This window comes from Pseudophryne corroboree, chromosome 3 (assembly GCF_028390025.1).
Source record: "Pseudophryne corroboree isolate aPseCor3 chromosome 3, aPseCor3.hap2, whole genome shotgun sequence".
NCBI lineage: Eukaryota > Metazoa > Chordata > Amphibia > Anura > Myobatrachidae > Pseudophryne > Pseudophryne corroboree.
This window is the reverse complement of record NC_086446.1, coordinates 639023622-639095710: the sequence shown is the minus strand read 5'-3', so window position 1 is coordinate 639095710 and position 72089 is coordinate 639023622.

Below are 72089 nucleotides of genomic sequence, written 5' to 3'. Positions count from 1 at the left end.
CCCTTTCTCACATGCACAATGTAATCCCGTGAATCCCGGGATTGGAGGCTCCAATCCCGGGATTCAAATCCTGGCATTTTTGGTCCCAAATCCCGGGATTCCGCCGATCCCGATCCCTGGATTGGCCTCCCTACACTGGACATATAGCAGCAGAGGACACAACTACTAAGACTGGACTGATGCAGTACAAGAGACTAACACTGAACAGATGCAGGACACTGAGGACAGAGACACATCTTCTCTCTACACTCTCCAATGCCAGAATGAAAATGGCAGTGACGAACAGCGATTTATATAGAATCCAAACCCCATAAGAATCTGACAGCGGGATGATGACTTTTTTTTTACTCGTTTTGGTTTCCGAGTCAGGCGGGAAAACCTGAGCCTGACTCGAATCCGGGCTCGGATGGTGACATTCGGGTGGGTTCGGTTCTCTGAGAACCAAACCCGCTCATCTCTAATATATTTATATATACTAGAAATGTGACCAGTGCATAGACAATGACAGGATCACAACAATAATCTACTGATGTGATTGCTGGAAACACACTGAATGCTGCCTGTACCATCCTGACATTTGGTGAAAAAACTACGGGCCAGTGATTCAGCAAAACCTCTGTGGACATTCAATAATGTGTTTTATATAGAGATGAGCGCCTGAAATTTTTCGGGTTTTGTGTTTTGGTTTTGGGTTCGGTTCCGCGGCCGTGTTTTGGGTTCGAACGCGTTTTGGCAAAACCTCACCGAATTATTTTTGTCGGATTCGGGTGTGTTTTGGATTCGGGTGTTTTTTTCAAAAAACCCTAAAAAACAGCTTAAATCATAGAATTTGGGGGTAATTTTGATCCCAAAGTATTATTAACCTCAAAAAACATAATTTACACTCATTTTCAGCCTATTCTGAACACATCACACCTCACAATATTATTTTTAGTCCTAAAATTTGCACCGAGGTCGCTGTGTGAGTAAGATAAGCGACCCTAGTGGCCGACACAAACACCGGGCCCATCTAGGAGTGGCACTGCAGTGTCACGCAGGATGTCCCTTCCAAAAAACCCTCCCCAAACAGCACATGACGCAAAGAAAAAAAGAGGCGCAATGAGGTAGCTGTGTGAGTAAGATTAGCGACCCTAGTGGCCGACACAAACACCGGGCCCATCTAGGAGTGGCACTGCAGTGTCACGCAGGATGGCCCTTCCAAAAAACCCTCCCCAAACAGCACATGACGCAAAGAAAAAAAGAGGCGCAATGAGGTAGCTGTGTGAGTAAGATTAGCGACCCTAGTGGCCAACACAAACACCGGGCCCATCTAGGAGTGGCACTGCAGTGTCACGCAGGATGGCCCTTCCAAAAAACCCTCCCCAAACAGCACATGACGCAAAGAAAAAAAGAGGCGCAATGAGGTAGCTGTGTGAGTAAGATTAGCGACCCTAGTGGCCGACACAAACACCGGGCCCATCTAGGAGTGGCACTGCAGTGTCACGCAGGATGGCCCTTCCAAAAAACCCTCCCCAAACAGCACATGACGCAAAGAAAAAAAGAGGCGCAATGAGGTAGCTGACTGTGTGAGTAAGATTAGCGACCCTAGTGGCCGACACAAACACCGGGCACATCTAGGAGTGGCACTGCAGTGTCACGCAGGATGTCCCTTCCAAAAAACCCTCCCCAAACAGCACATGACGCAAAGAAAAAAAGAGGCGCAATGAGGTAGCTGTGTGAGTAAGATTAGCGACCCTAGTGGCCGACACAAACACCGGGCCCATCTAGGAGTGGCACTGCAGTGTCACGCAGGATGTCCCTTCCAAAAAACCCTCCCCAATCAGCACATGATGCAAAGAAAAAGAAAAGAAAAAAGAGGTGCAAGATGGAATTATCCTTGGGCCCTCCCACCCACCCTTATGTTGTATAAACAAAACTGGACATGCACACTTTAACCAACCCATCATTTCAGTGACAGGGTCTGCCACACGACTGTGACTGATATGACGGGTTGGTTTGGACCCCCCCCAAAAAAGAAGCAATTAATCTCTCCTTGCACAAACTGGCTCTACAGAGGCAAGATGTCCACCTCATCTTCACCCTCCGATATATCACCGTGTACATCCCCCTCCTCACAGATTATCAATTCGTCCCCACTGGAATCCACCATCTCAGCTCCCTGTGTACTTTGTGGAGGCAATTGCTGCTGGTCAATGTCTCCGCGGAGGAATTGATTATAATTCATTTTAATGAACATCATCTTCTCCACATTTTCTGGATGTAACCTCGTACGCCGATTGCTGACAAGGTGAGCGGCGGCACTAAACACTCTTTCGGAGTACACACTTGTGGGAGGGCAACTTAGGTAGAATAAAGCCAGTTTGTGCAAGGGCCTCCAAATTGCCTCTTTTTCCTGCCAGTATAAGTACGGACTGTGTGACGTGCCTACTTGGATGCGGTCACTCATATAATCCTCCACCATTCTATCAATGTTGAGAGAATCATATGCAGTGACAGTAGACGACATGTCCGTAATCGTTGTCAGGTCCTTCAGTCCGGACCAGATGTCAGCATCAGCAGTCGCTCCAGACTGCCCTGCATCACCGCCAGCGGGTGGGCTCGGAATTCTGAGCCTTTTCCTCGCACCCCCAGTTGCGGGAGAATGTGAAGGAGGAGATGTTGACAGGTCGCGTTCCGCTTGACTTGACAATTTTGTCACCAGCAGGTCTTTCAACCCCAGCAGACCTGTGTCTGCCGGAAAGAGAGATCCAAGGTAGGCTTTAAATCTAGGATCGAGCACGGTGGCCAAAATGTAGTGCTCTGATTTCAACAGATTGACCACCCGTGAATCCTTGTTAAGCGAATTAAGGGCTGCATCCACAAGTCCCACATGCCTAGCGGAATCGCTCCGTGTTAGCTCCTTCTTCAATGCCTCCAGCTTCTTCTGCAAAAGCCTGATGAGGGGAATGACCTGACTCAGGCTGGCAGTGTCTGAACTGACTTCACGTGTGGCAAGTTCAAAGGGCATCAGAACCTTGCACAACGTTGAAATCATTCTCCACTGCACTTGAGACAGGTGCATTCCATCTCCTATATCGTGCTCAATTGTATAGGCTTGAATGGCCTTTTGCTGCTCCTCCAACCTCTGAAGCATATAGAGGGTTGAATTCCACCTCGTTACCACTTCTTGCTTCAGATGATGGCAGGGCAGGTTCAGTAGTTTTTGGTGGTGCTCCAGTCTTCTGTACGTGGTGCCTGTACGCCGAAAGTGTCCCGCAATTTTTCTGGCCACCGACAGCATCTCTTGCACGCCCCTGTCGTTTTTTAAAAAATTCTGCACCACCAAATTCAAGGTATGTGCAAAACATGGGACGTGCTGGAATTTGCCCATATTTAATGCACACACAATATTGCTGGCGTTGTCCGATGCCACAAATCCACAGGAGAGTCCAATTGGGGTAAGCCATTCCGCGATGATCTTCCTCAGTTGCCGTAAGAGGTTTTCAGCTGTGTGCGTATTCTGGAAAGCGGTGATACAAAGCGTAGCCTGCCTAGGAAAGAGTTGGCGTTTGCGAGATGCTGCTACTGGTGCCGCCGCTGCTGTTCTTGCGGCGGGAGTCCATACATCTACCCAGTGGGCTGTCACAGTCATATAGTCCTGACCCTGCCCTGCTCCACTTGTCCACATGTCCGTGGTTAAGTGGACATTGGGTACAACTGCATTTTTTAGGACACTGGTGAGTCTTTTTCTGACGTCCGTGTACATTCTCGGTATCACCTGCCTAGAGAAGTGGAACCTAGATGGTATTTGGTAACGGGGGCACACTGCCTCAATAAATTGTCTAGTTCCCTGTGAACTAACGGCGGATACCGGACGCACGTCTAACACCAACATAGTTGTCAAGGACTCAGTTATCCGCTTTGCAGTAGGATGACTGCTGTGATATTTCATCTTCCTCGCAAAGGACTGTTGAACAGTCAATTGCTTACTGGAAGTAGTACAAGTGGGCTTACGACTTCCCCTCTGGGATGACCATCGACTCCCAGCGGCAACAACAGCAGCGCCAGCAGCAGTAGGCGTTACACGCAAGGATGCATCGGAGGAATCCCAGGCAGGAAAGGACTCGTCAGACTTGCCAGTGACATGGCCTGCAGGACTATTGGCATTCCTGGGGAAGGAGGAAATTGACACTGAGGGAGTTGGTGGGGTGGTTTGCGTGAGCTTGGTTACAAGAGGAAGGGATTTACTGGTCAGTGGACTGCTTCCGCTGTCACCCAAAGTTTTTGAACTTGTCACTGACTTATTATGAATGCGCTGCAGGTGACGTATAAGGGAGGATGTTCCGAGGTGGTTAACGTCCTTACCCCTACTTATTACAGCTTGACAAAGGGAACACACGGCTTGACACCTGTTGTCCGCATTTCTGGTGAAATACCTCCACACCGAAGAGCTGATTTTTTTGGTATTTTCACCTGGCATGTCAACGGCCATATTCCTCCCACGGACAACAGGTGTCTCCCCGGGTGCCTGACTTAAACAAACCACCTCACCATCAGAATCCTCCTGGTCAATTTCCTCCCCAGCGCCAGCAACACCCATATCCTCCTCATCCTGGTGTACTTCAACACTGACATCTTCAATCTGACTATCAGGAACTGGACTGCGGGTGCTCCTTCCAGCACTTGCAGGGGGCATGCAAATAGTGGAAGGCGCATGCTCTTCACGTCCAGTGTTGGGAAGGTCAGGCATCGCAAACGACACAATTGGACTCTCCTTGTGGATTTGGGATTTCAAAGAACGCACAGTTCTTTGCGGTGCTTTTGCCAGCTTGAGTCTTTTCAGTTTTCTAGCGAGAGGCTGAGTGCTTCCATCCTCATGTGAAGCTGAACCACTAGCCATGAACATAGGCCAGGGCCTCAGCCGTTCCTTGCCACTCCGTGTGGTAAATGGCATATTGGCAAGTTTACGCTTCTCCTCCGACAATTTTATTTTAGGTTTTGGAGTCCTTTTTTTTCTGATATTTGGTGTTTTGGATTTGACATGCTCTGTACTATGACATTGGGCATCGGCCTTGGCAGACGACGTTGCTGGCATTTCATCGTCTCGGCCATGACTAGTGGCAGCAGCTTCAGCACGAGGTGGAAGTGGATCTTGATCTTTCCCTAATTTTGGAACCTCAACTTTTTTGTTCTCCATATTTTATAGGCAGAACTAAAAGGCACCTCAGGTAAACAATGGAGATGGATGGATTGGATAGTTTACTAGTATACAATTATGGACGGACTGCCACGGTTAGGTGGTATAAAAAAACCACGGTTAGGTGGTATATATTATAATAATAATACAATTATGGATGGACGGACTGCCTGCCGACTGCCGACACAGAGGTAGCCACAGCCGTGAACTACCGCACTGTACACTGGTTGATAAAGAGATAGTAGTATACTCGTAACAACTAGTATGACACTATGACGACGGTATAAAGAATGGAAAAAAAACCACGGTTAGGTGGTATATATTATAATAATAATACAATTATGGATGGACGGACTGCCTGCCGACTGCCGACACAGAGGTAGCCACAGCCGTGAACTACCGCACTGTACACTGGTTGATAAAGAGATAGTAGTATACTCGTAACAACTAGTATGACACTATGACGACGGTATAAAGAATGAAAAAAAAACCACGGTTAGGTGGTATATATTATAATAATAATACAATTATGGATGGACGGACTGCCTGCCGACTGCCGACACAGAGGTAGCCACAGCCGTGAACTACCGCACTGTACACTGGTTGATAAAGAGATAGTAGTATACTCGTAACAACTAGTATGACACTATGACGACGGTATAAAGAATGGAAAAAAAACCACGGTTAGGTGGTATATATTATAATAATAATACAATTATGGATGGACGGACTGCCTGCCGACTGCCGACACAGAGGTAGCCACAGCCGTGAACTACCGCACTGTACACTGGTTGATAAAGAGATAGTAGTATACTCGTAACAACTAGTATGACACTATGACGACGGTATAAAGAATGCAAAAAAAACCACGGTTAGGTGGTATATATTATAATAATAATACAATTATGGATGGACGGACTGCCTGCCGACTGCCGACACAGAGGTAGCCACAGCCGTGAACTACCGCACTGTACACTGGTTGATAAAGAGATAGTAGTATACTCGTAACAACTAGTATGACACTATGACGACGGTATAAAGAATGAAAAAAAAACCACGGTTAGGTGGTATATATTATAATAATAATACAATTATGGATGGACGGACTGCCTGCCGACTGCCGACACAGAGGTAGCCACAGCCGTGAACTACCGCACTGTACACTGGTTGATAAAGAGATAGTAGTATACTCGTAACAATTAGGATGACACTATGACGGTATAAAGAATGAAAAAAAAACCACGGTTAGGTGGTAGGTATATAATAATAAATAATACAATTCTGGTCGGACGGACTGCCTGCCGTGTGCCGACACAGAGGTAGCCACAGCCGTGAACTACCGCACTGTACACTGGTTGATAAAGAGATAGTAGTATACTCGTAACAATTAGGATGACACTATGACGGTATAAAGAATGAAAAAAAAACCACGGTTAGGTGGTAGGTATATAATAATAAATAATACAATTCTGGTCGGACGGACTGCCTGCCGTGTGCCGACACAGAGGTAGCCACAGCCGTGAACTACCGCACTGTACACTGGTTGATAAAGAGATAGTAGTATACTCGTAACAATTAGGATGACACTATGACGGTATAAAGAATGAAAAAAAAACCACGGTTAGGTGGTAGGTATATAATAATAAATAATACAATTCTGGTCGGACGGACTGCCTGCCGTGTGCCGAGTCGTAGCCACAGCCGTGAACTACCGCACTGTACACTGGTTGATAAAGAGATAGTAGTATACTCGTAACAATTAGGATGACACTATGACGGTATAAAGAATGAAAAAAAAACCACGGTTAGGTGGTAGGTATATAATAATAAATAATACAATTCTGGTCGGACGGACTGCCTGCCGTGTGCCGACACAGAGGTAGCCACAGCCGTGAACTACCGCACTGTACACTGGTTGATAAAGAGATAGTAGTATACTCGTAACAATTAGGATGACACTATGACGGTATAAAGAATGAAAAAAAAACCACGGTTAGGTGGTAGGTATATAATAATAAATAATACAATTCTGGTCGGACGGACTGCCTGCCGTGTGCCGACACAGAGGTAGCCACAGCCGTGAACTACCGCACTGTACACTGGTTGATAAAGAGATAGTAGTATACTCGTAACAATTAGGATGACACTATGACGGTATAAAGAATGAAAAAAAAAACACGGTTAGGTGGTAGGTATATAATAATAAATAATACAATTCTGGTCGGACGGACTGCCTGCCGTGTGCCGACACAGAGGTAGCCACAGCCGTGAACTACCGCACTGTACACTGGTTGATAAAGAGATAGTAGTATACTCGTAACAATTAGGATGACACTATGACGGTATAAAGAATGAAAAAAAAACCACGGTTAGGTGGTAGGTATATAATAATAAATAATACAATTCTGGTCGGACGGACTGCCTGCCGTGTGCCGACACAGAGGTAGCCACAGCCGTGAACTACCGCACTGTACACTGGTTGATAAAGAGATAGTAGTATACTCGTAACAATTAGGATGACACTATGACGGTATAAAGAATGAAAAAAAAACCACGGTTAGGTGGTAGGTATATAATAATAAATAATACAATTCTGGTCGGACGGACTGCCTGCCGTGTGCCGACACAGAGGTAGCCACAGCCGTGAACTACCGCACTGTACACTGGTTGATAAAGAGATAGTAGTATACTCGTAACAATTAGGATGACACTATGACGGTATAAAGAATGAAAAAAAAACCACGGTTAGGTGGTAGGTATATAATAATAAATAATACAATTCTGGTCGGACGGACTGCCTGCCGTGTGCCGACACAGAGGTAGCCACAGCCGTGAACTACCGCACTGTACACTGGTTGATAAAGAGATAGTAGTATACTCGTAACAATTAGGATGACACTATGACGGTATAAAGAATGAAAAAAAAACCACGGTTAGGTGGTAGGTATATAATAATAAATAATACAATTCTGGTCGGACGGACTGCCTGCCGTGTGCCGACACAGAGGTAGCCACAGCCGTGAACTACCGCACTGTACTGTGTCTGCTGCTAATATAGACTGGTTGATATTTAAAGAGATATTAGTAGTATACAACAATACTATACTGGTGGTCAGGCACTGGTCACCACTCCTGCAGCAAAAGTGTGCACTGTTAATTAATATAATTGTACTCCTGGCTCCTGCTAACAACCTGCAGTGCTCCCCAGTCTCCCCCACAATTAATTATAAGCTTTTAATTTATACATTGATGACTGTGCAGCACACTGGGCTGAGCTGAGTGCACACAGACTGAGTCACACTGTGTGACTGACTGTGCTGTGTATCGTTTTTTTTTTCAGGCAGAGAACGGATATAGCAGAGAGAACTGAACGGATATATTATATTAAATAAAAGTTAACTAGCAACTGCACTGGTCACTGACTGTGGTAAACTAACTCTGTCTGCGACTCTGCACAATCTCTCTCTATCTAATCTATCTATCTCTATTCTAATGGAGAGGACGCCAGACACGTCCTCTCCCTATCAATCTCAATGCACGAGTGAAAATGGCGGCGACGCGCGGCTCCTTATATAGAATCCGAGTCTCGCGATAGAATCCGAGCCTCGCGAGAATCCGACAGCGTCATGATGACGTTCGGGCGCGCTCGGGTTAACCGAGCAAGGCGGGAAGATCCGAGTCGCTCGGACCCGTGGAAAAAAAAGTGAAGTTCGTGCGGGTTCGGATTCAAAGAAACCGAACCCGCTCATCTCTAGTTTTATATATATAAAAAGTTAATTTAATAACTCGTCGTGTACACAGGGTCCCTGTAAACACGATGAGTTATTAAATTCACTTATTCATTCTGGATGAGACTGGTGAGTGCATTCTTTGAAAATACTTATATTATTGGGACTTCACCTGGCTTGGACAGTCTCTGGATTATGCACCCCAGAAGTTGTGAACAATGGAAATTGTGAGTGCAGCTCTATGTACTAAAGGATATATATATATATATATATATATATATATTATATATATATATATATATATATATATAAATATATATGAAAAAACAAGAAAAAGGGGGGGTACCCTCAGGCGCTATGTGGAATAGAACAGAGCTGCAACTTAGATGAAACTCCTGTTAGGTGAGGCTCAAAGAAACACAACATACAATACAGGTCTAAGTGTGCTTAACGATGGTACTGTATATCACATCAATTATATATGTATACAACAAATTAAAAGTTAAATTTTAGTGTTTAATACATACAAATGTCACAATAACATATATCAGTGAGCATATCAACATCTTTTTACAGAATTCATGGACATGTACAGACTATTTTTGTCGGATAAAAAGTCCAGATGAAGCTTAAAACTCGTGACAATTCTTCCTGAGTAGCATAAGGCACAGATGGAATACAGTACTTGAACACAACCCAATGCGTTTCGTCCCTAACTGGGACTTCCTCAGGGGTAATTTCAAGTGCCAGATGTTTTTAGATATAATCCAAGAATGTACAAAAAGCTCACTGAAAGTATCAATAAAAGCAGGTATAGAACCAATATGACTTGGGAAAAGGTTCAATAATGTAAAACCCCCAGTCACATGGGATCCAAAAAGCAAGATATGGTCAACTTGGTGACCAAAATAGGGTGCCATTTACAGTCTATCCCTGACTCTATAGGCCAATTCACATAAACCGACCGCTTAGTAGTGGGTCGACAGCCAACTAGTGGAGTGGAGTGATCCTCTCAGAGTTCAAGGTAATACTCACACACATATATATATATATATATTCTAGTAAACATAATAGATTCCCTTTTACTGGGTGGTAGGACCTAATGCCGCTACCATAAACCCGTGCATACTGTGTGCACAATACTTGCAGTCAGTAAATCACAGTGTCTCATATCAGGCCTGCTACTTGTTTCCCCAGGCAGTGAGACTCTAAGCCAAGTACTGACATAGCTTTATCAGCCTCCTACAGGTGCAAGCACTAATTATCCTGCTCTCAGGCTAAAATCCTAAAGTCCCCAAATGGGCACTCCTTTCTCTCTCACATCCACACCCAAGGACCCCTTATCCGGCTTTTACCAAAAGCTCAAAAGCTCTCAGCAGAGCAACCACAAACATTTTCCTGGGGTCTTAAAATACATAATCCACTAACCTGGGACAAACATATCTCCTGTTTATTACTTCACTATTGCTTCTATCACAACATATACAATATTTCTAGAGCATAGTTTAATGTATCATTATTATCTTTTATGATACGGAACAACCAAGTTGAATAAAGAATAAAGAAATTATACAGTATAAAAATGTTCAAACAGCCATTACAGGACAAAAATTAGACTTTGATATAATGATACCTAATATAAGACACAATTATTAACAGTAGCACTTAGCATGCCGTGCCTGTGATGGGCAAACAGAAAAGGATCAAAGTTGCTGACTGTGAAGTGGTAGCAACTGTTTTTTTAATAATGGGGGCAGTGTGTGTGGTGCACATGGGTCCCCCGGGTCCAGGGGGGCCCACACCACACACCCTGCACCCATTATTTTTACTACTTACCTTCTGGAGTTCCGCGGCACAGCAGCAGCATTGCAGAAATCACTAGGAAAATGGTGCTACACCATTTTCTTAGAGATCTGCGCATGAGTTGTCTACTCTGGGACAGTGCTAGGGTCCCCTAGGTACCCTAGTGACCAAAGCTAAGCTCTGCCGGCTAGAGAGGACCAGGTGGAGCCTGCACATGGGCCTACTCCTCTCTAGAAATGCCTCTGGTGGTAGCATTCTAGAAACAAGGGTATTGGAAAGTGTAAACCAAGGGGGAAGCATGCCCTATTTGTATGAGTTTAATGTCTAAAAGGGGTGGGGCTAATATTAAAAGGTAAACTGGGAAGAGGTAAGGCATCAGGACAGCGGATGTGAGTTAATAATGTGAGGAGGACTGGTAAACTTTAATGTAAAGGTGTGTTTTAGGTCATGTTGAATCTCTACAGGCTGGTAGACTAACATGGTAGTGAGTTACAGAAGAGGGGAGCAGACGGTAGAAGTCTTGGATGCTGAAGTGGTAGGAGGTAATCAGCGAGTAGGCAACGTGAGAATCAGAGGAAGAGTAGAGATTGTGAGGGGGAAAAGACATTTAATATCAGCACTAACAATAATATACTACAAATGTGTGTGTATGTAGGAAATAAAACAGGGGATTTTGTGAAAGTTTGATCAAAACAATTAACCTTGGAGCCCATTGTCAAGGGACCCCAATATCAGTGGTGTAACTATAAAAGTTTCAGTCACCGACCCCCTCCATGGTACCTGCTCATTGTCAGGGGTTCTGCTTGTTATCAGGGGATCCCCCCTTCTGGCCACCGCTGCCATGGGTCTGTGGTACTGTCTCGCCTGTTCCCATTAAAAATGCTCCTCCCAAAATTACCACCACATCCTTTAGCATCCTTAATAACTCTCCACTGAGGCGGCGTCCATTTTGAGAGGGACATTTTCAATGGGGGCATGACCATGTGCGATGGGACAACAGATAAGTATCTGCAGATCCAGGCAGTGGTGTAGCAAAACCCTCTGCAGACCCCCAGTGCCCACAAGCCACTTCTTGCCTCCAAGCCACTGTGGCATCTGCAGTGGCTATTACTGTGCCACTGTCCAATATTCTGCAAGTCTCTAACCTAGAATATATGTTCAGCACACCATTACATTGCAGTTAAATGTACTCACCTCCCAGCTACAGAGCAGAACTTCTACTGTATACAGGGCTGGCTTGTGAGCCACACCCAACTAGGCATTTTCAAGCCTTAATGGCAAGCTGCCATGATAGCACTAGGTAAATTAGTTTGAATAAAACAAAAAAGAAATATGGTATCATACGGTTCCAGCAGCGTGACAATATTATTATTAATACCATTTGTAGCTTGGAGGTGAGTACATTTAACTGCAGTGTAATGGTGTGCTAAGCATATATCTTAAATCTTTTGATCAAAATATGACAAAATCCCCTCGGTTTTATTTGCTGCATACACACAGATTTGCAGTATATTATTGTCAGCACCAATAGCAAATGTATTTCTGTTTTGTATACGGTACATACAGTAGCATTAATATTGCCAGACACTTGGTACCATGTACAATTGTGAGAGGGAGTCTGGAAATGAGTCTGAAGATGGAAAATGTATGAAGGTGTGGAGTGATTGAGTGCTTTGAAAATAAGAGTTAAGACACTGGTTGAAATGATGGCACTCATGCAGTGCCCCAGGCACCTCTAAACACAGTCACCTGCGATCACGAATCACCTAATGACTGTGCTGGCCCTATAGATGTGGTTTCATCAGAATTACCATTATATGCTACTCCATTAATATAAACCTTTTTGAAGTAATTCTACTTTATATATGGCATGCTGATATAAATATAGCTCATGGGATGTGATGGATCAGTCATCGTCAATAGATTTCAGTATATAGATAAGTCGCAGATAATATTATTAATACATTATACATAATACATAATTACCATTTCAGACACACACATAGGACTGGAGTGTGCATGCAACATCTAACTAATATTATTAGAATGTAAGCTCTCACGAATAGGGCCCTCTTCCCTCATGTGCTTATTCTTTTCTTACTTTAATAATCCTCAACTGCCCAAATCCCGCATTTTTTTGGCCACCTTGAAACTTATCTCTGTCGTCTACTTGGTGTAGTTATGCTTAGTTACAGTGTACTTGTCCTATATGGCCTTCAACTGTAAGTCACTGTTTTCCTGTTTTGATAATGTGCATATGTACTCTGTAAGTGGGTGCTGCGGAACCCTTGTTGCGCCATATAAATAAAGGATAATAGTAATTACACAGATTTTTTTTCTTGTAATCACTTCATAATATTTTAAAACAGGTGCATGACTCTGTATCTTATCTGGGGGTCTATTCATGTCGAAAACGAAAGCAGAATTGCTACTTCTCACTATACATCGCATCGCTCCGATGCGATGTATAGCTGTAATAAGTAGCAATTCCTGTATACTCACCCTTCCGACGATGCGCTGCGGTGTCTGGGGCTCCTGCGGTGAGGTCCTCTCCAGCGGTCCCTCCCTGCGATGCGCGGAGTCCAGTGGTGGGTCCCTTTGCGCATGCGCAGATTGTTGACCTCCCGACAGGCCTCAGTGGCTGTTGGGAAGTCGGGGGGCGGAGCCAGCGCAACGTGCTGAGCAGAGAGCAGGGAAGCATTGAGCTTCCCTGCCGTCTCCGCACAACAGTTCAGGTTACGCCGTCCTGAGATGGCGAACCTGAACTCCATGGAGAAGCGGAAAGCAGAGCTTTCCGCACCTTCATGAATCGCACTCACCATACAAAGGTTCAGGCACAAAGCGGGGGTACCGCTGGAGAAGTTAGAGACTTCTCCATGGTAACCCGCTCTGTGAATTGCAGTAGGCAGAGAAAAGCCCTGTTTAATGCAAAACAGGGCTTTTCAATGCTACATGAATAGACCCCCTGATGAAATATACTGTGACTATAATGTAGACGCAGTGCTACTGTTTTATTATCTATCATTTGCAACTATCTGATATTAATAGGTAAATGTAATATCTGCCCACTGTGCCCAGAAAGCAGACCCTGCCTCACCACCTACCAGTCCCAGAGACTCACAGAAGGCAGATACAGGCTGCAGGCACTCTCCATGGTTCACTGCGCTTGCCCACTCCACTGCTTTAGAAAATGACATCCCGATCGACCTCTCTCAGCGTCCTCAAATTCTGCGCATGTCAGATTATCTGTCATCGCACAGCGGCAAAAGGACACTGAAGAGTCAGCAGGACCAGGTGAGCCAAGAGGAGACACTGCTGTCAGCAGGGGTTGAAGCAGGCAGTCTCTCACACTCAGTCAGTGCTGCTGCTGCTCAGCAGGTGTGGTCAAAGTATGGGAGTGGATCCGGTGCCCCTGGCTGTGGGCGGCTTCTCAAGTGTGCGGGTGCAGATGTACAAGGGGCGAACACCCTTTTTGCCCCCTTTAAATCCGCCACTGGCAGCAATGAGGACAGATTTCAACAGAAGAGGAAGAAATAGGAAAACTAGAGAGAAGGTAACAGTAGTCCTGGCAGGAGATAGGCAAGGTCATGAATAAGAGATTTGGTACTGCATCTTTCAGATTCAGGAAGGGTCTGATGCTATGGAAATGAAAGTTACAGTACTCACTTTCATGCTCAGAGGTCTGTCACAAATCTTTATAATCATACTATATTTATCAATCATCTACTTATGTAATGCACAACAAATTATACAGTAGAGTTAGAGCATCTTTGCTTGAGATATGAGGCAAAATTGTGTATTATCTTGTTTCAAAATTTAATTTGTCATTGGACTAAATGTTTTTAGTAAATTCAATCATAGTGGTTCAGTCTGTACAACATTTGCACATCATGAGATTTAAGACAAATTACTGTTTTTAGTACTGTACTTATAATTTTTTTTCCAGACATGAAACAAATTAAACACACTGAACATTTGGGCAATGTTGAAAAATTACCCACCAATCTGCAGCCATGGCAACAAACTTTGGTTTCATTGTCACCTCCCAATGCTAATTGATTGCTATGGCTTCAGTGCAGATTTGCACCTCTGAGCAATGTTAGCATGTAACCCTGGATTCCTTTATAATTTGACAATAAAGGAGCTGAAAAAACAGTAATGTTCCAAAATGCTTCAAAACAGTATTGTTAGTAGCCATCACACTCCCACTGAAGGAATAAGTGAACCTGTAAGTGAGCATCCAGTGGCTTATTTCATCGAATAATCTAGTTGTAAATTTGGAAATTTCATTAAATATAAAACACTAGTCTTAACATCTCAGACTAAACAAAATGAATTTGTAGTGGAAGTATTGGACAGTAATATTAGTAAGGATATTATTATTATTATTATTATTATTATTATTATTATTATTATTATTATTATTATCTTTTATTTACAAGGTGCTACAAAGTCTCCTCAATGCTGTACAATGGGGAAAGTTAAAAACGTAAAAATATTGTAAAATAACAGTATAAATACAATTCACAAAGGATAATCATACCATAAATACATAGCAAAAGTACAAATCATTACTGTAACAATACAGACTAGGTAGCTCAGAGTAGTGAATCAGGCATTTCAGCACTTATTGATTCTGTACCCAATGTATGGCAAGGCATAGACACAGTACACATTGTTGCTGCGTCTTTGGATGCAGCAATTGCTGGGTATGGGTCATTAGGTCGACCACACTTAGGTCGACAGTCATTAGGTCAACCATTATTGGTCGACATGCATTAGGTCAACATGGTCACTAGGTCGACATGGAAAAAGGTCGACATGATTTTTATATTTTTTTTAGGTGTCATTTTCTTCCTAAAGTGATGTGGAACCCCAATTAGTGTACCGTGTCCCCTCGCATTGGGCAAGGTGCCTCGCTGCACTCAGCACAGGTTACTATTCCCAGTCGTAGTCCACGTGGATCGCAAAGTATAAAAAAGTAAAAAATTGCTAAAATCTTTGAAAACTCATGTTGACCTTTTTTCCATGTCGACCTAGTGACTATGACAACCTAATGCATGTCGACCAATAGTGGTCGACCTAATGACTGTCGACCTAAGTGTTGTCGACCTAATGACCATATCTCGCAGTAATGTATAAAATTGCTAATATAGCAGGAGGCATCTGTAAGAAAAAGACTCCTCCAGCCAGCATCTGCGATCCAAGTGATGCATCCAAAGACACAGCACTGGATCATCATTGCAACCTCCTCTGCTTACTCCATATGACCGGCTTAGCCAGTGCCAGCAAGTCTGTGTAGGAACACACAGACCCTGGCCTCCTCACTCCCAGAAAAACAGGGACTACACACTCCTGTTTTCAGGAATGCTGGCCAGGTCCCCCAAATGTCGGCAGCCTGTGAATCAGGCTGTAGCTCAATGGGCACTGTGTACATTCACTCAGGACCCTTTCTGCACATGCTTGGAACAGTTTATGTGCATGCACAGTCCCCCCACCACTGGAGATGTGCACAAACCATCAGGTTATTCTACATCTCTGAATGAGGCCCAGTGTCAGCACTGGTGACAAGAGAAAAGAACGCCCTGTCCATGAGGGCTTGCATACTAAGGGAAAAGGGGAGCTGAAAGTGGTTGGATCTTGGTGTACAAAAATTAAGATGGCAGGGGCCTAATTCAGCATGAGTTGTAGTTTCCTGAGAAATCATAAAATTACAACTATTTTCTCTAGCATGCAGAGTGCAGCCAAGCACAGGGCAAGGCCACCCCGCATGTACCCCTTTCCGCCTGCTGAAATGCAAGCACATAGCTAAACAGCTATGCGCTCGCACAAGGGCGCTTTAAGAGAGGAGGAGGCGGTGTGCAGCCTCCTCCATACGGGCCCCCTCAACTCTTAAGGAGTGCTGTAGATTTTGAGCACTAGAGGGTGCGGTGGCCATTTCCCCAGAGATTTCTCTCCTGCGCATGCACAGACCTCTGAAAAAATGGCCGCTGCGTAATTTTAATTGGGTTTTAACAGCACCGGTGATGTCGTCGCGGGACTCCGGAGGGGTGAGTATTAAAAAATTGGGTGCAGTGTGTGCAGTGTGGGCCCCCTCTGGACTCAGGGGCCCGTGTGCACCGCACACACTGCACCCATTATAGAAATGCCAGTGCGCTCGCATCTTAATTGTAGCCCCCTGCCTTCATAGCCTAGCTGCAAAGGCAGCCACTGCAAACAGTCCGGACACGCCTCCGTTGTTTGGTCCATGCCCTCCCAATGCTATGACACTGCCCATAAAATGCTGCAACCCCGCCCCTTTGCCCCACCGGGACTTAGATTGCGATTGCATGCAATCACAATCTAAGTCAATGCGCATGTATGCAGAAATGTGTGTGCATGTGCATAAGTGCAGAAATTGCTGAATAGCAATTTCCGCACTTCTGCAACTGATCCTGAATCAGCCCCGGGATACGATAATGCTAAATGCTTAGCAAATACAAAGTATTCTGTATGCTGTGCATGGAGGAGGTAGTGATGGTTCTGACATTTAAAATGTCAGCTACAGGTGTCAAGAGATAGATAGATAGATAGATAGATAGATAGATAGATAGATAGATAGATAGATAGATAGATAGATAGATAGACAGATAGATAGACACAATGGGGGAGATTCAAATGTTTGAAAAGTCGGTTGGGTGTCTGTTTTTTCCTGTCTATTAGATAGGAAAAAACAGATGCCCAACTGACTTTTCAAACATTTGAATCTCCCCCAATGTGTCCACTTACATCATTGCTATTTTGCACAACATGCTGTTTTTCACGAGTTGCAAGTGGATAGATTTTAAAATTTCTGTTTGCCATAATAGAATATGTATAGAGTAACATATTAAAGAAGCAAATTAAGAAAAATCACAAGGCATGACTAAATCTCTGAGTCTATGGCATGCAAAACCATGACATACAAGGCGGGATATGGCAAAGATGTATGTGGACACATCTGTGTATGTATAGATATATAAAATGCAACAGAATTTGCTGCACTATATAAGAAACTGTTAATATATATATATATATATATATATATATTTATACACATATAAATATATATATCTCTCCTTCTTCCCACACTCCCCACAGTCTACTTCTCCCCAATGACTCAATGCTGCTTTCCCAGCTTCCCCACCCCATCCCAAAGCCCTCACCTATCCAGTCTTACTCCAGGGAGAAACTCACCTGTGCCTCACCCCCAGTACCCAGACACAAACACCGCACAGCAGCTACCATGTGGCCCTCACACCCACCAGAAGAGGTCTGCACAGGGCACAGGAATCCTGGCCAGTTTAGCTGCTGCCATGTCCTGTAACTGCCTGCAATAGAGCTGGACCCGGAAGAGCAGGTGCACACACATGCCAGCAATTCACTGTATGTGAGAGGTTCCTGCATCCACACCGCCTACAGCTCGCTGCCCTACTTGGACAAGAAAGCTCACATCCCTGCTGGGCAGTAAATGACAAATCCTTGGGGCCCCTCTGATCCTTGGGGCCTGGTACGGCTGTCCCCTTTGACAACCCCTGTCGATGGCCCTGCATACACACTTAAACATACTGTAGTACACACACAAACTTTGTAATTGCATCAAGGAAGGCGTTAACTAATGATCCTCACTGAGCTCCATTGGAGTGCTGGGTGAGTTTGAATTTTGCATGTGTTTGCAATGTCACTTTACACCACAGAGTAGTGCCCCTTATACATGTTACACTACACAGTAGTGCCCCTCACACACAATGCTCACAGTAGTAGTGCCAATTATACACATAATCCTCCTGTAGTAGCATCCCTTATACACATAATGCTCCCAGTAGTAGCGCACTTTATACACATAATGCCCACGAGTAGCAGGTGCCAGTGAGCGGTTTGTGCTGGCCCCATATACATTTCTGGAAGCAGCCCTAATAGGGGTGGGTTGGGTCCGAGGTTGGTGGTATGCTCCCTCTAAATCTGAGGCAATTGTGGCCTGCCTTGCATCTTTTGCTGCAATTGTGTATGTGACTTTATGCTAATAAGGCTTCATTGGTTATCAGTGTAATTGAGAAGGCTGCATGTGGACGTTTGCCACCTCTGACAAGCTTACTCTGCATTTCCCACAAACATACTGGAATCAAACCATTTCAGTATACAGACTGTGACCATAGCTTCTCCTGCTCGGACCACCTTGTTGCCACAGAAAGAGACACATGCTTGTTTGAAACTTATTTTCTTCTACATTTTTCTTTTCAACTTTTTGCTACTTTTTTTCCTTTATACAACAGGTCAGACTTATAATTATCAACTTTTTTTGATGTTTGTATGTTATAATTAGAGATGTGCAGCGGACATTTTTCGGGTTTTGTGTTTCGGTTTTGGATTCGGTTCCGCGGTCGTATTTTGGATTCGGACGCTTTTTGGCAAAATCTCCCTTAAGAATTTTTGTCGGATTCGGGTGCGTTTTGGATTCGGGTTTTTTTTTTTTTTTAAACCCTCAAAAAAAAGCTTAAATCATAGAATTTGGGGGTAATTTTGAGCCTATAGTATTATTAACCTCAATAACCATAATTTCCACTCTTTTCCAGTCTATTCTGAATACCTCACACCTCACAATATTAGTTTTAGTCCTAAAATTTGCACAGAGGTCGCTGGATGACTAAGCTAAGCAACCCAAGTGGGCGGCACAAACACCTGGCCCATCTAGGAGTGGCACTGCAGTGTCAGACAGGATGGCACTTAAAAAATTAGTCCACAAACAGCACATGATGCAAAGATAAATAAAAAAAAGAGGTACAAGATGGAATTGTCCTTGGGCCCTCCCACCCACCCTTATGTTGTATAAACAGGACATTCAAACTTTAACAAACCCATCATTTCAGTAATAGGGTTTGCCACACAACTGTGGCTGAAATGACTGGTTGGTTTGGACCCCACCAAAAAAGAAGCAATCAATCTCTCCTTGCACAAACTAGCTCTACAGAGGCAAGATGTCCACCTCCTCCTCATCGTCCGATTCCTCACCCCTTTCACTGTGTACATCCCCCTCCTCACAGAGTATTAATTTGTCCCCACTGGAATCCGCCATCACAGGTCCCTGTGTACTTTCTGGAGGCAATTTCTGGTAAATGTCTCCACGAAGGAATTGATTATAATTCATTTTGATGAACATCATCTTCTCCACATTTTCTGGAAGTAAGCTCCTATGCCGATCGCTGACAAGGTTACCGGCTGCACTAAACACTCTTTCGGAGTACACACTGGAGGGGGGGCAACTTAGGTAAAATAAAGCCAGTTTGTGCAAGGGCCTCCAAATTGCCTCTTTTTCCTGCCAGTATACGTACGGACTGTCTGACATGCCTACTTGGATGCTGTCTACTTGGATGCTGTCACTCTTATAATCCTCCACTATTCTTTCAATGGTGGCAGAATCATATGCAGTGACAGTAGACAACATTTCAGTAATCGTTGGCAGGTCCTTCAGTCCAGACCAGATGTCAGCACTCGCACCTGACTGTCCCGCATCACCGCCAGTGGGTGGTTTTGGAAATTTTATCCTTTTCCTGGCAGCTCCAGTGACGGTGGAAAATGAAGGAGGAGCTGTTGGCGGGTCACGTTCCGCTTGACTTGACAAGTGTCTCACCAGCAGGTCTTTGAACATCTGCAGACTTGTGTCTGCCGGAAAGAGAGATACAATGTAGGCTTTAAACATAGGATCGAGCACGGTGGCCAAAATGTAGTGCTCTGATTTCAACAGATTGACCACCCGTGAATCCTGGTTAAGCGAATAAAGGGCTCCATCCACAAGTCCCACATGCCTAGCGGAATCGCTCCGTTTTAGCTCCTTCTTCAATCTCTCCAGCTGCTTCTGCAAAAGCCTGATGAGGGGAATGACCTGACTTAGGCTGGCAGTGTCTGAACTGACTTCACATGTGGCAAGTTCAAAGGGTTGCAGAACCTTGCACCATGTTAAAATCATTCTCTACTGCGCTTGAGTCAGGTGCATTCTCCCTCCTTTGCCTATTTCGTAGGCAGATGTATAGGCTTGAATGGCCTTTTGCTGCTCCTCCATCCTCTGAAGCATATAGAGGGTTGAATTCCACCTCGTTACCACCTCTTGCTTCAGCTGATGGCGGGGCATGTGTTTGCTGGTGCTCCAGTCTTCGGCACGTGGTGGCTGAATGCTGAAAGTGGCCCGCAATTCTTCGGGCAACCGACAGCATCTTCTGCACGCCCCAGTCATTTTTTAAAAAATTCTGCACCACCAAATTCATTGTATGTGCAAAACATGGGACGTGCTGGAATTTGCCAGATGTAATGCAAGCACAATATTGGTGGCATTGTCCGATGTCACAAATCCCCAGGAGAGTCCAATTGGGTAAGCCAATCTGCAGTGATGTTCCTCAGTTTCCATAAGAGGTTGTCAGCTGGGTGCCTCTTATGGAAAGTGGTAATACAAAGCGTAGCCTGCCTAGGAACGAGTTGGCGTTTGCGAGATGCTGCTACTGGTGCCGCTGCTGCTGTTGTTGCTGTGGGAGGCAATACATCTACCCAGTGGGCTGTCACAGTCATATAGTCCTTAGTCTGCCCTGCTCCACTTGTCCACATGTCCGTGGTTAAGTGGACAGTGGGTGCAACTGCATTTTTTAGGACACTGGTGTCTCTTTTTCTGACGTCAGTGTACATTCTCGTTATCGCCTGCCTAGAGAAGTGGAACCGAGGTGGTATTTGGTACCGGGGACACACTACCTCAAGCAATTCTCTAAGTCCCTGTGAACTAACGGTGAATACCGGACACACGTCTAACACCAACATAGTTGTCAAGGCCTGAGTTATCCGCTTTGCAACAGGATGACTGCTGTGATATTTCATCTTCCTCGCAAAGGACTGTTTGACAGTCAATTGCTTACTGGAAGTAGTACAAGTGGTCTTCTGACATCCCCTCTAGGATGACGATCGACTCCCAGCAGCAACAACAGCAGCGCCAACAGCAGTAGGCATTACACTTAAGGATCCATCGGAGGAATCCCAGTTAGGAGAGGACTCGTCAGACTTGCCAGTGATATGGCCTGCAGGACTATTGCCGTTCCTGTCTAAGGAGGAAATTGACATTGAGAGAGTTGGTGGGGTAGTTTGCAGGAGCTTGGGTAAAAGAGGAAGAAGGGATTTAGTTGTCAGTGGACTGCTTCCGCTGTCACCCAAAGTTTTTGAACTTGTCAATGACTTCTGATGCATGCACTCCAGGTGACGTATAAGGGAGGATGTTCCTAGGTAGTTAACGTCCTTACCCCTACTTATTACAGCTTGACAAAGGCAACACACGGCTTAACACCTGTTGTCCGCATTTCTGTTGAAGGGGTAAGGGTTAGGATGCGGTGTGTGGAGAAAATTAGGATTAGGGTTACACAGCAGTACCTTCTATCTGTTGCTGTCTTGGAGTCCTCCATCAGCCTGCAGTACTGATAATTCAGCTCACTCTCCTTGGGCTGGCTTTGAGCTGCTTAGCTGTAGGGTGAGCCCACTCTGCACACTACTTTATCTGTCACCTCAGCTCCAGCAGAGTGCAGGCCAGGGCTATGAACGACATCCCGCCATGTAACCTCAGTGGCTAGACTCTTCCCCTCTAACTGCATCCTTTGATGCTGCTCAGGACTCCACATGCTGTAGACTACAGGGAACCCTTCAGCAGCACTGGCAGCAGCCTGCTAACATTAAACTACCACCTGGGCTACTTATATGGAGCCATACATTACATCCAGCTGCGGCTCCACTGAACACATGCCTAGCTCCTTACATAAACCTGATAATAGCCAGCAGCGTGAGAGAGGGGCCCGCTCCCTGTCAGTAGTCATCCAGGGAGTGGTGTGGAAGCCACGCAGGAGCAGGCACCAGCACTGAAACCTACCTGACAGCAGGTCTGACGCCGGTGATACAGACAGACCTGCTGCCAGCAAGGAGGTGCCACGCTTCACATTGCCGTTGCCTGTCAGTCTGACAATCGCAGCGGCAGCCGGGGACAACATTGGACGCAGCAGCAGCAGGGTAGCCGGGGAGAGCACCTCTCCTGGCCAGCGCCTCCCTGCCATGTATGCCCTTGCTGAGCGGGTTCAGCCGGCTCTGATTATAGGGCATGCTGTGTGGTCACTCCCTTCCCCAAGAGATCACACCGCTAATTATGTGTACACCTAATGCTCCTCCTAAAAAAAATTTGTGGAGGTGGTGGTTCGGTTGCCGGTGCTCTTTCTGGCAGAGAGTACTATAATGTCTATTTACAGTTCTGGAATTGATATTGCATAAGTAGAAAAACCTGCATATAATCATAGTTGCATACCCTCCCTCATTCTGCAGGAGACTCCCTGAAAAAGTAGCAATCTCCCTGACTCCCTGAATAGTCCAGCAATCTCCCTGATTGCACCTTATCCCCAATATGTAACTGTTACATACTTGGGGGGGGGGGGGGGGGAATAAATCAGAGATGCATACATTCAGTGTAATTTTCCTGCATTGGTTATGTTACAAAGGTCCCTACGGCTACATACATTTTAAATAAGGTTTCTCATGCCCACTTACAGTATAGGAAACCTCTTGTAAAACACAATACAAAATCAAATCCTGAAAAATATTGACATCTTTTCTTCAACACGGAGATCTTACTAACTTTGGGCCTTATTTACAGTACATCTGGATGTAAGTTATTTTTATGATGCTTCTCAGATATTGCAATACACATCTCGCTGATAGGTGTTACTTTCATAATCTCCCTGAAATGCTTTTTCAAAAGCAGGCAAGTATGATACAATTATAGTGTTTACTAGTATTATTTGCTATTTAAACAACAACATTGCATACAATATATCTGTTCACATTTTCTAGCAATTCTTTTAAAAGTGATGATATTTTGTAAGTATCACAATCGATTGAAAGAAAAGTAAGCCATGCCTAACCACAGTACATTTGTAAAGTGCAGATTAGAGGTTAGGTCCTGTGTCTTGTTATCAAATCTTTTGGAATGAGGAGTGAAATTCCCCAGTTGTGATTTCATGTCACCTATCATTTTTAAAGTAATGCTATTACAATGGGTAACACATTAGACAGCTCTGCAGATTCTGCTGATGTCTCAAAACCACCATAATGCAGCACAATACCTTTATCACAAGTGACATATAATTTGGTCTGCTTTCTAAAAAGCAACTTAATAATAAAAAATGGGATAGCAATTTAAAAGGCAGTGAGGGGAAAAAAAGTTAAAAAGTTATCAAACACTGTTTGATATTGGATGAAAATTAAGGGCCTAATCCAGTTAGGATTGCAAATTGCTGGGGGTCACCTTCCCCCCCTTGATGAAGCAGATATTGCAATTGCCTCACTTAAGGTGTGTACACACAGTGAAATCCTTGCTATGCCCGATTTTCACTTGCGATTTCCCTTGAACTCCCCGCAGCCCAGCACCACCGATTTTGACAAACTTTCTTGAGATATGGACTATGTGTGCTTACGATTTTGGATTATGTGAGATTTTGGATTATGTGAGATGTCATTGACATGTGAGATGAACTAGATAGTACACCAATCTAGCAAGGATTGACTTGCCTGCACAGTCTATCTTTCCTCGCTATGCCGACCTGGCGTGACCGCGCATCGGGATCGCAAGGTGACTTTCACCTTGCGATCTGCACTAAATTTTCTTGCGATTTTGACTATATAGTCAAAATCGAAAGAAAATATCTCACCGTGTGTACACACCCTTACTGCTACATCGTAGAAATTAGTGAAGCCTCCTGCCACTCTATCTGACCTGCACTGTAAACTGCACTGTCTGTAACCTGCACTGTTTTGAACCCACACTGTATCCAACTCACCCTGTGTCGGACTCGCACTGTATCTGACCTACACTTCTGTAACCTGCACTGTATCAGACGGACCTGCACTGTATCTAACCCACACTGTATCTGACCTGCACTGTATCCTACCCACAATGTCTGTAACCTGCACTGTATCCAACCTGCAATGTATCAAACCTGCACTGTATCAAATCCACACTGTATCCAACCCACACTGTATCCGACCAATGCTGTATCTGACACACACTGTATCGGAAAAGAAGAAGGGGTTTGTGGGAGCCGCACTGGTCTAGCAACAATTTTTGTACGAAAAGCAATCTGAGTAATGTCCTCTGAGAAACTGAAATTTATGTTATAGAATTGCTTCAGATTAAGGTAACTGTGCATATAGGAAGATAGTATATCTTTTAGGGTGCACTAAATGTAGTTACCACTCAGTGGTGCTCCCATGAGTCAAAAATGTATTGAGAAGAACTGTATCGGACCTGCACTGTAACTAGCACTGTATCTAACCCGCAGTGTATATGACCCGCAGGTATTAAACACTTTTTATGATTGCGAAGATTTGGGGGAACTGCTCAACAAATAGAGGGATTGATCACGGCTTTATATGGGCACATAATGCCGGTCGTCTGTGGCCCAGGTCCCCCAGGAGGGAGGTACAGATTGGGCATTTTGTGGGGTTTATTAAATGACAACTGCATTGACTGGATCCCTGAGCTCATTACCTAGAGGTGTGGGATTTTTAGCTGGAATATACAACCCACTTTGAACCCATGGTATTCTGTCTACCTGTCAGGGCTCATACTTAGTCTTAGTCTAATTTGTCTTCTTCTCCTAAGTCGTGCTGGCCTTTTTCCGCTTACCATGCTGCTGTCTGTTTCTTTCTATTAGTAATTATTAATTCATGTTACTGCACTTTTTGCCTCTCACAATGGACACTTGATGGCATTCTAAAATGTAACAATACTACTACTACTACTACTACTACTACTACTACTACTACTACTAATAATAATAATAATAATAATAATAATAATAATAATAATTAGGTAAGGGTGCTTTATTTCTTTAATATATCAGAACAGAAAAACTACAATGGGAAAAAAAATACAAAAACATCAAGACAAATTGATGGATCAATGAAGAAAAAAGTTAGAAAAGAAAACCTTCCTGACAGGATAATGAAGGTGGAGAAGATGTCACAGTAATTGATAATGAAGATGCGAGGGACCAGGATTCACGCATTATAGTAGAGACTGGCAGTGGTGCCTCCTTACAGTAACAATACTGTGGCCAGTAAAGCCAGTTTATCTGTCAGTGCAACCTCCATCTCTGGTGAGCACACTGTGACCACTGAAGGTCACCCAACCACTAATCAAGCCTCCCCATTAATCTTGCCTCCTGCTTTGACTGAGTTGTTCTGGCTTCGCTTAGTCCCTTTGTTGATCAAAGAGACCAAAGTACATTGCTTAATTCTATGGTAAATGAATTGCTTGACATCTTGGTCCAGATTGGTCCACAACAGAACAATTTCCTAGTATCTGTGACTGAGAATAAGCATAGCGGAGAGGATTTTGCAGCACTTGATTCATTTGAAGGTTGGCCAATGGTGAAATCATGGTAAAGAAATGGCTCATATATGGCAAAACAAATGCTATATTTTGTTTCAACTACCCTTTGTTTGGTACAATTAGGCAGCAGTTAGCTTCAGGGATGGCGAATGTCAAAACAGGATGCAAAGACTGGTGCCATGTATACAGGAATACAGGAAAATTAAAATTGCCCAACACACAAAATAAACATATATACAGTATATGAAGTACTGCCTTCATGTACATATGTTTAAGTTGTGTGTTGGGGAATTTTCATGTTCCTGTATGCCTCTTGAAACATGGCACCAGTCTTAGGGGTCTATTTACTAAGCCTTGGATGGAGATAAAGTACTAGTCAATCGGCTCCTGTCATTTTTCAAACCCAGTCTATTACATGGCAGTTAAAAGCTGATTGGCTGGTACTATATCTCCGTCCACTTTATCTCCATCCAAGGCTTAGTAAATAGACCCCTTTGTATCCTGTTTTGGAACGGACCATCCCTGGAGCTGAACGGTATACGTTTAAGTTGCCGGCCAAACAGGGCTATTCCCCATTTGTGGGTGTCCACGACACCCAAAGAGCAGGAATAGAACCTGTGGTGAGTACAGTGAGCCACCGAGCCTGCAGCATGACAAGCGCAACGAGTATGCCCCGCTGCAGGCATACTGACGGTATATTTGAAGGCCAACATCCTGGCCGTCGGTAAATCATACCCAACCCCCTGGAACACCAGATACAAAAACTTTGGAATTTAATGTGATTTATAGAAAGCTATTGCAAGTGAAGTACAAAAATAGAGAGAATTTCTGAAAATCATCCTTGATGCCATAATGTTTTGGCAGAGAATAATTTAGCTCCACGTGTCCAGAATCCCCCCCCCCCCCCCTCACATGCGCCACTGATGTAGCAGGAAAATACTTCTTGAACTTCATGAAATTTGTCGAATGAGCTATTCTCTTGGCAGGGCATATACAGGGCATTTACAGTAAATCTGTCAGTCATGATTTAAGAAAAAAAATCCTAAACAAAGATCATTCATGAAAATATATCAATATTTTGTTTAAAGCCACAAAAAAGCATAGAGGTTTGCAATTTGGCAAAAACAAAAACAAACAAACGAATCACTCATACTAATCTGAGGAGTGAAAAACCCTTTAAACAAATAATGATATCCTCAGCCAATGTTATTAGAGTAATACAGTATGAGTACAAGATGAGACATAAAGCAGCAAAAGTTGACATACAGTAAGGTAACGCTAGTACAGTATGTGAATTCAGCTTAGAGATTTAATTTAATGATTGATCAGCATAGTATGCCTTTTAAGTCTTTATACTTTTGCGTTTTTGGATGCTATTCTTACAGACTGGTAAATAACTGCACAGTTACAAAGTGGCAGTGATACATTAGCTCCCAGATCAGCAGGATCCACAAGAATTTCCTAAGAGATGCATCTGCTCAACAAAAAAGTAAAAACAGTACAGTATCTTGCCGGCCTTTTATGTCTTTTCAACAGGGCAAAAATAAATATGTTTTGTGGCTCCTTCCCCCCCTTTTTATCGGTGATTACGAATGATTTAATATAAACAATGCCACTGGGATACTGTAATTAATGTACAGTAGCCTGGATGATACTGTACAATAAAATACTAAGGATATTTGCAAAAACCTAATAAATATCCGTGAATTTCACTGTGTGTGCAGAGTAATAATGATTAGAAACGTTCAAAATAATCATAAACAACAACTTAGTCTGAAAGAAGATACCTATGATATTCCGGCAGACAGGATGCCAGCTGTCACTATACCGGCAGCTTCACTCACCACAGGTTCTATTCCTACTCAGTTGGGGGCATGGACCCACCAACGGAATGGGAATACCGAGTACTTGTCGGGATTACGAGCATCGATATTTCAACGGCTGTTTTAATTCCGATGTCGGTCTCTTGAATGCCGGGATCCCAACTTCTGGTATATTGACTACATCCCATCTGAAAGGACCCAACACAGACTAGAATGACACATAACTTAACGAAAGATACTGCTTACACCAGTCAGTCATCCAAACTGATTATTGCGATCAAGAGGTTTCTTCTTGGGGAAGCAATATTATTTTTCACTATTCCTATTTTTCAGACACAATACCAGATGTCCTTGCAATTGTTAAACTTGGATATTTTTATATAGAAGAATTAATTAGGTACAATTACTGTAAACTTGTCAAATGAAAGAAAAGATTATCATGGCCGCAACTAACTTTATATGAATAAAGGACGTGAACATAGGAGCACACTAAAGACATAGCGGTATACTACTAATGTTCAATTTTGGATGATACTGGGTTGTGTATTTTTATTTGATGTTCATGTGAATTACCAATTTGGAGATTTATTTAAAGCAAAAATTGAATGTACAGTAACATTGAATATAAAATCGAATCGTATTCAAAACATTGTTAATTTTACATAAGCAAATATAGGATCCCTTGACTAACATTCCAGTTGAAAATCGAAAAACAATCAAACACAAAATCGACATACAGTACAGATATAGCCCAACCTGAGCTTGGCTGGGACTAGATGCGCCTGCAACTCATTTACCACTGTGCACACACATGTTCACTTGCATGTGCGTATATTCGCAGCCTTGAACCATAGACTTTACATTATGCAATGGCGGGGCACAGCTAGTCGCACCAGCTATGCGAGTGCTCTAAATCTTCATTATGGTGCCTATACAAGTTGAGAAGGGGTTCACTACGATATGCCGGTGGTCGGGCTCCCGGCGACCAGCATACCGGCGCCGGGAGCCCGACCGCCGGCTTACCGACAGTGTGGCGAGCGCAAATGAGCCCCTTGCGGGCTCGCTGCGCTCGACGCGCTACGCGCGCCACACTATTTTATTCTCCCTCCAGGGGGGTCGTGGACCCCCACGAGGGAGAATAAGTGTCGGTATGCCGGCTGTCGGGATCCCGGCGCTGGTATACTGTGCGCCGGGATCCCGACAGTCGGCATACTGAAGACCACCCGTTGAGAAGATGGTTGCTATGCTCATGTTTTTGCAATTGAACGATCACTGGTAAATTGCACAGGCATATACATTGCACCGCGCATGTTCACTGGGAATGTGTACACAGCTGCTGTGCCTTTGCGATTGCTCTGCTGGGCGTCTCTTTACTTTTCAGGGCTGCTGTTTTAAAAAAAAAAATTTTCACACATCTTCAACATGCACAACCACAGCTGCAATCGCAATCGCATCCATCAATGAATTAGGCCAGATATTAATACTGTAAAGGCTCTATGTGACAGGTCCCAATTACATGGTTCTTGAAGATTTTATCAATTTTAAAAGAAATCAAGAAACAATTAATGATTTGCACCCCTCACTAATACAAAGGGACCCAAACATGTGGTTCACTGTGGCTGTAGGAATTATGGACCTCATTCAAAGATGGACGCAGTGCATAGCGCTCCTGCATCTTTGGAATTCCCACCCCCAAACAGTGACTGGCTGCGGCAATGTACGCGATGATGCAGGACCTGCTCTGCACTTGCACAGAGCTGGTCCTGTGAATGAGCAGGTGCCCCACCATTGGAGATGTATGCAAACCAGCGCAGGAGTCCTCCCTCATCAGAGATGTACGCAAACCAGTCTTAAAGGAACCACAGTAGATTCTTGCATGTGATATGTTTTTGTCCAGTCGTAATAAAGTATATAAGGTAGTGTTTGTCAATTTTTATTCTATTTCATTCAATTTTTCTAGATAAAATGTTATAAATTATTTTATGTTCGATTTTGAAATGGACATCCAAAACCAAACAAAACATCAGTAGTCAAAGTCGGCACACATTGAATTTGATTTTGAAATTGATTTAAAAATCGAAAGTTAGTAAATAGACTGTTGTATACAGAGAAACTCAGCTGCTCACATAAAAGGCCATATGCAGGCTGGAAAACTGCACCTGCAATATGGTTGGTGCAAGGATTGATGGTGCAACTGATAGTGCATCTAAAAACTCTCCAGATGGTAATACAGTGTCTATAGGTGCTGAGAGTGGTTATCTCTGTCCTGGCAAATTTGGATGCAGGAATGAACAACTAAGATGGGTTCTGAAGAAGATAGAGATGCGAATATGGCAGAAAATAAGTACCAGTGAATTTACACCCACCAAAAATGTACAACCTCTTACATTCACCTATAAATACAGTAAAAATGTCTTATATCATTAACCTATTAATCCACAATCAAACTCATGCAGTTTTGATCATTTCTACATTAATTAATTCTGGATACTTCTTTCACCCTCATACTGTTGTACAACATGGCTTTTCTAGTTCAATTTCCTTAACATAATTGAAGCATTATAATTTAATTATCATTAACTTGCTGATTCTCTGGTTATGGCAGGTGAAGTGTTGTTCAATAATGCCTTAGCAAATGTCACATTACTTTTCATTTGCTTAATGAAGCTTTGAACCTCTCCTTTTCCCTTTGAAATTTATGTAGCTTGCAGAACAGTGTTTCAGCAAATTCTTGTGAATAAAACATCCACAATCTACAATGGCAAAGTTCTTCCATTATAAGGTTACACCTCGTAAGGTTACTGATAAAATGAATCAATTACAACATATAAATTTAATTTATTAGAGTCTTAGGGGGATATGCAATTATCCACTGTATACTACCATTGGTAATGATGTCACCCGAGGCTAGCCTATTAGATTGTCACCCAGTGGCGTAAGTTTATCCCAGTCGCCCGGAGGCAAGTTAGATTTTGGTGCCCCCCCCCCTTTCCCCCCTGAAAAAAAAAGGGAAAATAAATATGGTGCATATCTATCTATCTATACACAAATTCACTAAAATAGAATATAAATCTATTGGGCTTATTTACGGGATACCCCTCCGGAAAGGTCTGGAAAAAGATGCCATATGGTGGATGGCAGTTGTGGTGCACTCTGGGGCTGATGTTACAGGCCATTGTGGGGACTGGACAGATCCAGATAAAGACCCACAGGGCCCTAATTAATATACTTCCTCTGCCCCCATATTAATGTATATATAAATACATATGCATACAACTCTAACACCTAACTCAGATCCCTCCCTCATACAGAACCCCAAAAATAGCTCTTCCCTCCCTATACAGACCCCCCCACACAGCTTTCCCCCTTATACAGCTATCCTTTCCTCACACAGACCACCTATGCAACAGATAGCTCCCCCCACTCACTCAGTTTCCCTTAGACATATAGCGCACCACCCTCATTCAGAGCCCCCCCACATAGCTGTCCCTTTCTCACACATAACCACTACAAACACAGCTCTCCTCCATCACTCAGTTCCCCTCCCATCAAGCATCCACACAGCATACCACCTTTACACAGATTCCCCCCCTCCCACTCAGCTTTCCTTCCTCACACAGATTCCATACACAGACACCAACACCACCAACTGTTACCCCCCCATATACACACAGCGCACCACCTTTGAACAGATACCCCACCACACACTCAGCTTCCCTTCCTCACAGATTCCATACACAGACACCACCACTACCACCAACACCCCCCAACACACACAGCATACCACCTTTACACAGACCCCTCCCCCACACTCACTCCCTCACAGAAATGTATTCCCACCTCCAAGTTGGCTCCCTCACACAAACACACAGCTCCTCTTCCTTTCTCAATTCCCCACCCCTCAAACACACACAGTGTACCACCCTCACTCATATCCCCCTCACTGAGATCACCAGACACAACTCTCCGCAAACAGTTATCTGCACCCCCCCTCTGCGCTGGTATTCACTCGGAGTGCTTACTGCTGCTTATATCACTTCCGCTGCAGGGGAGATCAGTCCGCAGCAGGGGAGCCTGAAGCACACAGGACACAGGACTTAGGATCAATGTCTCTCCATACTAGCGGGATAGTGTGGGCGTAGTGGGAGCCGCGAGTGCCGCTCTGCCTACACCACGCCCACTGTATGGAGACACTGACCAGTGACCGCTCATCAGGCTCCACAGGTGTTCCGCCCCCTGCTTCCTCTCCCCGGACACTGACAGCCGTGTGGGTACTACGGCTGCAGGGGGGCTCGTCACGCTGCAAGACTGAGGACTTACTGCAGGTTATTTATCCCTGACACCAGAGCAATGGAGGAGGTGCCCCATTAGGGCTGGTGCCTGGCGGCAGCCGACTCCATTGACTCCGGTACTTCCGCCACTGTTGTCACCTGCCTTAGCACCAATAATCTCCCAGCAGCTCCAGTTCCTGCTGCCCCGTCACATGCAGCGACCCGGCAGTTCCAGCTCCCACGTCACATGACCCCTGCCAACAGTGGTGGATTTAGACCTCATGTGGCCCTAAGCAAGACACCGATTTGAGGCCCCCTTTCCTCAATCAATAACACTATGGTCGATATTCAATTGATTATCACGCCGATCCCCCATCTAAAGTGATGAGAGATCGCAGGGGCGATATTCAATTAGTTCTGGTTTTCGCGAAAAGTGGCGTTTGGGTGCTCAAATGGGTCACTTTTTGCACATTTCAGCTCGCCACCCCCTGTATGAAGAAATAGTGTTCATTTCTTGGAGAAGGCCACCAGTCACTGTGCTCCCCCCTACACACACACACACACACACACACACACACACACACACACACACAAACACACACAACCACACCCCCATTGTAGCAGGCAGTCATTCCTGTGGTGATTGCACAGGGAATGATAACGTATATATATTTAAGTACAAAAACATGTGCACACTTAATGCGTTCATCAAAAATCTAGGGGTGTGGTTGTAGTCACATTACACCACACAGTAGCATCCGTTACTCAAAATACACCGCACAGTAGCATCCATTAGTCATATTACTCCACACAGTAGCATCCGTTACTCACATTACACCGAACACTAGTATCCATTAGTCACATTACACAACATAGTAGCATCTGTTACTCAAAAAACACCGCACAGCAGTGTCCCTTATACACATTATGCAACAGTAGAGAGTCTACTATACATTATGCCAGGCACAGACGCTTATACACATTACACCAGGTACAGCCCATTATACACATTATGCCAGGTACAGCCCAATATACACATTATGCCAGGTACAGCACATTACACCAGGTAGAGCACCTTACACACATTACACCAGGTAGAGCACCTTATACACATTACACCAGGTAGAGCACCTTATACACCACTCGAGGGAGGCCTGAAGCATGGCGAGTGTTCGCAAGGGGACTCATTGCGCTCACTGCTGGTATTATGGATGGCGGGATGCCACTGTTGGGATCCTGACAGCTGGCATCCCTTCAACATGGATACCGTATCCATCCCAATGCCCCCCACTGCTGGATGTTAGTGTCTGAGCTCAATTTCTCTGAATGTAACGGCACTGACGACACCCACATGATGCAAGCTATATTGCTCTGAACTGTATTGGCACCTTTGATACCGCCCCATCCCCAACCACACACTCAGAGCCGGTGCTAGTGGGTTCGGGCGCCCCCCTGCGAACTATAAATTTGCGCCATCCCATCATTTACAAAGGGATGGTGCAAGTGAAAAAGGGGTGTGGTCTCATAAGGAATAGGTCTGGCCACACAATAGTACCCTAATTTCAAATTATGCCACAGAGTATCACAATCTTATTCACATTACACTGCAAGTAGTAGTGCCGCTTCTACACATAACACCTACAGTAGTAGCACCGCTTATACATAACGAACCCAGCAGTAGCATCGCTGTTACATAACGCCATCCGCAATATTGTCGGTGATACATAACGCCCCCCACAGTAGTGTCACTGATATTTAATGCCCCCCGAAGTATATTATTGTGCACCCCCCAAAACATACACACATGCATACTCAGAAACACATACACACGCACATGTATACATACACACACTTTCTCACTCATTCTCCCTACACTTACCTGCTCACAATCTGGCTGGCTGGAGTCGCTGGATCTGGAGCAGCACATCCTCTTCTACAGCAGCCTAGTTGTCACGTGTAGCTCCTCCCTTTGAACCAGTTTAGCTCTGCCCCTTTTGTCAGTGTAGCCTGCCCACATTTTAATGCCTGTCCTAACGCTGTAGGGAGGGTGGGGGCAAGAGAGGAGGCTTCATGCTGCCGGCCCAGCTGCAGTGTGACAGGCGCAGCAGCAGGGGTAGGGATGGCCATCGAGGCATGTCCATTGATGGTTGCCATCAATGGCACCATTGGTGATAATCATTGATGGTACTTAAACCATCTATGGTGAACCATCGATGGATTGCACCACTCAATGGCCACCACTAAAAGATGCAAAATGGGCCACGGGCAAATAAAAAAATGGGAGTGGGGCTTAGCGGGTGTCAGGGGCGGAGCCACGCTCTGTGTACCGGCACCTTGCAAAAAAAAAATATATATTTGTTGAAGCTGTGCCATCGATGGTGGGAAACCATCTGGTTCTCTCCCATCGATCGCAAAAAACATTCAGCATCGGTCAGAATCATCGATGGCCGATGGCCATCCCTAAGCAGGGAACCTCAGCACAGGAATGCAGAGCAGGGAGAGCACCTCTCCAGCTTTGCGCCTCCCTGCTCTGCACCCCCACTGATTGTGGAGCTCTGTAGCTACAAACAGTAATGGCAGCAGCACTTCTCACCGACCTCTCCTTCTCTTGCCGACACCCCCCAGCCACCGACACACATGGATTGTGGAGCGCTATTGCTCCACACATACTAAAGGCAGCACTAACTGTCTTTGGCAGCACGCACTTCTGTTTATTGGGCTCCTCTCTATTTCATGCTCCATGCTTGTCAGTGGACAACACAGTGCAGGAGAGGAGGATGCACTACCTAGACTGCCAGAGCAGACTGTGGGCATGCACTGGGGCTGGCACTCTGCGGCAGCTGTCCAATCAGTGTGCGTTGACAGCTTCTGGGGGCAGGCCTGCTCGGATGCATTTTGAAAATGCATCCCAGCTCTGCTCCCGCCTCCCAGGGCTCTATCACTATCGGGAACTCGGTGCCCATGGCCAGCCCGGGCACCCAGGGACACATTGGGCCCTAAGCATGTGCCTTTATTGCCTAGCAGTAAATCCGCCTCTGCTTGCCTGGCCAATGCATCCGGGGCGGAAGAAGAAGGGTGTATGATGCTGTGGGTCATGGGGCCGAATGCTGGCTTCCGGGCGGCCTCCTTGCAGTCCCTTGCTGCTGCAGCAGCCATGGGGAACTGGAAAAATTCCCAAGTAATCACCGGCATTTTGGGTGCACAGCAAAAACACACAGGTTTCACTGAACCTGAGTTTTTGCACGAAAAATAATTTTTTTATGGAAGATCTAATTGGATACCATGTAGAAAAATATCGATGAAGCATTGGGAATAATTGCGAAAAGCTCCCGATGCTTTATTGCAGGTATTAAGATAAACTCACAAGAGGGATTTAGTAAAGGTGCATACACACTAGGCGATGATATTGTAAACAATATCACTCAATTTTACCCTCCTTAGCGAAAATCTGTACAATATCGCCAAGTCTTTATTGTAATGAGCGATGCCTGGTGCATGCTCCCTTTGGTCTTTAACAACCTCCGCTGTTGGCTATACATACAGCTCCATCTGACAATATCGTCAGAAGGTGTATGTTCAGGCCGGTCACAGCATGTCGTCACTGTGCGATATCGCTTGCGATATCGGCCAGTGTGTATGCACAATGTCAGTGGCCCAGGAGGGGAAACTATGGGGGTAATTCAAACCTGATCGCTCGATAGCATTTTTTGCAGCGCTGCAATCAGGTCAGTACTGCGCATGCGTATGCACCGCGATGCGCAGGCACGTTGCATGGGTACAAAGCAGCTCGTTGCTGTGTGATGGGTTTTACGATGAATCCATTCGCACAGCCGATCGCAAGGAGATTGACAGGAAGAAGGCGTTTGTGGGTGTCAACTGACCGTTTTCAGGGAGTGGTTGGAAAAATGCAAGTGTGTCTAAGCGTTTGCAGGGTGGGTGTCTGACGTCAATTCCGGCCCCGGACAGGCTGAAGTGATCGCAGCGGCTAAGTAAGTCCTGGGCAACTCAGAAACTGCACAAAGGTTTTTTTGTACCACTCAGCTGCACATGCAATCGCACACTTGCACAGCTAAAGGCCCTCATTCCGAGTTGATCGGTCGCAAGGCGATTTTAGCAGAGTTACACACGCTAAGCCGCCGCCTACTGGGAGTGAATCTTAGCTTCTTAAAATTGCGACCGATGTATTCGCAATATTGCGATTACTAACTACTTAGCAGTTTCAGAGTAGCTCCAGACTTACTCTGCCTGTGCGATCATTTCAGTGCTTGTCGTTCCTGGTTGACGTCACAAACACACCCAGCGTTCGCCCAGGCACTCCCACCGTTTCCCCGGCCACTCCTGCGTTTTTTCCGGAAACGGTAGCGTTTTCAGCCACACGCCCCTGAAACGCCGTGTTTCCGCCCAGTAACACCCATTTCCTCTCAATCACATTACGATCGCCGGAGCGAAGAAAAAGCCGTGAGTAAAAATACTTTCATCATAGTAAAGTTACTTGGCGCAGTCGCAGTGCGAACATTGCGCATGCGTACTAAGCGGATTTTCACTGCGATGCGATGAAAAATACCGAGCGAACGACTCGGAATGAGGGCCAAAATACACTCCCCGATGGGCGGCGACTAGGCGAATGCAGGACTGCAAAAAACAGCTAGTGAGCGATCAGGTCTGAATGACCCCCACTATGTGATATCACTCATGGAGCATATTGCCTACCTACCTAAAGAAAGATCATATTGTCAAATTTATGTTAGAATCAAGAGGCAAACAGAAGATATATTAACCAAAATGTTTGCAATTTGCGAACAAAATATCAGATTGTTGTCCGACATTAACTATTCTCATCAGTTAAATGAGAGTACTGTATATGAAAATATTCATGCCAATGAGCAATTGTCCTAACAATGGAGAAAGTGTTTGAATCTATAATTTCGCAAGGCTGATAGAGGTGTAATTAAAAAACATTTACCAACAACATGACGATGGGTCTGTTTTAGAGATGTACAGTATTTCACTGCTACAGGGAAGCGGCTGTGCATTACCATACAAGAAATATGCTAATTATGTAGGAGGTTGCTGTAGGAAACATACACTTCCTGCATGCATAGCAGATCTGGGTGCTGCGTCCAATGTTTGCAGCCCCCAACCATCTGAGTCAGTCGAAGCTTACTCAGACTGGCCACTGGAACTCCTCTACCAGGTCCATGAAGTACCTGGGGGCTTGTCACATCTCTGCTGCTGCCCTCTCCCCCAAATGCTAAAGCAAATCAATCATGCTGCATCTACAGGCGGACTGCAAGCTCAGTCCCACAACCATCAGAGATGTACATAACCATCGAGTTTACATACATCTCTGAAGTAGGCCCTACTGTATGTTGGTATTTCTGTGAAGTAAACTGCTTTGTTAAGTGGTTAGTAAGCATAGTAGCCTTGAAGCTGTGGGTATGCAGTACTGTCCAGTACTGCTAGTATCCATGGACCAATATCCTAGGAGAGTTCTTATGCTTTACATTACTGTCAGTGGCATAATTACCGTGGGTGCAAAGGTTGCAGCTGCTATGGGGCCTGAGCTGCTTCCAGGACCCACTGCTCCCCTGCACCCAGTGACTCACAGATTGTGCACCTAGGAGCAAGGGTGACCAGTTTATGCGCCGGCCACCCTGCTGCCCACATCTGTTAGTGCTCAAATAGAGTCTAACATGCTCTGTTGTGATGCTGTGGCTCGTTACTGCCTCCTGAGAAACAGCCACCATATACATGCCACAGGGGGCATGGTGTTGGCAGCCCCAAAATATTTTTTTTTAAGCTGCAGGATAGGCAGCAGTGTGTACCACTGGTAGCCAGTGAGGGTGGCGGAAGCAGCTCCGTTTCTCCCTATGGGCTGAAGGTAGCTGCACCGACAGCAACATCCCCTCTGCCCACCGGACAGAGCAGCAACAGCCACGATAACACCCTGTGTACCCAGGGCTGGACCATCCCCATTGGCAGTGGGAACTTGGTAAGCAGACATACTGTAGCATTCATTGTTCCATCTATGCCACCCCTCCCCCACCTGTTCCCATCTCACTCACTCTCCTGTCACCCCCATCTCATTCATTCTTCTGTCCTCCCCTCCATCTCACTCACTGAGTTCTGACCCCCCCTTCTCTCCCACTGTTCCCTGAAAAGTATTTTTAGTGTGCTTTAGCAATGTTCTACACTGTGTTAGTACCGTATGCATGTATGTGTTTGCTTGTTTGTTTGTTTGTTTGTTTGTTTGTTTATATATACCTGGTTTCAGTATGTATTACCTGCGGTAGGGATGCCGGCTGTCCATATCCTGACAGTGGCATTCTGCCCGCCAGAATGCCGAGCTGCAGGCTAGGTGTCTCGCTGCACTCGCCACAGTATATATTTCCATTCTATGGGTGTCGTGGGCAATAGCCCTGGTGCACCAGGATTCCGGCTGCCAGCATTGTCCGTAGACGGGATTTCAGTGTTGGTATCCTGAACAATGGGATCCCAACAGCCGTCAAATTGACTGCATCCCATCTAAATATATATATATATATATATATATATATATATGTGACACCCAGATATCTTATGTGCTGGTGTAGTGCGTAGGTTGAACACCTTACCAGGTCACTGTAGTCTATTCAGTAGGTGCAGGTTCCTTGAATTTTCCCTATCAAGAACTCGTTTATTGAAGAATGAGGTTTTCACAGAAAACTTGCATACATTTAAATTGACAATTGTATTTTTACAATAACTTACACAAGAAAACAAGAAAAAGTTTTTTATTGTTTTCTGGAACTCTATATTCTGTGGTTTCTCTTTTGCAGGATCAATGAAAGGTCACCTGGATCAGGCACTCCTGATCAAATATACCTTCAGGTAAATACTAAACATGCATTTCAACAACTCAGTATTGTATCAATAATGATATCCGGCCTCTAGGTCGACCACACTTAGGTCGAAAATGTCTAGGTCTATCACTATTGGTCGACAGTAACTAGTTCAACAGGGTTTCTAGGTTGACAGGATTTCTAGGTTGACATGTTCTAGGTCGACGAGTCAAAAGGTCGACATGAGCTTTTCACAATTTTTTCTTTTTTTGACGATTCACTTGGACTATGATTGGGAATAGTAACCTGTGCCGAGCGCAGTGGTAGTGGAGCGAGGCACCTTGCTCGAAGCATGGCGTGCGAAGCGAGCCATGCGAGGTTACACGGTACACTAATTGGGGTTCCCGTTCACTGTACAGAGAAAATGACACCAAATTGTAAAAAAGAAAAAACCTCATGTCGACCTTTTGAACTGTCGACCTAGAACATGTCGACCTAGAAACCCTGTTGAGCTAGAATCCCTGTTGACCTAGTTACTGTCGACTAATACTGGTCGACCTAGACACTGTTGACCTAAGTGTGGTCTATCTTCCATACCACACCCCTCAATAATACACTCTGGAAATAATCACACTTAAAATACATAAAACTTTGCTTTGACTCAATATCAAATGTACCATCTCTAATTAAAGGAACCCAGTTCAACTGATAATCTGTACGGTGGTGTACTTAGGAAGATTATTTGTTTCCTCAGAGTAGAGATGTAGTCTCAGTCTAAATAAGGTACACTCATGCTAAATGCTGGCAGTACTAGCGTGAATTATGCAATATTAGCACTTGAATGGTGCAAACCAGGTTTTGTTAGCAATGTATTTTCCAGTCGTCTATGATGACCTACAGTAGATGGTGATCACTGAACCCCTTCTAAAATCCATGCAGAGTCAGTCACTGCAGAATTACCCTCAGTTCTATGTATATAGCTACTGTATATATGGGATTGCATAACGTCTCAATATCCTCACAGCTTACAATGTCTTTAGATAGGCTAGGGTTGTTCTCTTATATGCAGTTAGTACTGTATTAGCTTTGGGTACTGAATGTTGATAAATAGGCTAGGAAGCTGGTAAAATGAGCTACAGTATGTCAGTACATTATTAATCACTCTTGATGGAATGAGCAGAACTCCAAAACACTTTATAAAATGAATGACTAAAGAGTTACTTAACAAACAGTTTACAGTTGCTTCTTATCACAATATGCAGAGGTATGCAGTTACCAGCCAAATGCAGAATGAACTGAAAATGCAGAATGAACTGAAGTGAGATGCTGAGGGATGTTCTGATCCTAAGTAGGTGTGTGCACTGTGCACTGGGGCATTTTTGGGGTTTTGGTATTGGATCTGGATCTCTGTCGTGTTTTGGATCTGGATTTGTTTTGCTAAAACCGCCCTTATGGGTTTTTTGTGTTTTTTTTGGATCTTTATTTTATTCGGAAAAATCTTCAAAACAGCTAAAGTAACAGAATTTGTGGATGCTCTTATTCCTACAGTATTATTGACCTCAATAACATTCATTTCCACTCATTTCCAGTCTATTCTGAACACCTCACAGCTCACAAAATTGTTTTTATCCAGTTATAGCCAAAAGGTTGCACTGAGGTTGCTGGGTGACTAAGTTAAGCGACAGTAGTGTGCGGCACAAACACTGGGCACAGGATCGCAGTTTTAGAAACTATGCCCAAAAAATGCTCCATAGTGCACATAGTGCAAAGAAAAGAGGTGCAAGATGGAATTGTCCTTGGGCCCTCCCACTCACCCTTATATTGTATATATTAAACAGGACATGAACAGTTTAACAAACTAATCATTTCAGCGACAGGGACAGTCACTTGTGGCTGAAATCATTAGTTTGTTTGGACCCCACAAACAAGCTGGCAATGGGCAGTGCAAAAACTGGATTTAGTATTTTAAATAGGCATGATGTCGTCATAAGAATAAGAATCCTCACCCTCATCAGTGTGTACATCCTCTTATTCACAGAATATAAATTCGTCCCCGCTGGAATCCACCATCACAGGTCCCTCTGTACTTTTTGGAGGTAATTTCTGGTATACAGTAGGTCTTCCTCATGTAATTTGTAATATGGAACATCATCTTGTCCACATTTTGGGGAAGTAACCTCCTATGCCGATCACTGACAAGGTTCCCGGATGCACTAAATACATTTTCTGAGTGCACACTGGAGTGTGGGCAACTTAAGTAAAACAAGACAAGTTTGTGCAAGGGCCCCCACATTGCCTTTTTTCCTGCCAGTATTGAAACGGACTGTCTGACATGCCTATTTGAATGCTATCACTGAAATAATCAGCAACCATTCTTTGAATGGTGACAGCATACATATGCTTCATATGGTACAGCAACAGTGTCACACAAATGAGTCAGAAATATATATTTTTTGCTCTGGATAACACACAGAGGATATATCATATATAGCAGTAGTGTATAGCAGCCGCCGTAGTCACTTACACACAAATAGAAATATATTTTTGCTCTGGATCACACACAGAGGATATAGGGGGTAATTCCAAGTTGATCGCAGCAGGATATTTTTTAGCAGTTGGGCAAAACTATGTGCACTGCAGGGAGGCAGATGTAACATGTGCAGAGAGAGTTAGATTTGGGTGGGTTATTTTGTTTCTTTGCAGGGTAAATACTGGCTGCTTTATTTTACACTACAATTTAGATTGCAGATTGAACTCACCACACCCAAATCTCACTCTCTCTGCACATGTTACATCTGCCCCCCCTGCAGTGCACATGGTTTTGTCCAACTGCTAAAAAATTTCCTGCTGCGATCAACTTGGAATTACCCCCATAATGCAGTAGTGTATGGCAGTACTAGTAGACGTCATTCAGTGACCCACCAATAGAAATATATTTTTTGCTCTGGATCACACACAGATATAAAGCAGTAGTGTATGGCAGTACTAGTAGTTGTCACTGACACATCAATAGAAATATATTTTTTGCTTTGGATCACATACAGATATATAGCAGTAGTGTATGGCAGCCGTAGTACTAGTAGTCATAGTGATGCACCAACAGAAATATATTTTTTGCTTTGGATCACACAGATATATAGCAGTAGTGTACGGTAGTACTAGTAGTCTTCACTGAGTGATGCACCAATATAAATACATTTTTTGCTTTTGAACACACACAGATATATAGCAGTAGTGTTCGACAGCCGCAGTACTATTAACCAGAGTGATGCACCAATGGAAATATATATTTTCTTTTGGATCACCCACAAATATATAGCAGTAGTTTACGGCAGAGGCAGTACTAGCAGTCAGAGTGACGCACCAATAGAAATATATTTTTTTGCTTTGGATCACACACAGAGGATATATAGCACTAAGGTATGGCAATACACAGTCCATATAGACAGAGAACACCTGGTCCTATCCACAGCCACAGTATGCTACTAAGCAGAGCCCTAAAACAGTGACAGCACACCCAACTCAACTCTCCTGCAAAACAACCCCTCTTCTCTCTCCTGCACCCCTCTGCTATCTCACATACAGCTAATTTTACAGCACCCACAGGTGATAGAGGAACCAGAGTACCCATTAACAATTTGGAGTTGGACAAAGGGATTTGGTGGTTCTGCAAGGTGTATTCTAAAATAGCCTTATCCATTATAACAAAGCTGAGATTGAACTACCTATCTTGGGGATAGTTTATGGCACTACTGCATTAATTTCTGGACATACAGGACTATTATAAGGTACACCAGCCCCAGCTAGTGTCTACAAATGGAGCTGTTTGTTATATGCATATTGGAACTTTTGTAAAGTGCCTTAACAGATCCCCTCGAGTGAGAGCTACTAGCAAAGGAGAGGGAGAGGTAACTAATTCAATCTCTATCAAGGAAACTACACATACATACTGTATCACTAGTGATAGAGAGAGAGAAAAGAGGACAACCACTACCTGTCCATACACAGTCAGTAGATTCACAGTTGTTAGGAGGAAAGATACTCTGTGACAAAACAGATCTCACCTTAAATCTATTTGCCGGACTTATAGGACTAATGCAACCTCTGTAAAGTGTCTTGTTATGATTGCAATCAGCAGTACCGAAGATCTGTGTCACAAACAGCATAAGGTATTTGTATATATATATATATATATATATTTATATATATATATATATATATATATATATATATGGCAAAAGGCAGTACTCGGCACTCCTAACATGTAAAGAGAATCAGCTTGCTCCGGTGCCCTGTTTGCGGGTAGCAAATGTAGGTAAACAGAAGTAACCGGCACTCGTGGAGACTAATATAATCAATTGACACCGCACAGCAGCTTAAGTCAACGTTTCAGGAATCACTCCTTTAAAGGAGTGATTCCTGAAACGTTGACTTAAGCTGCTGTGCGGTGTCAATTGATTATATTAGTCTCCACGAGTGCCGGTTACTTCTGTTTACCTATATATATATATATATATATATATATGTATATATATATACTTCCCACGGACCGGCACTCCCTCCTCCACTTGATAATGGCTCCGGTGCCTTCCAAGGAAATCCAGACAGACGAAAAAGGAGAATTCACCTTGACAAAGGGGTACATTGACCCCGAAACGATGGTCTACTTGTTTAATACAATATTTAAACTTTAAAGTCTCAGAGTGCCGCCTCTCCTTTTTCATCTATATATATATATATATATATATATATATATATATATATATACACTGCTCAAAAAAATAAAGGGAACACTAAAATGACACATCCTAGATCTGAATTAATGAAATATTCTTATTAAATACTTTGTTCTTTACATAGTTGAATGTGCTGACAACAAAATCACACAAAAATTATCAATGGAAATCAAATTTATTAACCCATGGAGGTCTGGATTTGGAGTCACCCTCACAATTAAACTGAAAAAACACACTACAGGCTGATCCAACTTTGATGTAATGTCCTTAAAACAAGTCAAAATGAGGCTCAGTAGTGTCTGTGGCGTCCACGTGCCTGTATGACCTCCCTACAATGCCTGGGCATGCTCCTGATGAGGTGGTGGATGGTCTCCTGAGGGATCTCCTCCTAGACCTGGACTAAAGCATCCGCCAACTCCTGGACAGTTTGTGGTGCAACGTGGCGTTGGTGGATGGAGCGAGACATGATGTCCCAGATGTCCTCAATTGAATTCCGGTCTGGGGAACGGGCGGGCCAGTCCATAGCATCAATGCCTTCGTCTTGCAGGAACTGCTGACACACTCCAGCCACATGAGGTCTAGCATTTGCTTGCATTAGGAGGAACCCAGGGCCAACCGCACCAGCATATGGTCTCACAAGGGGTCTGAGGATCTCATCTCGGTACCTAATGGCAGTCAGGCTACCTCTGGCAAGCACATGGAGGGCTGTGCAGCCCCCCAAAGTAATGCCAACCTACACTATTACTGACCCACTGCCAAACCGGTCATGCTGGAGGATGTTGCAGGCAGCAGAACATTCTCCTTGGCGTCTCCAGACTCTGTCACATCTGTCACATGTGCTCAGTGAGAACCTGCTTTCATCTGTAAAGAGCACAGGGCGCCAGTGGCGAATTTGCCAATCTTGGTGTTCCCTGGCAAATGCCAAACGAGATGTGGGGTGGACACTTTTTCGTGTTTTGTGTTTTGGTTTTAGATCTGGATCCCTGCTTGTGTTTTGGATCTGGATTGGTTTTGCCAAAACCACCCTTTCATGTTTTGGTTTTGGTTTTGGATCTGGATGATTTTTGAAAAAACATAAAAAAAGCTAAAATCACATAATTTGGGGGTAATTTTGATCCTACTGTATTATTAACCTCAATAACATTAATTTCCACTCATTTCCAGTCTATTCTGAATACCTCACACCTCACAATATTGTTGTTAGGCCAAAACGTTGCACCAAGGTCGCTGGGTGACTAAGCTAAGTGACACAAGTCGGCGGCACAAACACCTTGCCCATCTAGGAGTGGCACTGCAGTGGCAGACAGGATGGCAATTTTAAAATATAGGCCCCAAAGAGCACATTATGCAAAGAAAAAAAGAGGTGCGCCAAGGTCACTGGGTGACTAAGCTAAGCGACACAAGTCTGTGGCACAAACACCTGGCCAATCTAGGAGTGGTACTGCAGTGGCAGCCAGGATGGCCGTTTTAAAAACTGGGCCCCAAAGAGCACATCATGCAAAGAAAAACAGAGTTGCACCATGGTCGCTGTGTGACTAAGCTAAGCGACACAAGTGTGCGGCACAAACACCTGGCCCATCTAGGAGTGGCACTGCAGTGGCAGACAGGATGGCAGTTTTAAAAACTAGGCCTCAAACAACACATAATGCAAAGAAAAAAAAGGTGCACCGAGGTCGCTGGGTGACTAAGCTAAGCGACACAAGTGTGTGGCACAAACACCTGGCCCATCTAGGAGTGGCACTGCAGTGGCAGACTGGATGGCAGTTATAAAAATTAGGCACCAAAGAGCACATAATGTAAAGAAAAAAAGAGGTGCGCCAAGGTCGCTGGGTGACTAAGCTAAGCGACACAAGTCTGTGGCACAAACACCTGGCCCATCTAGGAGTGGTACTGCAGTGGCAGCCAGGATGGCAGTTTTAAAAACTAGGCCCCAAAGAGCACATCATGCAAAGGAAAAAAAGAGGTGCACCGAGGTCGCTGGGTGACTAAGCTAATTGACACAAGTGTGCGACACAAACACCTGTCCCATCTAGGAATGGCACTGCAGTGACAGACTGAATGGCAGTTATAAAAATTAGGCACCAAAGAGCACATAATGTAAAAAAAAAGAGGTGCACCGAGTTCTCTGGGTGACTAAGCTAAGCGACACAAGTATGTGGCACAAACACCTGACCCATCTAGGAGTGGCACTGCAGTGACAGACTGGATGGCAGTTTTAAAAACTAGGCCCAACACAGCACATACTTGACAATGTACTTCACTTTAATTTAATTTGTCACTTCACAATGACTTCTGATGAATGTGCTGCATGTAACGTATAAGGGAGGATGTTCCTAGGTGGTTATTGTCCTTACCCCTACTTATTACAGATTGACAAAGGCAACACACGGCTTGACACCTGTTGTCCAGATTGTGGAGAAATAATTCCACACCGAAGAGGTGGCTTTTTTTTGTATTTTGCCCAGGCATGACAATGGGATTTCTCATCCCACGGACAACAACTGTCTCCACTGGTGCCTTTTTCAAACAAACCACATCACCAGTGCCAGCAACACCCATATCCTCATCCTGGTGTACTTCAGCAGTGACATCTTCAATTTGAATATCAGAAACTGGACTGTGGGTGCTACTTCAAGCACTTACAGAGGGCGTGCAAATGGTGGAAGGAGCCACCTCTTCCCATCCAGTGTTGGAAAGGTCAGGCATCGTAACCGCCGACAAACTTGGACTCTCCTTGGGGATTTTTTATACCATCTTAGAACACACAGTTCTTTGCTGTGCTTTTGCCAACTTAACTCTTTTAATTTTTCTAGCGGGAGGATGAGGGCTTCCATCGTCATGTGAAGCTGGACCACTAGTCATGAACATAGGCCAGGGCCTTAGCTGTTCCTTGCCACTCCGTGTCATAAATGGCATATTGGCAAGTTTATGTTTCTCCTCAAATGATTTAAATATTTTTGGGGTTGTCAGTTTACTGAAATTTGGCTTTTTGGATTTTACATGTCCTCTACTATGACATTGGGCATCGGCCTTGGCAGATGACGTTGATGGCATTTCATTGTCTATGTCATGACTAGTGGCAGTAGCTTCAGCACTTGGAGGAAGTGGTTCTTGATCTTTCCCTATTTTATCCCCCAAATTTTTGTTCAACATTATTTTTCAGGAGTTATATAACAATATGCGGCACAGGAGAGCATACTGCTACACCACACAAGGCAAACCCTGCAACAATTATTTGGATAATAATAACCCTTTTTATTTGGAGTTATTATAATAATATGCAGCACAGGAGAGCTTACCCCTAAACCACACACACAGCAAAACCTGTAAAAATTATTTGTATAATAACCCTTTTATTTGGAGTTATTATATTAATATGCAGCACAGGAAAGCGTACTCCTACATAACACAGGGTGTACCCCTACACCAAAATTATACGGCTGTACCGCTGGACTTATATGGCAGTACTGCAGGACTTATTTGGCAGTACCACTGGACTTATACAGCAGCACCACTGGACTGGACATATACGACAGCACCACTGGACTGGACATATGCAGCAGCACAAGTGGACTTATGGCAGAACAGGACACCACCACTGGACTGATGCAGCACAAGACAGCAGTACTGGACTGGACTTATACAGCAGCACCACTTGACTTATGGCAGCACAGGACACCACCACTGGAGTGACTGGACTGATGCATCACAATACATCACCACTGGACTGATGTAGCACAAGACAGCACCATTAAACTGGACTTATTCAGCAGCACGGGACTTATGGCAGCACAGGACACCACCAATGGAGTGACTGGACTGATGCAGCTCAAGACTCCACCACTGGACTGATGCAGCTAAAGACAGCACCACTGGACTGGACTTATACAGCACCACTGGACTTATATGGCAGTACCCCTGGACTTATATGGCAGTACTGCTGGACTTATACAGCTTTACCACTAGACTTATATGGCAGTACCGCTAGACTTTTATGGCAGCACCACTGGACTGGACTTATACGGCAGCACCACCGGACTGGACTTATACGGCAGCACCACTGGACTGGACTTATATGGCAGCACCACCGGACTGGACTTATACAGGAGCACCACTGGACTGGACTTATACAGCAGCACCACTGGACTTATGGCAGCACAGTACACCACCACTGGAGTGACTGGATTGATGCAGCACAAGACACCACTAATGGAGAAATGCAGCACAAGACGGCACCACTGGACTGGACTTATACAGCACCACTGGACTTATGGCAGCACAGCACACCACCACAGGACCTATGGCAGCACAGGACACCATCACTGGAGTGACTGAACTGATGCAGCACAAGACACCACCACTGGACTTATGCAGCAAAAGACAGCACCACTGGACTTATACAGCAGTACCCCTGGACTTTTACTGCTGTAACACTGGACTTATATGGCAGTACCCCATGACTTATATGGAAGTACCGCTGGACTTATATGGCAGCACCACTGGACTGTTCTTATACAGCAGTACCACTGAACTTATATAGCTTTATGGCTGGATTTATATGGCATTACAGCTGAATTTATATGGCAGTACCGCTGGACTTATACGGCAGCACTACTAATCTGGACTTATTTAGTAGCACCACTGGACTGGACTTCTACAGCAGCACCACTGGACTTATGGCAGCACAGGACACCACCACTGGAGTGACTGGACTGATGCAGCACAAGACACCACCACTGGACTGATGCAGCTCAATACAGCACCACTGGACTGGACTTATACAGCACCACTGGACTTATATGGCAGTACCCCTGGACTTATATGGCAGTACCGCTGGACTTATACAGCTTTACCACTGGACGTATATGGCAGTACCCCTGGACTTATACGGCAGTAATGCTGGACTTATATGGCAGCACCACTGGACTGGACATATACGGCAGTACCACTGGACTTATACAGCAGCACAACTGGACTGGACTTATACATGAGCACCACTGGACTGGACTTACAGTATATGGTATCACTACTAGACTGGACTTATATGGGAGCACCACTGGACTGGACTTAAACAGCCGCACCACTGGACATATGGCAGCACAGGACACCACCACTGGAGTGACTGGATTGATGCAGCACAAGACACCACCACTGGACTGATGTAGCACAAGACAGCACCACTGGACTTATACGGCAGTACCCCTGGACTTATACAGCATTACCTCGAGACTTATATGGCTTTACCGCTGGACTTATATGGCAGTACACCTGGACTTATATGGCAGTACTGCTGGACTTATATGACAGCACCACTGGACTGGACTTATACGGTAGTACCACTGAACTTATACAGCAGTACAGCTGGATTTAAACGGCAGTACCACTGGACTTATATGGCAGTACCGCTGGACTTATACAGCTGCACCACTGCACTAAACTTATACGGCAGCACCACTGGACTGGACTTATACGGCAGCACCACTGGATTTATGGCAGCACAGGACACCACCACTGGAGTGACTGGAATGATGCAACACAAGACACCACCACTGTACTGATGCAGCACAAGGCAGTACCACTGGACTGGACTTATACAGCACCTCTGGACTTATGGCAGCACAGGACACCACTGGACTTATGACAGCACAGGACACCACCATTGGACTGATGCAGTACATGACAGCACCTCTGGAATGGACTAATACAGCAGCACTGGACTTATGGCAGCACAGGACACCACCACTGGATTTATGGCAGCACAGAACACCACCACTGGACTGATGCAGCACAAGACAGCACCGCTGGACTGGGCTTATACAGCACCACTGGATTTATGGCAGCACAGGACACCACCACTGTGACTGGACTGATGCAGCACAAGACACCACCACTGGACTGATTCAGCACAAGACAGCACCACTGGAATGATACAAAAGAGCTTGTCACCACCCCACGCGCCACACCACTTTCCTGCACAGACACTGAGGGGACACATGATCATCCTCTCTCTACACTCTCCAGGACTTGAGTGAAATTGGCGCCGACGTGCGGCTCCTTATATGGAATCCAAAACCCGCGAGAATCCGACAGCAGGATGATATTTTGCCTCATTCTGGTTTCCGAGTCTGGCGGGAAAACCCAAGCCGGAATCTGATCCGGACTCGGATATTGTGTTTTAAAAGAGGTTCCATATACTGGAAATGGCCACGAGAAACCTTATTTAAAATGCATGTAGCCACAGGGATTACTGTGCTTATAACCAATGCATTAAAATGGCACTGATGATCCCATTTGAATGTATGTATCTCTGATTTATAATGGGGGTAAGGTGCAATCAGGGCGATTGCTGGACTATTCAGGGAGTCAGGGAGTTTGCTGCTATTTCAGGGAGTCTCCAGTAGAATAAGGGAGGCTATGCATAAACCTGTCTCATCTTACTTGCATCTACTCTCTGGTTCAACACACTAATTGAGTACTCACATACAGACACAACAATTTTGCTAAGGGAAGAGGTGCTACAATGCCAAGGCAGAAACTAGGATTATTGTAATGCAGGGCAAGGCAGTAATCTGTCAATGCCCCCATTCTCTGCAGTAGTGTGTGTGTGTCCAGTGTCTCTAAGCAGTCTGTGTCCCCCCTTCCTGTATCACTGCAGCAGTCTGTGTACCGACTCCCTATATCTCTGCAGTTTGTGTTATATATGTGTTTGTGTTTCACCCTCCCTTTATCACCAATTAACTGGATCTTCTCCTTGTTCCTCAGCAGCTATGGCAGGCTCATCACACATTGTTCTTCAGTGCGCATGATGTCATGACACCAAGTGCGCAGTGCAGATAGGGAAAATAAACTTTATTATGCCGGGTGATCCGAACCTGACCTATCCTCTGAAGCCTACCCTCACAACAGTATGCTTCTGACTCATCACGGGTTTCCTGCATTTTGTCTGCAACAATTTTGGTGCCCCCCTCAAATCTGGGGCAGTGAGCAGTGCACAGAAGCTCCATTCCATCCTTTATACTGCATGTACTGTAGCATAGTCAGTTCTAATAAAATCATATTATCTACTACTGCTATTGTGGTTATAATTCAAACAACTGGCTGGGCAAAGGGAAAAGGAGATTGTGGGCATCTGAAAACTCCCCTGTATCTGAAATTATACCATGTAAAATTTTCCAAAGGAGAAAATAATACTTTCAGGACAATTGTAGACAGTCATACAACAGGTAGTCTCAAATTGTGACCAATGTTTTCAAAATCTGTAAATATCTGAGCACTTCTGCATTAATTTCAGGGAAATTACTAGGAAACTCAGTAATTGTTTTATATGGAAGAGGTAATTAAAAGTGTAGTTGTAGTCATGTATGAATATCCCCTGACACCAACATTGTTGAGTTTAATATTATTAGAGATGTGCAGGTTCAGTTTTCTGAAAACAAAGACCACCTGAATTTTGCATATACAGGCTCACGTTTTCCCTCTGCAAATATGGGGATGAGCAATACAAGCAAAGATGGAGACATACTGTAGATATTGAGGATGCTAGTGTGGAAGAAGTGTAAAGGATAAGAAGATATGTGTGCACTATCTGACACTAATGAGGATGTTGTTTGTGTCAAAGTAAGTCATCCACCAGTAACAACAGTTATTGCTTGTGATAATAAGTCTGTCATCATGCTTGGGCATGAGACCAAAAAGCCACCTCTTGTTTGTGGAATTACTGTATATTTACCCAAATCCTGACAACATTTCTGAAGGCATCTGTACCATTTCTGAGGCCAAAGTTAGTAGAGGTAGGTACAGTGGGGCAAAAAAGTACTTGGACACCCACCGATTGTGCAAGTTGACCAACTTAAAAAGATTAGAGGGGTCTGTAAATTCCATCATAGGTACACTTAAACTGTGAGAGACAGAATCTGAACCCCCCCCCCCCAGAAATTTACTTGTATATTCTTGTGGCAAATAAATATTTGGACTCCTACCAAGCAGCAAGATTCCTGGCTCTCACAGACCTGTTACTTCTTCTTTGAGAAGATCTTCTATCCTCCACTCGTTACCTGTATTAATGGCACCTGTTTGAACTGATTATCTGTATTAAAAAGACACCTGTCCACACCCTCAAACAGTCAGACTGCTACCTCTCCACCATGGCCAAGACCAGAGAGCTGTCTGAGGACACCAGGGACAAAATTGTAGAGCTGCACAAGGCTGGGATGAGCTACTCGACAATAGGCAAGCAGCTTGGTGAGAAGAGATCAACTGTTGGTGCAATTATTAAAAAATGGAAGAAATACAAGATCACTGACAATCTCCCTCGACCTGGGGCTCAATGCAAGATCTCACCTTGTGGGGTATCAATGATCTTGAGAATGGTGAGGAATCAGCCCAGAACTGCACGGGGGACCTGGTCAATGACCTCAAGAGAGCTGGGACCACAGTCAAAAAGGTTACCATTAGTAACACACTACGTTCGCATGGATTGAAATTCTTCAGTGCCCGAAAGGTCCCCCTACTTAAGCCAGCACATGTCCAGGCCTGTCTAAAGTTTGTCAGTGACCAACTGGATGATCCAGATGAGGATTGGGAGAATGTAATGTGGTCAGATGAGAGCAAAATCAAACTTTTTTGAATAAACGCCACTCGCCGGAGGGAGAAGAATGATGAATGGCATCCCAAGAACACCATACCCACTGTGAAGCATGGGGGTGGAAACATCATGCTTTGGGGCTGCTTTTCTGCAAAGGGGACAGGACGACTGATCCGTATTAAGGAGAGGATGAATGGGGCCATGTATCATGAGATTTTGGGCAAAAACCTCCTTCCCTCAGTAAGAGCATTGAAGGTGGAATGTAGCTGGGTCTTCCAGCATGACAATGACCCCAAACACACTGCCCGGGCAACTAAGGAGTGGCTCTGTAAGAAGCATTTCAAGGTCCTGGAGTGGCCTAGCCAGTCTCCAGACCTCAACCCAACAGAAAATCTGTGGAGGGAGTTGAAAGTCCATGTTGCCTGACGACAGCCCCAAAACATGACAGATCTAGAGAAGATCTGCATGGAAGAGTGGGCCAAAATACCTGCTACAGTGTGTGCAAGGCGCAAAACACATATAGATGAGTCCTTACATCTGATATGGATGAATGTAAGGGAGTCCCCTTGTAATCCCTTTAGAAAGTGTTTGTAGGTGTCCTCTGTAACGTCCTCCAAAATGTAGTCTCTTATCAATGTTAGGATGTATTTGAGAGTAGATCTACACAATGACATTTATAATGGTCGGGGATTCTGATAGGAAACTCTATGATCCGTTTTGATGTCTAATCTCTAAACGTAAATTATAGGTGAATTACTCCATGTCAGAAATCGCTGTAGGCTTGATCTCCACTCAGACATTTCTAGTACTAGACACTGTGTCTAGTGTAGACACTGTGTCAGAATCTGTCTTTCTAGCAAATGCTGCATGCTAGAAAGACAGATTCTGACACAGTGTCTACAAGACAACATTACTATATCTGTGGATGGAAACTGACTATTCCCTAGTACTAGAAATGTCTGAGTGGAGATCAAGCCTACAGCGATTTCTGACATGGAGTAATTCACCTATAATTTACGTTTAGAGATAAGATATCAAAACAGATCATAGAGTTTCCTATCAGAATCCATGACCATTATAAATGTCATTGTGTAGATCTACTCTCAAATACATCCTAACATTGATAAGAGACTACATTTTGAAAGACGTTACAGAGGACACCTTCAAACACTCTCTAAAGGGATTACAAGGGGACTCCCTTACATTCATCCATATCAGATGTAAGGACTCATCTATATGTGTTTTGCGCCTATCACTTTCCAATTTCCTTGTGCATCAATTATTTGTGGAATTTTTTGTGAAAGGTTCCAGTGTTAGTGGTCGGCTGCACACACAATATTGGCAGCGCATGGTGTTTTAATTTGTTTTCTCATTTACAGTGTGTGCAAACCTGGTCAAGAACTACTGGAAACGTTTGACCTCTGTAATTGCCAACCGAGGTTATATTACAAAGTATTGAGTTAAACTTTGTGATTGTCCAACTATTTATTTTTTGCAAGAATATACAAATAAATTGTTTAAAAATCATACAATGTGATTTCCTAGGTTTTTTTTTCCAGAGTCTGTCTCTCACAGTTGAAGTGTACCTAAATTACAGACTTCTCTCATCTTTTTAAGTGGGTCAACTTGCACAATCAGTGGCTGTCCAAATACTTTTTTGCCCCTCTGTACATTAAACATCTAGGCACCTCCTCCCTGTTATATCATTTGCAATAAGTTCATGCAAGTTATTTATATAAAATAAAAATAAAAAATTCACAAGAAGACCAGTATTAGCTACCAGCAAATTGGACCAGCACATGCAAATTAACACAAATACTTGTCCCTGGCCCTTTTAACAACAGAATAGAATTATTTGCATAACCATACCTAAGGGGAAAAAAATAAATGATAAAGGGGAATTTTCCTAATTTTGTCTGTATTGCTCTATACTATTCCAATAAAATAAAAATATATTTAAGCAGCAATCCCATGAAAACAAGAGGTGTCTTTTTATTTTTTATTTTTTAACATAAACCGCTCTTCTAAAAGAAGAATATCAATATTTACCACTTTTCTTGTTTTTATTCTTCAGGCTGCTTTTAATCTAATATATAAAAATGAAAAATTGTCCTTCAGTCTTTCTATACAAATCCACAGTTTCCAAGCGAAGATCGTGAAATTTTACATACAAGCGGATTGAAACATGGCAGAGGCAACTAAAACAATTTGAAATCGCTAGCACCCCTAGGGGGGCAGATTGCAGCACAGAGTATATCAGGAGACAGCATAACTCCGGAATTCCTGGAGCAATTTACTCAGAAATTGGTACACATATGCCTTACAATCTGGCAACAAACACTGTGGGAGGAATACACCCCTAGCACCCTTAGGGTTGAGGCAGCACAGAGTTTTTCAGCAGACAGCATAACTCTGGAATGCCTGAAGCAATTTACACCAAACTTGCTACACATATTACTTACACTCTGGGAACAAACACTGTGGGGATAACACACCACTAACACCCCTAGGTGTGGGACAGTAGCACAGACTATATCAGGACATGCATGATATGTCAGTGATGACAGGGCTGCATGTGACAGGGCCAGTGACATGATGTGAGGAGGGGAATGGAGGTAGCACGAACTCACACACTGAGAGTTATATAGTGGAAGTAGCATGGTCCCCCAGCAGCACAGAGTATATCAGGAGATACATAATGTACTGTGCTATTTTTAAATTGGGCTTTCATTTTATTAATGTGTATAACATTTTAGATGTTTTTTTATACTATGTTATTTAAACTGTGTGTTTAATATTTAAATACATTTTTGTAAACAAAGATTCTTAAAATTCCGGGCAACGCCGGGTACTCCAGCTAGTGAATTATAATTCTGTGCAGTGTCATGGAGTACCATTTACTGTATACTGTATGTACAAAGTAATCAGTGCCTGGTGAATTATAGTGGTATGGTCCCGCAGACAGCAGCCAGGGCTAAAAAGGAGGCTCCCAAACATATTTCTATGATTATTTTAAAGATGGTTATAGTTCAGTGCAAATAGAAACAAATGAAGGTATGCTTTGTGAATATATTTATACAGTATGTCCTTCTTTTTTGTTCATCTTCATTTTAGATCAGTCCCCAAAAATGAAAAATATCAAGACAGCACATTCTGTCTTGAAGATGGGAACAGTCACAAGTACAAATGCACTCATTTAAATGTAAGTGGTTCTGGTGCTTTAAAGAACAAGTGCAAATTCACAGTGTAGTTTGTTCATGATGAAATCAGAAATTCTTAGATTAGATATAAAGTATACCGTGTGTGAAGCAAAAGGAAATATCCAATATTGTACTGTACACTCAATGAATCATAATCACATTTATGTGAAATTAGTTAATTACTTATCTAAAATTAAGTGATGCCGATTTATCTTGCGGTACTGTCTGGCAGATAGCATGTATTCTTCAGATGCTGCACTTGATATACAGAATAAAAGAAACATCTAATAATGGACAGTACGGTCTGATTTGTGTTGGTTCATTGTCTGATGAAAAGATAAATTGCTCATATAGCACATATGAGATAAATGTCTCTGAAACATTGATTTTTTTTTAGTTTTCTCAATCAGAATAGTCTTTTTTATGTCAAAAATAATTAGATATTTCTTTAGCAGTTTTTTGGAAACACATTTTAAATGCACAAGGGTTTAAGTCACCATTTTAAAAAATTATCCAACACATAAAAAAACATGTTAAAAAAAAAAGCGTTATGCATTTCACAGACACAAGTCTGCTTGCAAGTAGGGTAACCCTAAATGGTAATTATGCTGATTAAGACATATGCATATTTCAATTTTGAAACAGATATACTGAGTTGAAATTGCATGAAAAATACATATAAATGCAGACCCTGAGCATTGTGTACACTATTTCAGTATTCTACCAGTATTTTACAATTGTGACCCAGCTCACTGTTGCAGTACGATATTGACGTGTTCTACTGATAGCAACTAATGTATTTGGATTTTGATTTTTATGGAATTTTACATTTGAATATACATTATGTAGCAAACGTGATTGGACACTGACAGCAAATAGATTAATAAGATTTTATTGATGTCTGTACTTTGTAGGTCCACCACGTGCCGTGGTTATTGCAGACACCCTTCTTTGCAAACTGTCCACAAGTTTCTGGACAATAGCAGACAGTATATTTTGCCATTTTGCCTTAAGTACAGTGACCGACTGTGACACGGAGGAAGGTTGAGTTGGCCTATAATGCGCCCTTGACTCAAATTCACCCCAGAGGTTCTCAATAGGGTTTAGTCCATCTGGGTTATCACATTTTATGTGTATCAGTCCAGCATTGCCCTGGACCCATGACAGGTGGCATGATCATCCTGATAAAAATATTTGTTCTTTGCTACAATGTAGGGAGCACAGAGTTATCTAGAACATCTCTTTACTTCTCAGAGTTAATGTGACCATTCATTACAAGTGGACCCTTGCGAAACCAGCTGAAACAGCCCAACAGCATAACACTACCACCTCCATGCTTTACTGTAGGTACTGTACTCTCTAACATCAGGTGATCTCCTGGCAATTGCCAAACATCTGATCTGAAAAGTGTAAATCATGATTTGCCACTCCATAACACTCACCGCTATTGTTCTACTGTCCAGTTTTTTAGCTCTTTACACCATCATAAGCACTGGGCAGCATTATCCTTTGTAATTAGAGGGTTATGGGTTGCTGTTCATCCATAATATCCAAGTACATGGGCCTCCCTATGAAGTGTTATTGTCGAAACTGTCACATTAGTGGTTATTTGGAACTTGTGTGCAAGTCATGGGTGTGCAGTCAGTCCCACATGCAATGTGTTTCATCCTGTCTTATGAACTTCCTCAAGTCCATAAGGTAGGGCAAAACATGTTGAGATTTCTAATTGATGTATTATTGGAAAATCACACATAAGAACTGAACACTCCTGAGGAAATGGGTCCAACGAGCCATCAACGAGCTTGCCCCTGTTGAGAGAAGGAGACGGGGAATTCATCTTCATCCACATTATTATAAATGTTCAAATTAAGGTTTAATTTTGAAGAGAACAGGCACCACTGTGATTTGCCGCTCCTCAGACCTTTTTTCTGTAGAATTTTCCTTCTCTTTACTGGCAAAGGATGCTCCTTGGAGAAAGTGGCATCCATACAAAAGACTTCACATAAAATTGTGTTATGTATGTATATATATATATATATATATATATAATATATTGCAAATTTGTGCGCAAAAAAAAATATGTCCACCTCACAGTTCTTTTCCATGAAACAAAAAGTCCCAGCACCAGCTGCAAAAGTTCACAGATCACCACTTGTGAATTAGCTGTCCGTTAGTGCACAGATCCTTTAGAACATCATCTCCTTTTAATCTCGCATCCACGAGTCTAAAAGTCAAATAGGAAAAGGACATCTGATAGTGCATGATTTTTTTTAAAGATTTTATTCTTACAGTTTCCACAGACAATATAGATAAAATAACGTACCCTAGGTGGCGGTTCCAACAACTGTAAGTATCAGCGTTTTAAAATAGATTTATATGGATCACGTCCACAAACATCAATGAGCAGCTGAAATACGACTACTCACTCCTTCACGCAAGGCCACGCCCCAACACATTTCGTCACACCGGACTTCGTCAGAGGGCTGGTCTAGCATAGCACAGACTCTCATTAAAAAACTCTCTCCACCAATTGGCTAACAGTGGCCTTTACAATGTATCCATACTAGCGTTCCTCCACTGCATATTCAATGATACATAGTTATATACATAAAAAATACACAGAACAATGAATAGTACATACATATACAACAATAAAAAACAGGAACAGGTACATAGAGATATAATGTCTCCATTAGTCCATATCTGAACTACTATTTTCGCTAAAAAGTATTCCTCAATTTAATCTTCCAAAGAATTCCAAGCAAATAATTACACAATCTGAATGTAATTTAGAGGTTAATTGTAACAGGATTTTTCCCCCCATGAAAACTCAAAACCATCTTAATAATTGAGAAACAGGGTAATTTCAAACCCTTCGTTTAAACCAGAAGGGTATAATGTATTCAAGGTCACTATCCAAAATGTCTCCCTTTTTGCCAATAATTTCAACCTATCTCTCCCACGTCTATCCAATGTCACATGTTCAAGTCCTATTTATTTTTGATGTTTCTACAGTGTTCCAAAATACATAATTTTAGTAATATGTGGTCGCGGTAAAAAATATATAGTTAAAACTAGAAGGGTACTAAAATTACGTATTTTAGAACACTATAGAAACATCAACAATAACTTAGAAAATCATAGTGTTCCCAGGCATTTTAAAGTGTGTCAAAAGGGTAATCCACATCTAATGAGATTTATAGGACTTGAACATGTGACATTGGATAGACGTGGGGGAGAGAGGTTGAAATTATTGGTCTATAGGTTCAAATTATTTAAACAATTCTGCAGTGTCAGGGCAAAAGTCGCGTGATGCAGACATCTGTCTTACATTCCACCAACACCGGCTTGCATTCCACAGTCAATAAGCATGCATCAGTACACACAGACATAGGGGTCTATTCATGAAGCAGTGAAAACTGTAGAGGAATGAGCTAGTGGAAAAGAACCAATCAGCATTGAAGTAACATTTATAATTTACATACTATATAATTAGCTGATTGGTTGCCATGGGCAACTTCTCCAGTGGCTCACTTCTCCACTCTTTTCACTGCTTCATGAATAGACACCTTAGGACCTTATTCAGCATCTGTTGCAGTTTTGCTAATTTAGCAAAATTGCAACTGCTTGCAATTACATGCTGGGGGTGGCCAGTACAAATGCCTGCCAGCGATGTGATCGCAATTACACTGAAGCAATCGCTGAATTTGGGATGCCTCCCTGCCTGCACAGCCTGGATGCGAAGGCATGTGTAGTGCGGCCACGTTTTCCGTTGCAGCGGCTGCGTGTGACATCATATGACCGCTCTGAAAATGGCGCCGGCCTGCCCCCATTTGAGCTGACTCCTCTCCCGCGGTCAATGCCGTATCACCGCCCCCAGACCACCCAGCAAACTCTTTTGCTTATAAATCAGGCAGAGGCATTCACATTATTTAGATGCCATCGCATCTCTTTGCCCGTGCACGCACAGTGCGGGCCCTGTATGTGAGCACTTAGCATATATTCTTCGAGAAGCAATCACATCTCAGTATGCTGAAAAGGGTCCTGAGTCAGGTGGAAGTCTCTGGCACAAGTACACACTGTGTACACACGCTATTACTGACTCCCTATCTATTAAAAAGACATCTCCTTTCATTTTGCCAGTACAGACTGATACCACTCAGTCTGTCCAACCACTAATAAATCCTTAAATATGGCAGAATTGTTTTTCTGATAGGATGCAAAAAGCATCAATATCAGAAGAGTAATTTCTCTTAAGTTCTGTAAAAAGAGCCCTTACTACAGTATATATGAAAAGCTAAACTTAATATAGTAATTCTTAAAATAGGATTTTAATTACCTACCGGTAAATCCTTTTCTCTTAGTCCGTAGAGGATGCTGGGGTCAACATTAGTACCATGCGGTATAGACAGGTCCACTAGGAGCCACTGGCACTTTAAGAGTTTAATAGTGTGGGCTGGCTCCTCCCTCTATGCCCCTCCTACCAGACTCAGTCTAGAAATTGTGCCCGATGAGATAAACAACTTCGAGGGAAGGATTTTACACAGATAGTGGCGAGATTCACACCAGCTCACACATACAAGACAAACCAAGCTAACCAGCTTGAAAACTCAGCAATGGCTGAACAAAGGGGGTTATTTCGAGTTGATCGCAGCTAGCAACTTTTAGCTGCTGCTGCGATCAATAGTCCATGCCTATGGGGGAGTGTATTTTAGCTTAGCAGGGCTGCGATCGCTTTTGCAGCCCTGATAAGCTGAAAAAAAATTCAAGCAGAAGAAGAGTATCCCTGGACATACTTACCCTGTGCGATGGATCCAGCGATGATGGGCCCGGCTTTGAAGTCACTCCTCTGCCCTCCATTGTACTGGACACGCCTGTGCTTTACTCACCACTCCCCGAAAACACTCTCCAACGGTCCAGATCCACCCGTCCATGCCTCCTTGCTGTCAATCTTCTTAGCAGTCGCCGCTGCTACCTCTCCCGTCGGAAGCCGCAACGTAACTCAGGAACCCCTGTCGCCGGGCAACATCGCACTAGCGCCCTGCACCCGCCACGCATGCGCATTCCGCAACCGTTCGCACAGCAGCAAAAAAACGCTGCGTGCGAATGGGTCGGAATGACCCCCAATATTACTTAACCAAGTAAGAAAAACAGTACTTATCCAAGAACAAGGCAGTACTGAATTAAGTAACCACTGCAGGATCACAAAGCTCTGGGTGGGCGCCCAGCATCCGCTACGGACTACGAGAAAAGGATGTACTGGTAGGTAATTAAAATCCTATTTTCTCTTATGTCCTAGAGGATGCTGGGGTCCACATTAGTACCATGGGGATGTACGAAAGCTCCCAGAACGGTAGGGAGAACGCGAAGGTTCCTGCAGAACTGATTGACCAAACTTCAGGTCCTCAGAGGCCAAAGTATCGAACTTGTAGAACTTAGCAAAAGTGTTCGATTCTGACCAAGTAGCCGCTCGGCAAAGTTGTAAAGCCGATACCCCCCGGGCAGCCAGCCAGGAAGATCCCACCTTACGAGTAGAGTGGGCCTTAACAGATTTTGGGCATGGCAATCCTGCCGTAGAATATGCATGCTGAATAGTGAACCTGATCCAGTGAGAAATCGACTGCTTAGAAGCAGAGAGTCCGATTTTCTGTGACGAGCAGTCCTCTTCACATAGATCTTCAAAGCCCTCACAATATCCAAGGACTTTGATGTAATTGAGGAGTCAGTAGCCACTGGCACCACAATAGGTTGGTTGATATGAAAAGCCAATACAACCTTTGGAAGGAACTGCTGACGTGTCCTGAGCTCAGCACTATCTTCATGGAAGATTAAGTAGGGGCTTTTACAGGACAAAGCCCCCAATTCCAACACACGTCGAGCAGAAGCTAAGGCCAACAAAGTGACAGCTTTCCACGTGAGAAACTTGACCTCAGCCTCCTGTAAAGGCTCAAACCAATCCGATTGCAGAAAATGCAACACCACGTTAAGATCCCTGGGTGCCGTCAGCGCCACAAAGTGAGGCTGGATGTGCAGAACCCATTTCAAGAAAGTCTGAACCTCAGGGAGAACAGCCAATTGTTTCTGGAAGAAAATGGATAAAGCCGAAATCTGTACCTTTATGGATCCCAAGTGCAGGCCCATATCCATACCTGCTTGCAGGAAGAGGAGAAACTGTCCAAGTTGAATCTCCACCATAGGAAACCTCTTGGATTCACACCAAGACACAATTTATTTCCAAATGCGATGGTAATGTTTAGACATTACTCGTTTACTAGCCTGTATCAGGGTAGGAATAACCTTGCTCGGAATACCCTTCCGGGCTAAGATCTGGCGTTCAACCTCCATGCCGTCAAACGTAGCCGCGGTAAGTTTTGAAGTACACTCTATTAGTATTTTCACCCCTTTCTCTCTGCGTGTTGCAGCTATCTATCGCCCACCTGGGCAACCCAAAGAGTTTCTGGAAGATTTTTCTGCTTGGCTCCCTCACTTTCTATCCTCTGACATCTCCACCATCATTATGGATGATTTCAATCTCTCTATTGACAGTCCACAATCTCCCCATGCCTCTAAACTACTCTCTCTAACCTCCACTCTTGGCCTCTCCCAATGTACTGACTCCCCTACTCATCAGGAAGGCCACTGCCTTGATCTTGTATTCACCAGATTATGCTCTGTTTCTGAACTCACAACACTCCTTTCTCTCTCTCAGATCACAACCTTATCACCTGCATGCTCTCCTCCATTACTTCAAACTCAATGTCCCTTAAATCTACAAAGACGCATCTAACCTGCAGAAATATTAACGCTATTAATTTTCAACAACTATCTACCTCTCTGCAACCACTGCTCTCACCAATTTCTACATTCACGTCTCCTGAGACTACTGTGTCATACCTTAACCAAACTCTAGAAACAGCACTTGATGAAGTGGCTCCAGCTACCCATCACACTCCACGTAGACTTAGATGTCAACCGTGGCACTCTAAATACACTAGACACTTACAAAAACTCTGACGTAAAGTAGAACGCCAGTGGCGTAAATCTTGTAGTTCAAGTGACTTTCTCACATATAAGACCACCTACCACTCTTATCGTAATGCTCTGGACACTTCAAAACAAACATATTTTTAATCTCTCATCTATGCTCAAGCCTCTAACCCCAAGCGACTTTTTAATACATTTCAATCGCTTCTTGTCCCTCCCTCACCCAACCCACCAGCCACTGTCAGTGCGCACGATCTTGCTTCCTATTTCAAGGACAAGATTGACAAGATCCAAAATGAAATGGTATGCTCTTCCACAACAAGTGACCTGCTCAATTCCCTGCCTGAACCCTCTAACACCTTCTCTTCCTTTGATCCTACAAATGAAGATGAAGTATCTGCACTCTTTTCATCTGCCTACTCTAAAACCTCTCCCCTTGACTCTATACCCTCACAAATTAGTAAAGCTCAGTCTGCTGTGCTCATCCCAACTGTAACGAAAATCTGTAATCTCTCTCCGTCTACTGGTATCTTTCCTTCTCTATACAAGCATGCAGTGATTACTCCCATTCTGAAAAAACAAAACTCTGACCCGAACTCTCTCTCTCAAACTACCGTCCCATCTCTCACCTCCCATGCCTCTCCAAGCTACTTGAGAGACTTGCCTACACTCGCCTCACACACTTTCTTAACTCACGCAGCCAACTGGACCCACTTCAGTCAGGATTTAGTGCCCAACACTCCACAGAGACAGCACTGACTGACTAAGGTAGTGAATGAATGGTCACTGCTAAATCTAAAGGACATTACTCTCTACTTATTCTTCTTGATCTCTCTGCTGCTTTTGACACTGTTGACCACTCTCTTCTCATACAAACACTACAATCCCTAGGTATTCAGGACAGAGCCCTTTCTTGGTTCTCATCCTACCTATCTAATCGCTCCTTCAGTGTTCATTTCTCTGATTCCACCTCCTCTTCGCTACCTATCTCAGTTGGAGTACCGCAAGGCTCAGTCTTAGGTCCTCTACTTTTCTCTATCTATATCACATCTCTTGGCAAACTAATCAACTTGTTCGGATTTCAGTACCATCTATATGCGGGCCCCTGATTTGTCACCATCGGTATTGGGCTGTGTCACTGAATGCCTTTCTGCCATTTTATATTGGATGACATCTCGCCACCTCAAATTTAATATTTCCAAAACAGAATTAATTATATTTCCACCGGCCAACAGTAGTTTCCATCCTGATATCTCTATCACTGTTGAGAACTCGGCAATCATCCCTACCCCGCAAGCTCGCTGCCTAGGTGTCATTCTTGACTCTGAACTGTCCTTTGTTCCCCACATTCAATCTATCTCAAGATCATGTTACATACATCTAAGAAACATATCCAGAATACAACCATATCTTACACAAGACACAGCAAAAACTCTAATCCATGCTCTCATTATCGCCTGCATTGTTTATTGTAATAGTCTCCTGACCGGTCTTCCCAAACATAGGCTCTAACCACTACAATCAATTTTGAATGCAGCTGAAAGGCTAATCTTCCTCGCTAGACATTCATCGTCTGCAGATCCGCTCTGTCAGTCCCTCCATTGGTTACCGGTATTCTACCGTATTAAATATAAAATACTTTTACTGACATACAAGGCTATTAACCAAACTGCACCAACATACATCTCTTTCACTCATCTCAAAATATCTCCCTACCCGACCTCTCTGCTCTGCACAAGATCTACATCTCTCATACACACGCATTACTTGTTCACACCCAAAATTACAGGACTTTATCTGGGCTTCACCCACTCTGTGGAATGCCCTCCCACGCACAATAAGACTCGCCTCTAGTCTCCAAACCTTTAAATGTTCCCTGAAAACTCACCTCTTCAGACAAGCCTATCAAATTCCAGACCCACCCACATAACCTTCAGTGCTTCCCTATCTAATTACATCCTCTCTGTACAGTATACATAGCATCCCATATCTTGTCTTTCATTACTCTCACACCCTCCTGACACTTGGCCAACATTGCGGGGTATCATCATACAACTCATTAAGAACCTAGCAATCTGGTGGACCATTATGCTATAGATAGCATCTATCCTTGTGTATCTATGCCTATTTCAATATAGATTGTAAGCTTGCGAGCAGGGCTTTCCTACCTCTATGTCTGTCTGTTTTTACCAAGTTTTGTTCTATTACTGTTGTTCTCATTGTAAAGTGCAATGGAATATGCTGCGCTATATAAGAAACTGTTATTAAATAAATAATAAATAATAAATGAATGGCCCCTGTTGCAGAAGATCCTTGTGAAGAGGAAGAGGCCTTGGATCTTCCAGCAGTAAGTCCAGAAGATCTGCGTACCAAGCTCTCCTTGGCTAGTCCGGAGCAATGAGAATTGCCTGAACCCTTGTTCTATTTATGAGCTTTAGAATTCTTGGAATAAGTGGAAGTGGAGGGAATACATAGTCATACACAGACTTGAACACCCACAGAGTTACCAGGGCATCCACTGCCACTGCTTGTGGGTCTCTTGACCTGGAACAGTATATCTGATGTTTCTTTTTGAGACGTGAGGCCATCATGTCTATTTGAGGCACGCCCCAATGACTGTTCACGTCTATGAACACCTACGGATGAAGGCTCCATTCTCCTGGATGGAGATTGTGCCTGCTGAGAAAGTCCGCTTCCCAGTTGTCCACTCCTGGAAGGAATACTGCTGACAACACCACTGCGTGCTTTTCCGCCCAGAGAAGAATTCTTGTTACCTCTGACATAGCAGCTCTGCTCTTTGTTCCTCCCTGTCGGTTTATGTAGGCCACTGTCATTACATTTTCCGACTGCACCTGAATGGCCTGATTTCATACAAGATGCGCCGCTTGGAGAAGACTGTTGTAAATGGCTCATAGTTCCAGAATGTTTATTAGAAGAATGGATTCCAGACTTGACCATCTTCCTTGGAAACTTTGAGTGACTGCGCCCCAACCCCTGAGGCTTGCATCCGTGGTTTGAAGGATCCAGTTTTAAACCCCGAACCTGCGCCCCTCCAGCAGGTTAGGCATTTGCAATCCTTGCTTTCGGCAACAGACGTATCCTCTGGTACATGTGTAGGTGAGATCCCAGCCACTTGTATAGGAGATCCAGTTGGAAGGACTGTGCGTGAAATCTTCTGTACTGTAGAGCCTCGTAGGAGGCAACCATCTTCCCCAGAAGGTGAATGCACTGGTAAACGGATACCCGGGCAGGTTTCAAGACATCCCTGACCATTGATTGTATCACTAACACTTTCTCCACCATAGAAACACCCTCTGCACTTCCGTGTCGAGGATCATCCCCAGGAAAGACAATCTCCTTGTCGGCTCCAAATGTGACTTTGGAAGGTTCAGGATCCAACCATGTTCTCTGAGCAGATGAGTCATGAGAGCAATGGACTGCAACATCTTCTCCCTGGACAATGCCTTTATCAGCAGATCATCCAGATATGGAATTATGTTCACTCCCTGCCTGCGGAGAAGAACCATCATCTCTGCATCACCTTGGTAAACACCCTCGGTGCAGTGGAGAAACCGAATGGCAGTGCCTGGAACTGATAGTGACTTTCTAACAGTGCGAATCTGAGATAGGCCTGACACCGCAGCCAAATCGGAATGTGGAGGTACGCATCCTTGATATCTAGGAATACCAGAAACTCTCCCTCCTCCAGACCGGAGATCACCGCTTTCAGGGATTCCATTTTGAATTTGAATTCCCTCAGGAAAGAGTATAACGATTTCAAGTTCAAAATCAGTCTGACCGAACCATCCGGTTTCGGCACCATGAAAAGGTTTGAATAGTAGCCCTTGTTTGCATATGAGGTGGAACTGGGACAATGACCTCTGACTTTTCCAATTTTTGTATGGCTTCCTGTAGGTTAGCCCTGTCTGTCAGTAATGCTGGCAAGCCTGATTTGAAGAATTGGTGAGGCGGGAGTTCTTGAAACTCCAGTCTTTACACCTGGGACACAATATCCTGTACCCAGGGATCCAGGCCAAACAACACCCAGACGTTGCTGAAATGTCGGAGTCTCGCCCCCACCTTTCTGTTTTCAATGCTGTGCGGACCACTGTCATGTTGAGGATTTTGAGGAACCAGAAGGAGGCTTCTGGTCCTGGGAACTTGCAGGTGCAGGTTTCTTGGATTTTGCCTGTCCACCTCTAAAGAAGGTGGCAGGAGGTTTGGACTTTTTTGTCTTAGCGGACCGAAAGAACTGCGGCGTGGATGAAGAAAATGGTTTCTTCGTAGAAGGAGCAGCTGTGGGAAGAAAGGATGCCGTGGAAATCCACGCATCCAACGCTTCCACAAATAGAGCCTGATTTGTGAAGGGTAGGTTCTCCACACTTCTCCTGGATTCCGCATCTGCAGACCAGTGGCAAAGCCAGAGCCCCCTGCGTGCCGAGACAGCCATGGAAGATATCCTTGCATTCAGAGTACCCAGGTCCTTCATGGCCTCCACCATGAAACCCGCAGAATCCTATATGTTACGTAAAAGCAATTCAATGTCACTTCTATCCATAGAATCTAACTCATCTAGTAATGTGCCTGAAAACTTTACTATGGCTTTAGAAATATATGCACAGGCAATAGTGGGCCATAGCACCACTCCTGACACAGTGTACATGGATTTGAGCATAGTGTCGACTTTACGATCAGCCAGTTCTTTTAATGCGGTAGATCCAGCAACAGGTAAAACCACCTTTTTTGACAGTCTGGAGACAGATGCGTCAGCTATGGATGGGTTTTTCCATTTTTTCTATCCTCCTCAGGGTAGGAAAAAGCAACCAGAACCCTTTTTGGGATCTGGAATTTTTTCTCCGGGTTTTTCCAGGATTTTTCAAATGTAGCGTTTAATTCTTTAGATGCAGGGAAGGTTAACGAGGCTTTCTTATTATCTGTGAAGTAAGCAACCTCAATCTGTTCAGGTGGTGTGTCAGTAATTTTTAACACATCCCTAATGACCTCAATCATGAGCTGCACCCCCTTTACCAGAGATTCCGCCCCCCTCAGCACATCCCCATCACCGTCTGCCATGTCAGAGTTGGTATCCGTGTCAGCTTGCATAATCTGGGCAAGTGCACGTAACTTTGGGTATATGCTAGGGGATTTAGAAGGAATAGGAAGAGAACCTGACCAAACTGTCATAGAATTCTTTAAAACCTGAGTTTCAGTCTCAGTATGAGCTACCCTAGTAGAGATCTGAGAGATCATTCCCTTAATAGAAGTCAGACATTTTGGCTCAGTAATAGGAATTTGAGACAAGACATTACATTCCTGTGTACAAGGAATGGATTCCTCTGGAGAAGAAACATCCTCTGCAGCATAAGACACAGAGTCCCTGGACATGGCTATGTGAGAAAACCTATACCCACACACACACAGAAAAATGTCAGACACAGTTCCCCCCCCCCCAAGTACCTTCAGAGAGAACACAGAACTTGTAGCCAGCACACACACAGCGCTCAATTAGGTAGGTAAAACCAACCTGGCACTGACTGTGTACCCTTAATAGACTACACAGTAATACACAGCCTCCCCCCCTTCTACAACCCCCTGGTACCACACAGGATAGCTGGAGTCGTGTGGAGGGACAGCACTCCATGTCAGTGTCTCTGTAGCTGTATCTGCAGGGAGAAAATGGCGCTGAACGCTGATGGGTCCGCTCTCAGGAGAAGTCCCACCCCCTGGACATGGCACGTCTTCCTGCACTTTTAAATGTTTATACTTCCCTGAGGATTTTGCTAGCAGCATTACCGAGGTCCCTGATAGCCTTGAGTGACCAGTGTAGGGTATTTGCGCTGGCTCAGGGTGCCCCTCATAGTGCTGCACTATGTACCGATGAGCTCTCCGGAGTGCAGTTTTTACTGCGCTGCTACCCTGTTGCTGCCATACACACCAGTTCCCCGCTTGTCGGGTCGCCGGTGACACACTCGCCACTGGAATCTTCTGTCTCTGTTAGGGGGTGGCGGCATGCTGCTGGAGTGAGCGGTCGACTCGGGTGGCTAACGATCATCACCCTCAAGAGCTAAGTGTCCTGTCAGCAGAGATAGTGGCCATTAACCTCTCAGGGTTGGACACTACTCCCCCCCTAAGTCCCACAAAGCAGGGAGGCTGTTGCCAGCAGCCTCCCTGTGCTAAACTCTAAGAAAAATATGAAAACCAGAAAAAGTCCTATGGAGCTACCCTAGCTGTGACCCGCTCCATTGGGCACATTTTCTAAACATGAGTCTGCTAGGAGGGGCATAGAGGGAGGAGCTAGCCCACACTATTAAACTCTTAAAGTGCCAGTGGCTCCTAGTGGACCTGTCTATACCCCAGGGCACTAATGTGGACCCCAGCATCCTCTAGGGAGTGTAGTAGTGTATGCCGGTGGCCGGCCTCCCGGCGACCAGCGTACCGGCGACGGAATCCCGACTGCCGGCATACCGACAGCTGGATGAGCGCAAATGAGCCCCTTGTAGGCATGGTGGCACGCCTATCTATTTTCCCTCCAGGGGGGTCGTGGACCCCCAAGAAGGAGAAAAGATGTCGGTATGCTGGCGGTTGGGATTTCGGTGCCAGTATACTGGTCGTTGGGAGCCAGCCCGCTGTCAAACAGAAGACCACCCTCCTCTAGGACGTAAGAGAAAAAAATTGATTGAAGGCTGAGAGGCAAAAGCAGATTTGAACACATATTGGCAGTAATTACATTAGCATTGCGTGCAGTGTCGGACTGGAGCCTGAAGGGCCCACCGGGGGGTATGATCAGAGGTGTGGCCAGCCTCCAAAGGGGTGTGGCCAGCCACCACAGAGGTTTGGCTAACCATTATAGAGTACCTGGTCTGGACTCCTTGATAATTTATATAGTAATTATTAATTCTAGTGCATGCATGATAATGTGCCAGATTAATGACAGCAATGTACTGCAGAGAATACATAATAATCCTGTGTAGTATAAGGTAACATATGTATAATATATAATTCAAGTGCACAGTCTAGAACCTGATCCGTAGAGGAGGAGGGCCCCCCAGGCAGTGGGGCCTATCGGTGGTTTCCCCTGTACCCCTGTGGGCCAGTCCAAGCCTGATTGCGTGCATAGATATAAATGCAAATATGTGACCATTTGTGTATATTATAAGGGCACGGTCGTGCCCTTATATTAAGGCTGAATCGAACAAACGGAATTCTCCCATAGGGAACTTCTGAGATGGGGGCATGGTGTTTGAGGGGCTACACCTCAAAACTGATTGGATGTACTGAGCTGAAATTTGGCATGGGCGCGTAGAATCGTCACCCGGTGCTGCATGCCAAATTTCAGGGCAAAATATTAAAAAATGAGGAATTGGGAGTAACCTAAATTTCCAACTGTCAGTTTTTTTCTGTGACTTCCTTTGTGGCTTTTTGACACCGTTTTCCTATAGAGTGAATGAGATATTTTTTGGGAAGCCATAACTCCGGATAGAGGACGAATTAAGACTTGGGGTTTGTTTTACTAGATAGAGTATGCCCCAGGGTAGTGCCTTTTGGGGTTGTGGTTTTTCAGAAAGTTATAGGGTTTTTTTAATTAAGAGAAATATGCCCCATTATAGAGATAGGGCTTTTCAATTTGTTGCGGCTGCGCAGTGGCCGCCAGGAGAGCGAGAGTGAGTGAGGGAAGGGGTCTCGTGCAGGCTGAGGTTATAAAAGTAACTGCTGGCGGCGGGAGGAGTACAGCGGTTCCTGGGTGTGTGCACTTGCGGTCCCTTACAGACTGCAGCGACCCATTAGGACTGTGGAGGAGAGGGGTAGCGGCATAGCAGCCGCAGGCTTACCGAAAGTGCTCACTACTGAGCAATATGGTCCCCTTACCCGAAGTGGGAGCCGCAGCGGGAGGAATAGCTGGAGCTGCGCCGCAGGAGAAAGTCAGAGTACATCCAGAAGAGACATCCGGCGCAGCGCTGACTCCTCACTGACAGCGCCTGCCTACTGAGCGGTGTGGTACCCCCACACCTGAAGCGGGTGCGGGAGCGGCAGCCGGAGTAGACAGATGTGCTGCACGGAAGAATTCAGGCAGCAGCGGCAGCACCAGCGGGCTGAGATGGGGAGGATCAGTATGGTCCCTTACGTGCGGCTCACATTCAGATCCATCCGGCTCCCTTCCCCTCCTCCCCTGCACCCTTAGCAGCCTGCCCCCACCATGTATTCCATCCTGGGGAGGAAGACTGGCAACAGTAGCAGTGGCATCGGAGCATACATACTCTGCGGTAGTTACCGGCAGCGGGACGTGCGGCTCATGGAGGTCATTCCGAGTTGTTCGCTCGCAAGCGGATTTTAGCAGATTTGCTCATGCTAAGCCGCCGCCTACTGGGAGTGAATCTTAGCATCTTAAAATTGCGAACGATGTATTCGCAATATTGCGATTACACACCTCGTAGCAGTTTCTGAGTAGCTCCAGACTTACTCGGCATCTGCGATCATTTCACTGCTTGTCGTTCCTGGTTTGACGTCACAAACACACCCAGCGTTCGCCCAGACACTCCTCCGTTTCTCCGGCCACTCCTGCGTTTTTTCCGGAAACGGTAGCGTTTTTCCCCACACGCCCATAAAACGGCCTGTTTCCGCCCAGTAACACCCATTTCCTGTCAATCACATTACGATCGCCAGAACGATGAAAAAGCCGTGAGTAAAATTACTAAGTGCATAGCAAATTTACTTGGCGCAGTTGCAGTGCGAACATTGCGCATGCGCATTAAGCGGAAAATCGCTGCGATGCGAAGATTTTTACCGAGCGAACAACTCGGAATGAGGGCCCATGTTCAGATTCCCCCGGCTCCTTCCCTGCAACTTTGGCAGCCTGCCCCCACATCTCATTCACCCACCGCCGCAGACTCCTCCCCCACACGGTTATTATAATAAGGCCACCCCCCTACCCCCTTCCCTCCCTGCTGTGTGTCCACCCCCCCCTCACCTGCTGTGTGTCCGGCCTACCCCCCCCCCCTCACCTGCTGTGTGTCCAGCCCCCCCCCTCACCTGCTGTGTGTCCAGCCCCCCCCCCTCACCTGCTGTGTGTCCAGCCCCCCCCCACCTGCTGTGTGTCCGGCCTACCCCCCCCCTCCCTGCTGTGTGTCCAGCCACCAACCCCCTCACCTGCTGTGTGTCCGGCCTACCCCCCCCCCTGCTGTGTGTCCAGCCCCCCCCCCTCCCTGCTGTGTGTCCGGCTAACCCCCCCCTGCCGTGTGTCCGGCCTACCCCCCCCTCCCCGCTGTGTGTCCAGCCCCCCCTCACCTGCTGTGTGTCCAGCCCCCCCCCCCTCACCCGCTGTGTGTCCAGCCCCCCCCCTCACCTGCTGTGTGTCCGGCCTACCCCCCCCCCTCCCTGCTGTGTGTCCAGCCACCAACCCCCTCACCTGCTGTGTGTCCGGCCTACCCCCCCCCCCCCCCTGCTGTGTGTCCAGCCCCCCCCCCTCCCTGCTGTGTGTCCGGCTAACCCCCCCCTGCTGTGTGTCCGGCCTACCCCCCCCTCCCCGCTGTGTGTCCAGCCCCCCCCTC